The following is a 72,089-nucleotide window of genomic DNA, read 5'->3' as shown; positions in this document are numbered from 1 at the left end:
ACTCTGTACAGACTTTTAGGACATCCCAAAGTACTTTACCAAAGCATTTACAGCCAATGAAGTATTTCTGAAGTGTTGTAACGTAGCAGAGAATCAATTAGCACCACAAGCGACAGTGTGAGAATGACCAGATAACCTGTATTGAGTGATGTTGGTTGAGGGATAAACAATTGCCAGGCAACTGGGGAAGAACTCTCCTGCTATTCCACAGAATAGTGAAATAATGACCGTGGCATTTTTTACACCCATCTGAGAGGGCAGATGGTTTATGGTGTCACCTGAAAGATGGCGCCTCCTGACAATGCAGTGCTCCCTCAGCCCTGTACTGCAAGGGAATTGGAGTACAAGAATCAAGAAGTCTTGCTACAGTTGTACAGAGATTTTGTAAGATCAGATCTGGATTACTGGGTGCGGTTTTGGTCACCACGTTTAAGATAAGATATATTTGCATTCAAGGTAGTATAGCAAAGCTTCACTAGATTAGTCCCTGGGGTGAGGGTGTTGTCCTTTGATGAAAGGCTAAGTAAATTGGGCTTGTATTCTCTGGAGTTTAGAAGAATGAGAGGCGATCTCATTGAAACCTACAAAATTCTGAGAAGGTTTGATAAGGTAGAAGCTGGGAGATTGTTTCCACCAGCTGGGGAGTCTAAAACACAGGGGCGCAGTCTCAGGATAAGGGCCCAATCATTTAGGACTGAGATGAGGAGAAATTCCTTCACTCAAAGGTTTGTGAACCTTTGGAATTCTCTATCCCAGAGACTTGTGGATGTTCCATCGTCGAATACATTTAAAGCTGGAATGGACTGATTGTTGGTCTCACAGGGAACTAAGGGATATGGGAAGTGAGCGGGAAATGAAGTTGAAGCCCAAGTTTAGCCATGATTGTACTGAATGGCGGAGCGGGCATGACAGGTCATTAAATGGTCTACTCCTGCAGCTACTTCTTGTGTCCTTGCGTCAGAGTTGGAGATTCATTCATAGGGATTGAAAGATTGATTGACTAGTCAACAGCTTTGTTATTGTTGTATCAAGTGACTACCAGGGTAGTAGAAGGTAACAAGAAGAATTTTGGGCCTTTTGGAATCTTGCAATTCCTATTCAACAACAGACCTCGAGTACAAGAGGTTGAACAAAGTTCATGAGATCGGGGAGGGAAGGATGACAAAATTGTTCACCGTGTGGCTCATCTCAACTGCTTGTTTCTCCTGCAGGGTTTGACTCTTTCCGTGCCCCTCGGAAAGGAAACACCATCTATGTGCATGGCCTGGGGATGACGGAGGAGATGCTGAGGACCTCTTTCTCTCATTTCGGGACTATTGTCAACCTGACCATGGACAACCCCAGGAAGTGAGTGATGCGCTCAGGTGGCTCCACGCCTGACAAACTCTCTACCCAGCGCTAGGATTGGCGTCCCAGGGCCACCGTCTCTCCAGTTACCAAGCTGGATTACTCCATGGCCATGGCCAAGGGGAAGCTGATTTCTCCCTCATGGGAAATGGGCAACAGCAGCCCGTTTCCCTTCATGGCCTCACCCCTCCAAATCTCTGCAACCTCCTCCAGCCCTACAACACTCTGAGAACTTTGCACTCTGCCATTTCTGGCTTTTGCACCTCCCCCGATTATAATCACTGCACCATTGGTGGCTGCGCCTTTAGCTGCTGAGGCCCTAGGCTCTTGAATTTCCTCCCTAAACCTGTTTCCCCCTTGTTTTAAGATAATCCTTCAAACCTACCTTCTGCCCAAGATTTCCTTGGTTACCTGTCCTTATAACCCTTATGCAGTTCGGTGTTAATTATTCCTGATAATATTCCTGTGAAGCACCTTGGGATGTTTTAAAATGTTCATGGTGCCATATAAACACAGGTTGTTATTATTAATTCAACAAGAGCCAACGTGACAGATGAGAGAGGCTGGAATTGTTCTACTTACAGCAGAGAAGGTAAAGGAGTGACATGGTAGAGGTGTGACAAAAGCAGAAAGAGTTTTGTAGAGGAATTCAGGGGAAAAGAGCAACTGTTTGTAGCAACAGAGGAGCCAGAGGAAGCAGAATGATGGTAGCTGGCAAAAGAACCAGAGGGGAAGATAAGGATAACTTTTTTTTTAACACTATAAGTTCTGACATTTAGGAGTCCACTGCCTGAAGGGATGAAGGATCCAATATGGGGGCATTGGCTAAATATTTGGAGAGTTGAAATTCAGAGGGCTATGGAGAAAGAGCAGGAGGTAAGCGGGACAAATGAGTTCACTCTTTCAAAGAGCCGGCAGAGATATGATAGGCCAAATAGCCTCTTTCTGCGCTGTAAGATTCTTTGGTAGCAATTAGCAATTTTAATGATCAACCACAATTGTTCCACATGCTGACAAGTAGGTAAAGTCAACTGATGGACGGTAGCCCAATCATATAGCAAGCAGGTGACCATGTGTTCAGGCTGCTTGCACCTTGCTTTTGATCCGTCTCTACTTTTAATTATTTAATTATTTAAATACCCCAGCTCCATGTGAACATGGCATAATGTGCCCTGCGTCAGTCAGTGGCACAGGAACCAATTTTACCCATATGTAGATCCGTATTCATTTTATTTCCCTTCAATTCTTCCAGTAGTTTCAGGCATTATGGTGCTTCACACAATTCAACCAAGCAATTTAGAAATGGCTAAAGTCAGGAGGCATTGGGATGATTCTACCTCAGCAATCCTGACTCATTTTGGGAACTTGTATCAAGCGGTTTTCCAATCATTGATTTCAATGGTCAGCGATTTTTGGGACTGGGGTTGTGGAATTTACTGAAGCACACAATCCCTTCTCTATCAATCGAATGTGACATAAGATTGCAGAGCTCTGGGGAAAAAGAGCAGGGAAGAGTGGGACTAACTCCTTTGTTCTCGAAAAGAGTTGGCTCAGACTTGATGAGCCAAATGGCCTCGTTCTCATAGGAGCAGCACTGGGCCTTTCGGCCTTTTGAGCCTGCTCCGTCAGTTAGAGAGATCCTGGCTGATCAGATGTGGCCTTGTCTCCACTTTCCTGTCCCTAACCCTTGACTTAAGGCAATTAAAAATCTATCTAGTTCAGCCTTGAATATTTTCCATTGCTCTCTGTGAAAGACAAATCCAAACACTAAGTACCATCTGAGAGAAGATATTCCTCATCTCCGCCTTAAATGAGTGACCTCTTATTTTGAAACTGTGTACCCAAGTTTTAGATTCCTGAGGAGTGGAAACATCCTCTCAGCATTTACCTTGTCAAGCCCCCTCAGAATCTTGTATGTTTCAATAAGATTACCCCTCATTCTTCCAAATTCCAGTGAGCATAACCTGCTCCAACCTGCTCAGCCTCTCTTCATAAGAGAAGCCCCTCATCCTAGGAATCAGCCTACTGACCCTTCTATAAACTGTAAGTACGTCCCTCTTTTAGTAAGGGGACCACAACTGTACTCGGTTCTTCAGGTATGGTCTCACTAATGCCCTGTACAGTTGTAGGAAGACTTCCTTACTTTTATCCTCCATCCTCTTGGCAATAAAGGCTCTACTATCCTTGGATACTGTGATAAGGAAAATGTGGTTAATTTGCTCCCTCCTCAAAGGTGAGCCTTCAGCAGTGCACTATTTTTCAATACTATGTGACTATCGAGCACCAGTCTCCCTCCCAACACAGGCTGGCATCCATAAAGGGAGAAGGATGAGTGTGGAGGCACCATCACTAATAGTGTGAGCTGAGAAGCATAACCAGCACAGCAGCTCACCATAACAGTTTAACCCGGAATGTGGAGATGGGCCTCAGATCCATAACCTGATCTCAGCTGGTGTCCTGAAGCCGCCCTTTATTCAGCCAGGCTGTAAGCTGGCCTTGCTCAACAGTGACCTGTCTGACTGGAAGTTTCGCCATTTGGAATCCCAGTCCTGTCTTCCCTATTCCTCCCCATTCCCTGCCTCCGAAGCTGACTTCTCACTGTTCCACAATGCTACCTGTATTCCAGCAAAGTTCGTGATACCACAGACATTGATGTGTTCCAGCTGTGCTGTACTGATCTGTATCTATCTGTTTATTACAACTGTGCGTTTGTCACCTTCGAGACAATGGAGTCCTCAGATCAGGCAATTGCAGAGGTATGGAACAGAACACACCTGCTGCAAGGCCCATGTTTTACTTTGATTCCGTGTGTGTGTGTGTGTGTGTGTGTGTGTGCCTGCCCGTGTGTGTGTGTCTGTCTGTGCGTGTGTGTTTTTCTTTCTCTGGTATTTCACTCTGATTTCTGGTACTGTGTATCTGTCTGATGTTTCACAGATTCCTGTTACTAAGAAATAGTGTGAGTGTGTGTTTGTTTTTCACCGTATTTCACGGTGATTCCTGGTATTGTGTGAACCTGTTCCATGTTTTGAGGTTTGTTTTCTCTCTCTCAACAGTTAAATGGCAGCATGGTTGGTAATGTTTACTTGAAGGTGATGATTGCTCTTAAACAGCTCATGCTGGAAATTGCCACAGGGAAGTCAGCGTGGGGAAGCCTAGGTTGGAGAAATCCGCAAATTCACATTCCAGTCGGAGTCTGTGTTTGGTACTGATGGTATTATAGTTCATGGTCTCATTAACAGGCTGCCCTAGGCAGAACTATGAGAGCATGTTTGGGTCGAAAGCTGTCTGCAATTAATGCCCTATTGAATGTCATCCCTCCCCTTAATAATGCTCTTGCTCTGTTTAAGAAGGTTCAAAGTTGATAACCAAATATGTCCTGTATCTTGATCCTTTTATTGCCTATTTCAGAGAAATAAACATTATTACCCCATTTCCCCTGGAGGGAGAGATATAACCTTAGTGGATCACTGGACCAAGGGGAGGCCATTTAGCCCCTTGAGCCTGTTCTGCTTTTCAATGAGATCATGGCTGAACTGTGACCTAACTCTATATTCCTGCCTTTACCCCATATCCCTCAATGCCTGCAGTTAACAAAAATCCATCTCAGATTTAAAATTAACTATCAACCTAGCATCTATTATTATTTGTGAAAGAGTTTCAAATTTCTCCTACCCTCAACAAGGGTAATGCTGTTGATATGGTGTACTTGGACTTTAAAAAGGCATTTGATACAATGCTATACAATAGACTTGTGAGAAAAGTTATTGCTCATGGATTAAAAGGGACAGTAGTAACATGGATACAAAATTGGCTGAAACATAGGAAACAGAGAGTAATGGTCAATGGGTATTTTTTGGGCTGAAGGAAGGTTTGTAGTGGAGTTCCCCAGGGATCGTTATTGGGACCCTTGCTTTTCCAGATATATATTAATGATCTAGATCTTGGTGTGCAGATGACAATTTCAAAGTTTGCGGATAATACGAAGCTTGGGAGTGTTGTAAACTGTGAGGAGGATGGTTTGGAACTTCAAGAGGACATTGAAGAGTTGGTGGAGTATGCAGAGAGGTGGCAGATGAAGTTCAATGCGGAGAAGTGTGGGCTGATGCATTTTGGTAGGAAGAACATGGACATACAATGCAAAATAAGGGGTGAAATTTTAAAGGGTTTGCAGAAGCAGAAAGACCTGGATGCACATGTGCACAGATAATTGAAAGAGCCAGGACAGTTGGAGAGAGTAGTTAATAAAGCATATAGTATCCTGGGCTTTATTAATAGGGACATAGAGTACAAGAGCAAGGAGTTTATGCTGAATTTATTTAAGACATTCGTTAGACCTCAGCTGGAGTATTGTGTACAGTTCTGGGCGCCACATTATAGGAAGGATGTGGACACATTGGAGAGAGTGCAGAAGAGGTTTACAAGATGGTTCCAGAGATGAGAAACACCAGTTGTGAGGATAGATTGGAGAGGTTGGGACTGTTCTCCTTGGAGAGAAGAAGGCTAAGAGGATATTTGATAGAGATGTTCAAAATCATGAGGGGGTTGGACAGAGTAGATAGGGAGAAGCTGTTTCCACTCATAAAAGAGTCAAGAATGAGAGGGCACAGATTTAAAGTGATTTGCAAAAGAAGCAAATGTGATGTGAGAAAAAACTTTTTCACACATTGAGTGGTTCAGGTCAGGAATGCACTGCCTGAAAGTATGGTGGAGGCAGGTTCAACTGAGGCATTCAAGAGGGCATTAGATGATTATTTGAATAGAAACAATGTGCAGGGGTATAGGGAAAAGGTAGGGTAATGGCACTAGATCATAACGCTCATTTGGAGAGCTAGTGCAGACACGATGGGCCAAATGGCCTCCTTCTGTGCATTAAAATTCTGTGATTCCTTTGCCTGTTTCCTAATTTCACTCCTGAAAGCCTGGCTCTGATTTTTAGACTGTTCTCCCAAGTCCTAAACTCCCCAATCAGCAGAAATAGTATCTCTCTATCTACCCTATCTGTTCCCCTTATCATCTTCATATTCCCCTTTATATCAGGTGGTGATGCTGGCATGGTGGTAATGTCACTGGACTAGTAATCCTGAGGCCCAAGCTAATGCTCTGGGGACAAGGGTTCAAATTCCACCACGGCAGCTGGTGGAATTTAAATTCAATGGACAAATCTGGAGTTGAACTCTAGTCTCAGTAATTGTGACCTGTCATTGATTGTTGTAAAAACCCAACTGCTTCACTAATACCCTTGGGAGATGGAAATCTGCCATCCTTAGCTGGACTGGCCTACATGTGACTTTAGACCCACAACATTGTGCTTAACTCTTAACTGCCTTCAGTTCAAGGCCAATTGGGGATTGGCAACAAATACCAGCCTTGCCAGTGATGCCCAGTGACACCCACATCCATGAAAGAATAAAAAAATCTTTGATCAAATCACTCCCTAAATTCCAAGGAATAGAACCACAGTTTGTGTAACTTCTTCCCATCATTTGACCTTACAGTCCTGATTCTACCAGTTGTGAAACTTAGGATCTTTATTGGCCTTTAGTCATGTACACACTCCTAGATGATCCATTATGTCCTGATAAGAGTTTATTGTGAACAAGTCCCTACCACCAGCACCCCCAGAAGCGAGGGAGTTCCTGCAAAGCATCAGGCGCCAACTTGTAACAACTCATTCTGACTCGATTGTCCTACTTCCTATCTTGGATCCATTGCATTGGCAGCAAGAGGTCAACAAGTATTAACCTCACACACAGATTTTAGATTGACAAGGGAGTCAAGGGTTATGGGAGCAAGCAGGGCAGTGGAGTTAAGGCTGCATCAGATCAGCCAAGATCTTATTGAATGGTGAAGAAGGTTTGAGGGGCTGAATAGCCTAGTTCCTCCTATTTTTTATGTGCTTATTGTGGTGGTGGTTGAGGGATGAACGTTGTCCTCCTAACAGGACACCTTGGGAGACCTCTCCCCTCCTCCCTTCACTCCTTCTCCCAACCCCTCCACCCCATCTGCTTTGGGGAAGAACGTGCTGCTAGGTCGGTTACATCCACCTGAGCAGGTAGACAGGACCTCTCAGTTTAACATCCTGGCCAAAGCAAATCTAATCCTGTATATTAGCCACTCACCAGATGAGGCTGCTGGGGTCTCCAGATGTGACTAATTGAATTTCAGTTTCAGGCAATAAAAAGATGAATATTAGACACCATCATTAGGCGCATGGTCTCAAACTTCATATGAGAATGTGAATATGCATGTGAACTTTAATCTGATGGTGTTTCTTGATATATACTAAGATGATAAGCAGGGAGTGTGAGTATTTAATCATTGATATGGCTATTTTATTCCTTAATCATTGAATGATAGTGGGCTGTTGTTCAGAAGATATACACACCTGTGTAGTGTTTTTACCTGTATTGTGCAAGTGTGTGTAAAATTAGCATGTGGTAAAGTTGGTGTTGGGTTGGTGTGTCATTTCTATTGGATGACAGAGATCTAAAGTAGTAGAACGCCTGACAATGCAGCATTGCATCTGAGCTGTACTGGAAATATCCATCTGGGTTCTGCGCTCAAGTCCTGGAGTGGCAATTGAATGCACTCTACACCCTTCTGCCTCAAAAGTGAGAGTGCTGGACTAAACTAATATTCGGGAGAGTAGAGATCTTCAGGAAAGACAGGAAGTTGATTTTTTTTTGGGAGGGTTGGTGGTGGTTGGTTGGAGGGGTGTGATGAGGAACTGACTGCCCTTGCTCTAACAGTTTCTCTTGCCATCCTCTCCAGAACAGTGCCAAGGGGTCACATCATGACAAACGTAGCCAGGTGGTGTACAATGAAGATTTCCTGGAATTATCTGGGAGACCGAGCCTGAGGGAAGAAACAAAGAAGAGCAAATGACTCCAAAGAATGCAAAGCCGTCCACCTTGGGAGGAGGTGGCTCACGTTTGTCTCCTGTTTTTTTTTTGTACGTGCCCCAACCCCCCATCACGCCCCCACTCCCACTCTTTAGCCTCACTGTAAAAGAAATTTTAAGAGAGTAGCATTTGCTTAGAGTCGACTTTTCCAAGTCCAATTGCCACATTTCCTTCATGTTCTGGAAGCTCCTAACCTCAATCTTGACCAGTGAGACCTGGAGGGAGGTTCCTGTGTTTTAAATACCTGACCACCTCTGCTCTGCCCAACCAGTGGCTCCAATATCACCCGATACACTCCAGCCACAACAAGAATAAGAATTGTACAAGCACCAACGTCCTCTGTGCTTGCTCAGGTCTCTCCCTGTTCTTCCACCTTGGCCATTGAAGCTGTGGGCCCCAGTATGTGGGAAGAAGCTCTCCCTGCCATCACCCTGAATAGCCTGGATCTAATTTTAAGATTCTTTCCCCCTTATTTGGTCTCCCTCTGCCAGAGGAAATAGTTTCTCTCTATCCACCCAAATCAAATCTTTTAGTTATCTGAAGCACCTCAATTAGATAACCTCTTTACAGAAAGGTATACAGCTCAGAAACAGGCCATTTGACCCATTTGTGCTCCTTGTCCCAGCCCTCTTCATCTCAACCCATCAGCATATCCTTCTACTCTTTTCTCCCTCATGTGATTATCCAGCTTCCCAAAACCCATATGTATCATACAGCTCAACCACTCCCTGTGGGAGTGAGTTCCACATTCTCACTGCTCTTTGGGTAAAGAAGTTTCTCCTGAATTCCCTATTGCATTTATTAGTGTCGGTATTTGCTTTGTACTTCTGGCCTCCCCACAAATGGAATCATCTTTCCTACATCTACCCTATTTAAATCCTTTTGTGATCTTAAAGACCTTTATAAATTCACCCATCAGTCTCTCTCTTTCTTTTCCAGAGGAAAGACCCCCCAGGCTGTTTAGCCTTTCCTGTGGGTATAACTTCTCAGCCCTGGTGTCATCCTTGTGAATTGTTTAATGCCTCCCTATCCTTTAAGCCTAAGTCTTATGAAGTTGTCCTCATAAATTAACCTTTTTAGGGTCCAGTTATCATTCTGGGGGAGGGGCGGGGGGTGTGCCTGTGCTCCATACCCTCCAAGACCAGTATGTCCCTCCTGTGAATGTTCCAGCATTGGCATGACCTGTGCAGGAACATGGGGAGCTGGCAGCATTATTGTTCTTGAGTCCCTCAAAATGTAACTGCCCAATAAATGCAGCAACGCCCTTACCAAAGACGGGAGATAAGGGTAAATGTAGATTCTATAGGATCCTTTGCATCATTGGACCAATATCCAATTGTCACTACAAAAACGCACATGCAGGGCTTTTAAAGCTCGATTCCACACTCCTATGGCTTGCCATTGTTTCAAGAGCTCTTGCAGCTTTGTGTACGGAACCTATTTCATCACTGCATTGGCCAGATTGAGAGGGTTTTTAAAGAGTGCTTTCTTAGTGACGAGAGGGGGACAGGAGATAGAGAGACTACTCCAGGGTGCCCAGCTATCAAACCAATATCCTACCCTCAGCACGCATGAGCCCTGCCCTGCCCTTGTCACTTCCGCTATTTCACTGCAATGTTGTCTGGGATGAGAGGGGGGATTTTATCTCTCGAAGAGTGGGATGGGCAGATGGAACTCTGAGGGGTGTCCAGACTGAATCTTTGAGTTTCACCTCTCCATTCCCTTTAACATTTTCTCCCCCTACCACAAAACAAAGAAGGCAGGTGCTACATCAGGTGCCCACTGATGCTGCAATCTCAAGAAATATGGAAGAAGTAATGGGAGCTATTCAAGTGTCACAAAACAAAGTAACCATGTGCAAATCCAACCCTGCTTGGGATGCTTTCCCCCCAGAGTGTCTTACTGTAAATAATGCATTATTTGTTTTTATTAACCATTAAACTGTTCTACTCTGTTTGGTTTGCTGTGTAAGTGGGTACTCTGTAGGTAAATGTGATAATTGCACATTCATCCTCAGTACTGGCAATGTAAATGCTGTAGAACTCAACACTGGGAGCTGGCACTATGCTTGGAACAGAACTCGGAACTGGCATTGTGATTGCTTACCTGGATGAGTGCAATTCCAACAACACTCAAGAAATTCAATACCATCCAGGGCAAAGCAGCTTGCTTGATTGCCACACCAACCCTCACCTCCCACATTCACTCCCTCCGCCACCAATGCACAGTGGCAGCAGTGCGTACCATCTAGAAAATGCACTGCTGCAATTCACCAAGGTTCCTTCGACAGCACCTTCCAAACCTGAGATATCTACCACCTAGATGGACAAAGGACAGCAGACGCATGGGAACACCACCACCTGCAAGTTCCCCTCCAAGCCACACACCATTCTGCCTTGGGTATACCACCGTTCCTTCACTGTCACTGGGTCAAAATCTGGGACCTCCCTCCCTAACAGCACTGTGGGTGTACCAACACCAGATAGACTGCTGGGCTTCGAGGCAATGGCTTACCACCACTGTCTCGACAGCAGCTAAGGAAGGGCAATAAATGCTGGCCTTGCCAGCAACGCTCACATCCCATAAATGAATTTTTAAAAGCTTAACACTTGGAGCTGGCAGTGTGAATGATTTAGAACTCACCTGAGAACTGGTACTAGTACAAATGTTTAACGTTTAAAATGATAAAAGGAGATGGTAGGGTCAATAAAAAGTAACAATTTGCCCTGGCATGGGAATTCCAGAACTTCAGGGCCTATCCAGCTGAAGGTACGGCCCACAGTTACCAATGGTGAAGAGATGGAAATTAGGGACATGAAAGAGGCCAGAATTGGAGGAGTGCAGAGATCTCAGATAATCAGGTAGGGCTGGAGGAGGTTACGGAGAATGGATAGAGCGAGGCTATGGAGGAATGTGAAAAAGAGGTTAAAATGCAGTGTCCTCTAGGTGTGGATCCACAGCAAAAAATACTGATGCTGAGAATGAGTTGGTGCATCAGTGACAGTACAGATGGAGGGGCATGTGATGGCAACTTGTTTCAAAATCAGTAGAACCAGAGCCTGTCCTAGGGTTTTGAGAGATTCTGACAAGTGATTCAGCAGAGTATTGAAAAGTAGAATGTCAACAATATCACCAGTTGGGAAAGGGCAACACCAAAATTCCATAGCACTGAATTTCCTCTCAGGGTGGGGGGCATGGAGCTGCTTGCCTCCATCTGTAACCGCAACTGTTCATGTTGTTTCCCTAATAGCTTCTGTTGTGGCTTGACAGGGTGGTCACTGAGAGGTTGTTTTCGCTGGCTGGGAATCTAGAACAGACAGGCAAAATCTCAGGATAAAGAGGCGACTATTTAAGACTGAGACGAGGAGAAACTTCTTCACTCAGAGCATTGCAAATCTTGGATCTCTAAATCTGGGGGATTTCCTGTATCTTCCTCAGTGAAAACAAACGCAATGTAATAATTTAGCTTCTCTGTTATTTCTCTATTCCCAATTATGAATTCTCCTGATTCTGCCTGTAATGGACCTACATTTGTCTTAGCCAAACACTTCCTTTTTACATACCTACAGAAGCTTTTAGAGTCCAATTAATGTTTTTGCTAAATTGCATTCATATTCTATTCTCCCTTTCTTTACCAGTTTCTTGGCCTTCCCAATCCTCAGGTTTACTACTATTTCTGGCAATTTTATGAGCTTTTTCTTTTAATCTTATATAATCCTTAACTTCCTTTGTCAGTCACTGTTGATTGACTTTTTTGGGGATTTAGCACCTTGAAGGAATGTATAGCTGCTGTAAGCTATGTAATAGTTCTTTGCCTATGTCAATTGCCTATGTACAGTCATATCTTTTAATGCATTTTTCAAATCCACCTCAGCCAATTTGTCCCTCATGCCTTCACAATTTTCTTTATTCAACTTTAACCTTGCTTCAGAGTGAACTACCTCACTTTCAAACAAGAAGTAAAATTCTATCATATTGTGGTCACTCATCCCTAAAGGTTCTTTTACAACAAGGTTATTATTTAGTCCTTTTTCATTACATAATACTGGATCTAAAATAGCCTGTCCTCTAGTTGGCTCCTCAACATACTGCCCTAAAAAACCATCCTTAACACTCTCCAGAAACTTGTCTTCCACAGCATTACTGCTCAATTGGTTTACCCAGTCTATATGCAGATTGAAATCACCCTTGATTACTATATTGCCCAAGCTACATGCTTCTCTCATCTCCTGATTAATACCATGTCCCACATTACCATTACTATTTGGTGGCCTATAAACACCTCCAACCAATGTCTGCTGCCCTTTGTTGTTTCTTAGCTCCACCCAAACAGATTCCACACATTGTTCTTCCGATCTGAGATCCTCCTTTACTAATGCACTGATCCCATCTCTTATTATCAGCGCAACTCCACCTCCTTTCCCTACTTGTCTGTCCTTCCTAAACGTTGAATATCCTTGAATATTCAATTCCCAGTATGGTTCACCATGTAGCCATGTTTCCGTAATGGCAATTATATCATACCCATTTACCCCTGTTTGTGCCTTTAGATCACCTGCTTATTGTGAATGTTGCGCACATTCAGGTAGAGTGCCTTTAACTTTGTCTTTTTGATATCATTCTGCATTCAAAGCATGCTCAATGCTCCGCTTTGTTTCTCCTGCCTTCTAGTCTCCCTATTACTTTCTGTTACCACTTTACTTCCTTCCAATTTGGGCTACCCCTCAGGCTCCCATTCCACTGACAAGCTAATTTAAATCCACTCCAACAGCACTAGCAAATCCCCCTGAGAGTATATCAGCCCCAGTCCTGTTAAGATGTAATTCGTCCAGCTTGCATAGGTCCCACCTGCCCCAGAACTGGTCGCAAAGCCTGAAAAATCTGATGCCCTTTCTCCTGCACCAGTTCTCCAGCCACATATTTAATTGATCAATCCTCCTATTCCTATGCTCACTAGCACGTGGCACTGGGAGTTATCCTGAGATGCTGCTTTTTAATTTCATTCCTAACTCCTAAAATCTGCTCTCAGGACCTCATCCCTCTTCCCACCTATGTCGTTGGTACCAATGTGGACCATTACTTCTGGCTGATCCCCCTCCCCCTGAAGGATGTCCTGCAGCTTTTCCATGACATTCTTGACCCTGGCGACAGGGAGGCAACACACCATCCTGGATCATAATCATTGGTGTTCTGAATAATTATGATGCATACTTTATCCATTGCCTGTTTTCAGCCTTCTGCCTTGTATTTATTGAAACCAGGGACTCTCCTTGCTCTGATACAATAACCTCTGTCTGTCAATTTATTCTTTTGAGCTTCTTTTAATAGCTTGCACATTGATTCATCAGGTTCCCCACATTAGAGGCATACGACACAGAAGGCTATTCAGCTCATTGCACCTGTGCTTCTGAGTCTATTTAATACAGTTGTAACCCCAGCTGCCCCTAGTCCATTCTCCCCATTTCCTTGTGACTCTTGAACTTTCAACTTTATCCTAATTTGGCTTTGAAGGAGTGGTGGGGGGAGGGTTGGGGGTTGCAATGCTCTCTACCCAAAATGTGCATGGTATAATTGTGCACCTATTCTCTTAGCACCACATGATGTAAAAAAAGTACCTATATACAGTTATAGAAATCAGAAGGTAAAGATACGGAAGGAAAGTTAACAGAGTTGAACTAACCAAAGCTTCATGTGTCAGCATCACTACAAGTCCCTTTATAGTTTCTTTCTTGACCCTTACTTCTTTCTGTCCATTTCTCATTGTTCACAGTTTAATGTGACTTAACCTCCACCTGCAATTAATGTCCACAGGCTCTGCTAGTAAATGAATTGCTGCTGTTTATCACCTATGGCATACCCGACCTCAAGCCCACTGGCAAGTACACTCGCCCTTGTTAAAGCACTGCAGTGACCAGTAGGAATGACTTCAACCCCTGTGCTGTCTGAGGCAACTTGGCTTCGTCATCAATTTGCAAACATCCTCAAAGTCCCTTCGGAGAGGTTGCCAGCACAACTTGCTTCATTCAGAAGGGAGGATCGTAAATGGACATAGGTAGGGTTGCCAACTGTAATTAAATGTATTCCAGGAGGTTTCATCACATGACTTGCCCCTCCATTCCAGCCATGGGCCAGCCAGCGCATCCATCTTTGTGATGCACTGCCTTTCTACACTAACTGGAAAGCAAAAAGACTCATTACCCAATTGGATGATGCTTGACTGTCAGACAAACAGCCTTTCTTTTTCCTATTTTCAATATTTTTTTTATACCTGGTTAAAAAAAAAGAAACGTTCAAATAAAATGACAAAAAGAACATTTGTTTAATGTCCCCATGATGTTTTCTCCAGGGTTGCACACGGCTGTGTCCTAGAGATTGATCTTCAATTCCTGGAGACTCCAGGCCAGTCCTGAAGGGTTGGCATCCCTAGGCACAGGGAGAGACCATTATCAATGTGGGTCCTTGGCAAGGTCTTTCTACTGTGGCCACTAGTATTGGCACAAATCCAAAAACTATGACTGTTTGTAATTTGAAAAAAAAAATCCCAGAGAATCCATTGTGGCTCTTCTGAAGAGCCCAGGAATAGGTTCATTGCACAGTATGTATCTGTCAGTTATAATTCCTTTCTGTCTCCATGGGGGGAGTGTGGTTGGTAAAATTATCCACTAAAATTATGTTTTGACCCCAAAAGAAAACAAAACCTTAATTCAGCACTTCTTCACATTCGGCATTGCAATTTCGCAAATAGGAAGGGTATGATTATTAATGGGCTTTGGAAAAACCTAGGTGGGCGGAGTCTACTACCATGACAACAGTTTCCAATTTCCAAAAGCTACAATGAAAAAAATCTCAGCAATGTAGAAAAGTTCATCCTGATTCAAAACAAAACATGATTAAAGCCAACACTTTTCAGCACAGATCAAGTCTAATTAGATCATTCTGCTCATTCCCCAGAGCCGTTAATAATCACTTTTCAGCCACCAACCGGTTAACTTTTTAAGCAAGTTATAGATTATCCTTCAAGGATAGTTTATGAAAGAGGGTCTTCATTCTAATTATCCTCCCAGTAAAGAACTTTTAATTCATTTTCTCATATCCTAATTGTGTGCCTGCATTTAACTACCTCTTCAGAATCCATCTTGACCATTTTCTTTTGGTAACTGTCAGGATTTTGGGGTAGGTGGTGGGGAGGGGACTGTTTTTGAACACCGACTGGGTCGAGGTGGGTGGTGAGGTGGACAATGGCACCATTTTGCCGAGGCACAGGCTGGGCACAATATTGGAGTAGCTGAGTGACTGAGCTGTATCAGAGCAGAACTCCTTCAGTCCAAGGAATGGTGTCACTTCCACCCACCACGTCCCTGAATAGAATAAATGGCCCCCAGTCAGTTACCCCTTCCCCTGTTATCAGCATTAAAGGCTGCTAATTCATTGTGCAGAATTGCAAAGATTTGAAAGAACATTATTGTTTGACTTTGGTGGTTAATAAGAGATAGTCCCAGCGTAACGATGAAAATCCAGCAATATGAAAGGTTCAGGAGATTCGTCCCTCGTCCAGTTCTCACGTAATTTCTTATATTCCTTGGGCATCCATTTCAGTCTGACATATCGGATATGCTTGGCCGGTTTTAGGTCCCAGCAATACTCGGGAGATAAGAGCTTGGCGGGTTTGTGATCCAGAAAGTAACGATTCAAATGACTCTCATCATGCCAGACTGCCTCGATCTTTTTACTTTTGTTTCTGATGATCCCCTCCAGGCAGGTCCTAGTCAGGTTCAAAACCAGATCTGGTCTCCCTCCGAAAACAGCTGCGTGGTAATAGAAATCTCCCTTGTTTTCGCAGACACTTCCTCCTACCTCTCCCTGGACCATGACCCCACCACTGAACATCAAGCCATTGTCTCCAGGACTGTCACTGACCTCATCTCCTCTGTGGATCTTCCTCCCACAGCTTCCAACCTGATAGTCACCCAACATCGGACGGCCCGCTTCTATCTCCTACCCAAAATCCACAAACAGAACTGCCCCGGTAGACCGATCAACTCAGCTTGCTCCTGCCCCACAGAACTCATTTCTCGTTATCTTGACTCCCTTCTCTCTCCCATTGTCCAGTCCCTTCCCACCTACATCCGTGATTCCTCTGACACCTTACGTCACATCAACAATTTCCAGTTCCCTGGCCCCAACCGCTTTCTCTTCACCATGGACGTCCAATCCCTCTACACCTCCATCCCCCACCAGGATGGTCTGAGGGCCCTTAGCTTCTTCCTCAAAAGAGGCCCAAACAATCCCCATCCACCACTACTCTCCTCCGTCTGGCTGAACTTGTTCGCACACTGAACAATTTCTCCTTCAACTCCTCTCACTTCCTCCAAATAAAAGGTGTGGCTATGGGTACCCGCATGGGCCCCAGCTATGCCTGTCTCTTTATGGGGTATGTGGAACATTCCTTGTTCCAGTCCTACTCCGGCCCCCTTCCACAACTCTTTCTCTGGTACATCGATGATTACTTCGGTGCTGCTTCATGCTCTCGTCGGGACTTGGAAAAATTTATTAATTTTGCTTCCAAACTCCACCCCTCCATCATTTTCACATGGTCCATCTCTGACCCTTTGCTTCCCTTCCTTGACCTCTTTGTCTCAATCTCTGGTGATAGCCTGTCCACCAATATCCATTACAAACCCACCGACTCCCACAGCTACCTCGACTACAGCTCCTCACACCCCGCTTCCTGTAAGGACTCCATCCCATTCTCTCAGTTCCTTCGCCTCCGTCGCATCTGTTCCAATGATGCCACCTTCAAAAACAGTTCCTCTGACATGTCCTCCTTCTTCCTTAACCGAGTTTTTCCACCCACGGTCGTTGACAGGGCCCTCAACCATGTCCGGCCCATCTCCCGTGCATCCGCCCTCACGCCTTCTCCTCCCTCCCAGAAACATGATAGGGTCCCCCTTGTCCTCACTTATCACCCCACCAGCCTCCGCATTCAAAGGATCATCCTCTGCCATTTCCACCAACTCCAGCATGATGCCACCACCAAACACATCTTCCCTTCACCACCCCCCCTATCGGCATTCCGTAGGGATCACTCCCTCCCTGGTCCACTCCTCCATCATCCCCTACTCCTCAACCCCCTCCTATGGCACCACCCCATGCCCACGCAAAAGATGCAACACTTGCCCCTTCACTTCCTCTCTCCTCACCGTCCAAGGGCCCAAACACTCCTTCCAAATGAAGCAGCATTTTACTTGCATTTCCCACAACTTAGTCTACTGCATTCGTTGCTCTCAATGTCGTCTCCTCTACATTGGAGAGACCAAACGTAAACTGGGCGACCGCTTTGCAGAACACCTGCGGTCTGTCCACAAGAATGACCCAAACCTCCCTGTCGCTTGCCATTTTAACACTCCACCCTGCTCTCTTGCCCACATGTCTGTCCTTGGCTTGCTGCATTGTTCCAGTGAAGCCCAACGCAAACTGGAGGAACAACACCTCATCTTCTGACTAGGCACTTTACAGCCTTCCGGACTGAATATTGAATTCAACAACTTTAGGTCGTGAGCTCCCTCCCCCATCCCCACCCCCTTTCTGTTTCCCCCTTCCTTTTTTTCCCAATAAATTTTATTGATTTTTCTTTTCCCTCCTATTTCCATTATTTTTAAATATCTTAAAATCTTTTATGCTCTCCCCACCCCCACTAGAGCTATACCTTGAGTGCCCTACCATCTATTCTTAATTAGCACATTCGTTTAGATAATATCACCAACTTTAACACCTATGTGTTCTTTTGTTCTATTGTTGTTGACATCTTTTGATGATCTGCTTCTATCACTGCTTGTTTGTCCCTACAACCACACCCCCCCTCCACTTCTCTCTCTCTCTCTCTCTCTCTCTCTCTCTCTCTCCCCCCCACCCCCCCAACCCCCACACACACCTTAAACCAGCTTATATTTCAACTCTTTCTTGGACTCAAACTCAAGTTCTGTCGAAGGGTCATGAGGACTCGAAACGTCAACTCTTTTCTTCTCTGCCGATGCTGCCAGACCTGCTGAGTTTTTCCAGGTAATTCTGTTTTTGTTTTGGATTTCCAGCATCCGCAGTTTTTATGTTTTTATATTTTTAAGAATCTGAATGACTGAGTCTGCCAAAGCCTCCACCCCGAAGCGCACCACAAACACCTGGTCGACATCGAAGCAGAAGAGGTGCGTGACCTGGAACTGTACCCGATCCTGGATGAAGTCGTTGATTTGGTACATCCGCATCATGCTGATGTCTTGCCAGCGGGATTGCTTGGGAACCTGGATCACGATCATGGTCCATTCAGAAGGCATCTTCAGGGCAGGGACCTTGCTGGCAACGTCCACCATCACGTAGTAGATCACCCGATGTCCTTTCATGAAGTGCTGCTCTGCCGACTCCAGGAAGTCCTTCAGATACCTGTCAAGGTACCTGATGAAAAGGACAATGAATGTCAGAATATTTAAAATCCTAAAGCCACTCAAACACAGACGACAATTCATTTTTTTTATCCTGCTTGAGATGTCATTAACGAGAGGTCATCAATTTCAAATTCTCACAAGGGAGTGAGGTCAGGTGAAATTTGAGGGTTTTGGCAGCATGACGTGTTTTGCCACAGGAAGCAGTCATTGCACCTACTAAAGAAAAGCTGGATAAATATTTGCAGGACAGGAGAGAGGGGCACCGGAATTAGTATAGGATTCATACAGGAATGTGGACTAGATATGAATCAGGAGAGGGCATAACACTGGAATTAGTTTGGAATTGATACAGGGCTATGGTGAGAGAAAAGGATACTGGGATTATTTTTGGATTATTACATGGGGCCATGGGGAGAGTGTGGGGCAGTGGGATTATAATGGATTTATACAGGACTATGATGAGAGAGTGGGCACTGGAATTAGTTTGGGATTGATAGAGTGCTATGGGCAGAGAGTGGGGCAGTGGGATTAGTTTGGTATTGATACAGGGCTATGGGGAGAGTGTGGGGCAGTGGAATTAGTTTGGGATTGATACAGGGCTATGGGGAGTATGAGCACAGTGGAATTTGTTTGAGATTGATTCGGGGCTAAGTGGAGAGAGTGAGGCACTGGAATTAGTTTGGGATTGATACAAGGCTATGGGGAGAGTGCGGAGCAGTGGCATTAGTGTGGCAATTGTGCAATGTGATGGGGGGTATAAGGGCAGTGTGATTAGTTTGGGATTGATACAGTGCTATGGGGAGATTGTGGGGCAGTGGGATTAGTGTGGCAATGATGTAGGGCTATGGGGAGTATGAGGGCAGTGGGATTAGTTTGGGGTTGATACAGGGCTATGTGGAGAGAATGGGGCACTGGTGTTAGTATAAGATTCATACAGGAATGTGGACTAGATATAAACCCATACAGTGAGCCTTCACATTGAACCACTATTATATTAATTAGAGGATTAATTAGATAAATTAGAGGATGTTGGAAATGCAAATCTGACAGCAAATCTCTTTCGATCTTACCGTCCAATTGCAAAAACTGTCAGGCCAATCACTGCCTTCCTTTTAAAGTAGAATTCATCGCGTTCCACCGGGTCAAACGTCCCCTCCCACATAATAGGGGCACTCCAGGAGGTAATTGTCTGCACTTCAGTGACGGCACTTCATACAGAACAAAGATATTAGCAGCTGCCCACTAGGGAAGGGCCCTCACCAAGCAATGCTTTCTCTCAATGCTGTCCAATGGCTTAAACCCAGATTCCTACTTATTCTAAAGAATGACAACTCAGACCCAGTGAAAGGGTCTGAGTTGTGTTGAATTTCCTCAAAGTAGGCGTGTCAGCATGAGCACATATTTCAATATCAGTCAAAGGAAATTGTAAAGGATCATGGTCAACAAGGTGTTAGGTTTTAATTTTTGTTATTTTCTGTGAAGATCGTCAAAAATAGTGAAATAAGGCTACTGACAAAAACAGAAATGCTTGGGTGCGGAAATGGTAGTAATCTAGTAATCTAGAAGCTTGGATGAATGCTCCAATGACATGGGGTCAAATCCCACCACATCAACTGGGGAAATTTAAATTCAGTAAATAAACCTGCAATTCAAAAGCTACTCTTAGTAATGATGATCATGAAACAGTATCTGGTTCACTAACATCTTCGGGGAAGGAAGCCGTAGTCAGTCTGGCCTCCAGACCTACAGGGAAGTTGCTGACTTTTAACTGCCCTCTGAAGTGGCCGAGCAAGCCACTCAGCTGCATCAAACAGCTGTAGAACAGTAACAACAACAACAACAAAAATACCTGGAAAAACTCAGCAGGTCTGGCAGCATCTGCAGAGAGGAACAGCACCGTGGGTGCACCAACACCATGCGGACTGCAATGGTTCTAGCAAAGCAGCTCACTACTGAGAAAGAAAATATTACACGATAGGAAATAGAGAGGTAAGAGGAAGTAAGCTAAGAAAATAGCCAGTTGTCCCATAGCCTACCGAGACCCACCACGCACAAGAAGGAGAAAGACATGAAATGTTAACAATCCTGACTATGTTTAACTTGTACCTTATGTGCATGCAGATAAATGTTAAAATGAAATTTTAAGCTTTTTGTGAAAACCAGGAAAGTATTCTTGGAGCATAGCCAGAATAAAATGAACTTTGTGCACGATTAATTACAGAAGTATGGTGGCCAGCTTGTTTCTTTTTAACTTCCCTGTTCTTTGTATTTTATTACTCATAGGTTGTTGATTGTATTCTAATTTGATGCAACATGTCTTGTAAACTAAAACAGAATTACCTGGAAAAACTCAGCAGGTCTGGCAGCATCGGCGGAGAAGAAAAGGGTTGACGTTTCGAGTCCTCATGACCAGTTCTGTTGAAGGTTCATGAGGATTCGAAACGTCAACTCTTTTCTTCTCCGCCGATGCTGCCAGACCTGCTGAGTTTTTCCAGGTAATTGTGTTCTTGTTTTGGATTTCTATCATCCGCAGTTTTTTTGTTTTTATCTCGGATGACGTTGCCCCTCCTCCGGGAGTTCCCTTCAAGGCTTTCAGCTGTGGCAGTCTCCTTTTGACACCTCGCCTTCGAACTGGTTTCCCTTCAGAGTGGCGTAGTCATCCAAGTCACGGCACCAAGTTTACTGTCAAAGAATAAAGACAGCAAATGCAGGTTACTTCAGGAAAGAGTACAATTTATTAAGCGCTGAACCGCACAATGGCCATTGGGAGCAGATCACAACGGATCTGCTCGAAGTTACGGTGTTCAACAAACAGTATTTATACAGTGGCTCCAGCATATTCACACAGTGACCTTATTAACTTGAGTGATCTTATTAACTTGCCCTTCTTTATTCTCTTACAATTATATCTATGTTAGCTAATTGATTTTGCTTACCCATACAGTTTCTTGATTGTCCCTTATCTCTTCTAAAAATGTACCATTCATTCCATGAGACAACATCTGATGCTTTTTATCTGAGTTATAATCATGTAACAATCAGGTAGTTATACATCAACCATTATCGGTGCATGCAGTTATACCTCACAATAGGTCAGGTAATCGGTAAGTTAACTGAATAATTACATCAGTTGCAAGACAGACAGTTTTACAAAGACAGAGTTTAAAACACATAAAAATATAAAAACAAAAAACTGCGGATGCTGGAAATCCAAAACAAAAACAGAATTACCTGGAAAAACTCAGCAGGTCTGGCAGCATCGGCAGAGTAGAAAAGAATTGACGTTTCGAGTCCTCATGACCCTTCAACAGAACTGAGTGAATATTAGGAGAGGGGTGAATTATAAGCTGGTTTAAGGTGGGGGGGGAGGGGTTGTGGTGGGGTGGGGGGAGAGAAGTGCAGGTGGTGGTGTGGTTGTAGGGACAAGCAAGCAGTGATAGGAGCAGATAATCAAAATATGTCACAGACAAAAGAACAAAAGAACACAGAGGTGTTGAAGGTGGTGATATTATCTAAATGAATGTGCTAATTAAGAATGGATGGTAGGGCACTCAAGGTACAGCTCTAGTGGGGGTGGGGTGGAAAGCCTAGCAGGGCATAAAAAATTTAAAAATAATGGAAATAGGTGGGAAAAGAAAAATCTATATAAATTATTGGAAAAAACAAAAGGAAGGGGGAAGAAACAGAAAAGGGGTGGGGATGGAGGAGCGAGTTCAAGATCTAAAATTGTTGAATTCAATATTCAGTCCGGAAGGTTGTAAAGTGCCTAGTCGGAAGATGAAATGCTGTTGCTCCAGTTTGCGTTGGGCTTCACTGGAACAATGCAGCAAGCCAAGGACAGACATGTGAGCAAGAGAGCAGAGTGGAGTGTTAAAACTAGAGATGATCCCAAGAAGCAATTCCCAATGGAAGGTACTTGGGATATGGATAAATTAGTACCTTTAAGAAAAGCGCTGGAGGGTGGAGGTGGTAAATTTAAACAAGACCAGTGGGACGCGTATTATGATTGGTACCAAGAAGCCAGTAAAAAACAGGCAGGCTCCAGAGTTAGAGGACTCCAAAACTCACATAATAAGCGCCTGAGAGAAGTAAAAACTCTAAAGAAAGTTAACAAGACTATTAGTGCCAGAGTGCCAACAGCACCCTTGTATCCTCTACTCCCATCAGGAACAACTGAGGAAGATAGTTCCTCTAATAAGTCAGATCTGATAGATTGATTGTCCTCAATTAAGAGGGCCCTACCAAACAAAAGCCTAAAGACATATTTGAAAACTCCTCACCTGGGCGATGAAACTTTTTCCCAGTAAAAACTAGAGGGCAATGAGCAAAGGCAGAACCAGTAATGCACATGCAAGCTCCTCTTAGAGAGCTGCCTGGTGCAAATGGGAAACTGGTAACGGTCCATGCCCCATGGATCCCAGGGGATTTGAGAAATTTAGCTAAGGATTTTCCCCCAATTAGAGAATAGCTCGAGAAATTTACTAAAGAACTTCTAACAGTAATGCAGTGTTATAATCCCAATTGGTCAGATATGCTGCAATTGTTGAGAGTGATAGTACCCAGCGAGGTACAGAAAAGGCTGCTCATGCAGTCCAATGGCCCGAAGATCATCCAGGTCGCACTGAAGCCCTGGATGACTTTAAGGGTTGACTGATTGATGCAGTACATGTAGTATGCCCCAAAAGGGCTGATTGGTCCAAAATCCAAAACTGTAAGCAGGAAAAGAATGAATCTCATGCAGAATTTTTAAAACGAAAGATTAGAATCTTTGATCTCATTAGAATCTCACTCTGGGATCACCAAGACCAGAGATATGGCCCCAAAGGTGGTTGCAGCCGCCTTTGTGGGAGGGCTTTTGCCCAAAATCCAAAATCAGCTCACAAGCATCTGCATAGGGTGGCAAACCAAACCCCTCACAGAGCTGGTAGCTGTTGCCTCACACTGCCAAAGCTGCCTAGTATATAGAAAAGAACAATTGGAGGGAAGACTGATTGCTCTGCAACTTGGCTAATTGCAGGGAAACAATTTTGGGGAAAGAGGAAGGGGCAGAGGCAGAGGGAAAGGATGGGTGGGGGGGTGGGGTGTGGGGATGCAGGCAACCCCAGGAAGAGGTGCCTGCTTTAACTGTGGAGAAACAGGACATTGGAAAAACGAATGTCCACACGTGGGACAGAGTGCCCCTTTGAGCACAGAAAAAGCTCAATGCTGGGAGAACCCGGGAAGTGAAGCAGCACTTAAATGCGTTTGCGTACCCCTATTTGACATGGTAAGCTAGTACAAGACTTACTATCCACTATCCAACTTCCTTCCAAGGTTGCAGTTATTAAATGTCAGGCCCATACAGGAAACAAAGACAAAATCTCCAAGGGTATTGAGTGCGCTGACCTAGCCGCTAAAATGCTGTTGCTGTCCCATTTCCCGAGGCATTGTGTCTCCCAAACAGGCCATAAAACAAACTCCCTAGTTTACTATCAGAACTTGTGACCCTACAAGAATCTGTCCCTTACAAAGAACGTAAGTCATGGATCCTTAAGGGATGTCACAAAGATTCGGATGGTCTTTGGCGATCCACAGATGGCAGAATTGTGGCCCCCCCAGACAAAAGTTACCTTATTTAGCAAAAATCGCACATGGTGTGACACACGCAAGCAAAGGGGGGATGATTGAGACCATCCGAAACACACGGTACACCCCTGGTTTTGTGCAAATGTCAGCTAACCTCTGCCAAAGGTGTGCCATTTGCCAAAAACACAACGCCGGCAGGAGCGAACCTACTCGGTCTACTGTTAAAATAGGTCCCTGTGGACCTTCTGTAAATATACAAATTGATTTTTTACAGTTACCTATGGCATTAGGATATGAACATGTGCTAGTTATAATAGATACCTTCTCTAAATGGATTGAAGCTTCCCCTGCACGTAAAGCGGGCGCTATGACGGTAGTGAAAATACTACCTAAGGAAATAATCTGCAGATTTGGCCTTCCAGAAAGTATAGATAGTGACAGAGGAACACACTTTACAGGAAAAGATGCAAGAGATATGTAAGGCTTTGGGTATTAAACAAAAACTTGCATTGCCCCCACCACCCACGAGCATCTGGAACAGTGGAAAGAAATGATAGCACACTAAAGAATAAATTGACCAAACTTTGTGAGGAAACTTGCTTAAAATGGCCAGAAGTTTTGCCCATAGCTCTAATGAGTATACGTTCTATACCACACTCAGAGGTGAAATTGATCCCACATGAAATAATAATGGGCAGCCCTATGAGGGTAGGATTTAACCCCACCTGGCTAACCAAACCCTTTGATCTGTATGAGGCAGATGATAAATGGACACGGTATTGTCAAGCATTAACCAAACAATTGAGATCTATTCATGCACAGGTAAAAGAATCACAAAAGAAACCAGGAGATTTCCAGTGCCAAATGCTAGAACCATAAGAGTGGGTCCTTGTGAAAGTACACAAAAGGAAAGATTCCCTTAAACCCAGATGGGAAGGACCCTATCAAGTGCTACTGACAACCAGAACAGTGGTAAAGTGTGAAGGAAAAGCTACCTGGACACATGCCTCTCACTACAAGTGAGTACCAGCTCCAGAGGAAAGCTGATTGAGTTTGAACACCGTTAAGTAAATCATAAGAAACTGAAAGTAATCGTGCTACTCTTGTGTCTGTTTGTGGTGGGGCTAGTAAAGAATGGGCAGGGACAAGGGGTCAACCTAGTCGAACAATGTGGGGGTGATAAAAACGAGTGTACATGTAAGAATCAACAGTGTGGGTACTCCACTCTTTTTGGCAATTTTACATGTACTAGCAACCACAATGGTAGTTGTTGGAATTGCACTCTCCAACCTGCAGTAGGGGGAAAGACTGATCTAACAAAGATTGAGTGCTGCCCAGATGGTAATATCAAAATAATCAATGGAGAAAGTTGCCCTGACCCACCCTATATGCCCCAGTCAACAAATTTGGCCCCAACTGCATCTTTAACTACTTCACCTACCCCAAAAGAAACAACTACTATGGCACCCCCAGAATGCCTCAAGAATGGGTCAGAAGTAATACCACTAAACACAGGGCTAGTAATAATCCCAGAAAAGGAAGGAATGATTGTTGTGCCAGGATACACCCATGTGAAAGTAACAGTAAATCTGACGAGACTAAGTATGCCAGAATGCTGCCCTAATGAGCTGAGAAACCTGCATACCAAACTGTTAAGAGAGGAAGTTAGCCAAACAGGGTTGAAACTAGAAGTTGAAAAGGAGCAATTGGTGAGCACTGCCACTGTAAACCCTACTCAGAAACAGCGCAAAAGGAGGATACGGGAAAAAAGGACAAGAAAGGAGAGGAATCTTGGAAGTTGCAGGAATAGGTTATGCGGAAGGAACTGCCACAATAAATAACTTAGTTATAGGAACTCTACAAACAGAAATTGACAAACTAAAGGCCCACATGAAGCAGATAGCCCAGGAAAGGTATAATGATCAGGAAGACACAGCCCAGACTAGTGAACAGCTGACTGTCCTTATCCAGGAAGGTTTGAAATGCCAGAAATCAGTAACAAACATGATAAATGCCTTGATTGACAGAGAAGAGGGTGAAGAAAAGAATGAAACAAGGGATGATGTACACAGGTCTTGGGTTCTGGCCCAAGTAGATAAAAACTTGTTGCAGCTTAAAAATCACCAGGTGCCAGATTGGATAGGGGAAGAGATATTACGAAAACGGGTGCTAGGATCATCCCTAGCAAATGCTGATGTCCAAGACGTCTCTCTAGCCACCCGCATCCCACACCTTAAGAGCAGCAACAAAAAAAGAGGAAACAATAATCCTGGGTATGGTTCTACACATACCTAAAACCAAAGATGATACGTTGAGATACCAACTATATCAGGTTGAAAACGTGGGCTGGGAAAAGGAAAGGGTATGGTTGACAGTCCCAGAAGCCCCAAAGTGGGCAGTGATAATGAATAACTTAATGAAAGGATTGCAATGGGAACAATGTCATCAGGCAGACAATATCTGGTTATGTCCAGACTACGCCACCATAAATGAAGGGGCATGCGGTTTAAACCATTGGAACAATTGTTTGATATATGTCAACCGGACTGAACATAATGGCTCATATTTCGGAAAAACACACAAAACAACCCACTATTATGTTGTAACCACTAACCTAACTTACATTATACAGGACAAGGTCTGCACCTTGCCAGACTATAATGTAATAATTAAAAACCCTAAAGAACAAGTAGTCTTCGGAACTGACACCCTGGAACCTATACCAAAGGACACTAATCTACAAGTTGGTGCAACAATACAGCGCACAGACATTGATGCCATAATACGTGAGTTTGCACCTCCAGTTTTGCCTACACTCCCTCCGATTGGAGCAGATTGGGAGCAACTGATAAAAGAAACACGCAACATAATTCACAAATGGAAAGCCATCGAACAGAAGATTCAGACTGATCAAGACATAGCTAATGAACTATTAAAGGAGAACTCTGTTGTGTCACAAATTTGGAACTGGGGTATGAATATAAACGTACATCCATGGCTGCAAGTTCTCTCCCATGCTCTGGTTATTCAGGCCTTGATAATTGTAATCCTGATTATTTTAGCCTACCAGCTTAGAAGGAGGATCAACAATTGGGAAAAGGACAAGTATAGAAGGGAAATGGCACTACTGGGAAGGGACTAAGGGGATTGTGCTACAAAGCACAAAAGGGGGGAATGAGAAGATAAATATTACAGGATAGGAAGTAGAGAGGTAAGAGGAAGTAAGCTAAGAAAATAGCTAGTTGTCCTGTATCGACCACCGAAAGCCACCACACACAAGAAGGAGGAAGACATGAAATGTTAACAATCCTGACTATGCTTAACTTGTACCTTATGTCCGTTGTGATCTGCTCCCAATGGCCATTGTATGGTTCAGCGCTTAATAAATTGTACTCTTTCCTGAAGTAACCTACATTTGCTGTATTTATTTTTTGACACTACCACCTTCTCAAGGGCAATCAGGAATGGGCAATAAACATTCCCACACCCCAGTGTTTGCGTTTTTGTCGGTAATCTTATTTTGCCGATATTCACAGAAAGCAACAAAAATTAAGACACAAAATCTTGTTGAGCCTTTACAATTTCCTTTGACAGATATTTAAATATGTGCTTATCAGAGGGTCCCTCAAAGGTTGGCACATTTCAGCACAGATGTGGACTGGTTTGCTGACAGTTGATTAATTGATTTAACAATTTTAATCATTGAGAATGAATTGGCAAGAAGCATTAATTTTGATGATATTAATTAAATTGCTGTCATGTAAGCCAGAAAAGGCATTTTCCTTCAGATACAATTGATTCCCTTTTATTTCAATGCTTATTTTTTTTCCCGGTGTCACTCCTTTCTTCTCAAATTTTGAAAGCTAAATTTTGTTTCAAATATAATTTCCTGATTTCAGTTTGTCTCTTCATATTCTGTTAATTTTGAGTCCAATTGGTATCTTAGATACACTCTTTAAAAAAAAGACTCTTATGACACATTCATTTCTTGTGGTAAAAACTGAGCTACACTCGCATGACAGTCAGTAATGGATGAATAAAAATTGCAAACATTTGAAACATGGAGGCTATGATTTAAGCTCATCATGCTCAATGAAAGAAAATTGATTGTTGAATTTTGAGAGGGAGAAAAAAAATAACATACATGATTGAGGGGAAGGGTTGAAGTGGGTGGTCCGGGGGAATAAGGAGCCCAGGAACAAGAGAAGCACAAGTCTTGCCCATGATTTTTGTTGTTGGCCCTGCAAAAGAGCTGAACTCAAGAGGTGAGGTGAGGTGAGGTGAGGTGAGAGTGACTGCCCCTGACATCAAGCAAGTATTTGACCCATTGTGGCATTAAGGAACCCAAGCAAAACAGAAGTCAATGACTCTGCTGATTGGAGTCAAACCGAGCACAAAGGAAGACAGTTGTGGTTTTTGGAGGTCAATCATCTCATTTCCAGGACATCACTGCAGGAGTTCCTCAGGGTAGTGTCCTAGGCCCAACTATTCAGCTGCTTCATCAATGACCTTCCTTCCATCATAAAATCAGAAGTGGGGTGTTTAGCACCATTCATGACTCCTCAGATACTGAAGCGGTATATAGCAAGACCTGGACAACATTCCAGCTTGGACTGGTAAGTGGCAAGGAACATTCGCACCACACAAGTGCCAGGCAACGAGCATCTCCAACAAGAGAGAATCTAACAATCTTCCCTTGACATTCAATGGCATTACCATTGCTGAATCCCTCATTATATGCATCCTGACCAGAAACTGAATTGGCCAGTCATATAAATAATGCAGCTATAAGAGCAGGTCAGAGGCTAGGAATCCTGCGGTGTTTAATTTACCTCCTGACTCCCCAAAGCCTTGTCCACCATTTACAAGGCACAAGTCAGGAGTATCATGAAATACTCTCCACTTGCCTGGAAGAGTGCAGCTCCACCAACACTCAAGAAGCCCAACACCATCCAGGACAAAACAGCCCATTTGACGGACACCCCATCCACCACCTTCAACATTTACTCTCTCCACCACCGACACACAGTCGGTGTACTGGTGTACAGCAATGTGTACCAACCACAAGATGCAAAGCAGCACCTTACCAAGGCTCCTTGAACAGCATCACCCAAACCCACAACCTCTACTGCCTAGAAGGACAAGGACATGTGAACACCACCGCTTGCAAGTTCCCTGTCAGCCATACACCCTCTTGACTTGGAACTATATTTTCGTTCATTCACTGTTGCTGGGTCAAAATCCTGGAGCTCCCTTCCTAACAGCACTGTGGCTGTACCTACATCACATGGACTGCAGTGGTTTAAGAAAGCAGCTCACCACCACCTTCTCAAGGGCAATTTTGGGATGGACAATAAATGCTGACCTGTCTAGCGATGCCCAGGTCCCATGAATGGATCAATTTTTAAAAATGGGGTAAGTGAATTAAAATAAAAAGAGGGTGTATTGAATTAACTAAACAAACTCAAGGAGGATAAAACCCCTGGTCCAGATGGACCGTATCCACAAATTTTAAAAGAATTTAGGGAAGAGATAGCAGAGACATTATTGCTCATATTTAATAATTCTTTAGAAAATGTGTAGTGCCAAAGGACTGGCAGATTGCTAATGTAATTCTGAAAAACAATGTAATCGTAATCCTTAAAAAAGGAAAGAAATGAGAAATGTAATAGTGAATTGCCAGCATGAATTTCAAAAGAGAAAAGCTCACTTGACCAATCTTGTTGATTTTTTTTTTGAGGAGGTAACAGAGAAAGTAGACAATTATGCAGTAGCTGTAATGATATAATAATAGAGGAAGGTGGTGGCAGAGTACAAATGTTACCAGACGAGTAATCCACAGGCCCAGGCTAATGCTCTGGAGACTTGGGTTCGAATCCCGGCACAGCAGCTGGTGGAATTTAAATTCAGTTAATAAATCTAGAGTTAAAAAACTACTCTCAGTTCCATTGTCAATTGTTGTAAAAACCCATCAGGTTCACTAATATCCATTAGGGATGGAAATCTGCTATTTTTCTAACCTTTTTTTTCTGCCATCACTGCCCCCTCCCCCTGCCCCATGGCATCATTTGACCAAGTACAGCATCAAGGAGCCCTAGCAAAACTTTAAAGCTCTCCACTGGTTGGAGCCAGACCGAGCACAAAGGAAGATGGTTGTGGTTGTTGGGCATCAGTCATTGCAACCTCATGACATCACTGCAGGAGTTCCTCAGGGTAGCATCCTAATCTCAACCATCTTTGGCTGCTTCATCAATAAGCTTCTCTCCATCATAATGTCTGAAATGGGGATGTTCGATGATGTTTGCACAAGGTTCAGCACCAGTCATGGTTCCTCAGATACTGAAGCAGTCCATGTCCAAATGCAGCAAGACCTGGACAATATCCAGGCTTGAGCTGACAAGTGGCAAGTAACACTTATGCCACACAAGTGTCAGGCACTGACTATCTCCAACAAGAGAGAATCTAACCATCTTCTTGACATTCAATGGCATTACCATCCCTGGATCCCTCACTATCAACATCCTGGGGGTTATCATTGACCAGAAGTTGAACTGAACTAGCCATATAAATACGATTATTTACAAGAGCAGGTCAGAGGCTGCAAATTCTGCAGAGAGTAACTCAGCTCCTGACTCCCCAAAGCCTGTCCACCATCTACAAAGGCACAAGTCAGGAGTATAATGGAATACTCTCTGCTTGCCTGGATGAGTGCAGCTCCCACAACACTCAAGAAGCTTGACAGCATTCAGGACAAAGCAGCCCGCTTGAATGGCACCCTATCCACCACCTTCAACACCCAATCCCACCGTCAACATCGCACAGTGGCAGTATTGTGTACTATTAGAAGGTGCATTGCAGGAACTCATCAAGGCTACTTCAAAACATGTGACATCTATCACCTAGAAAGACAAGGGTGGTAGATCCATGGGAACACCATCATCTACAAGTTCCTCTCTAAACCACACATTGTCCTAACTCTGAAGTATATCACTGTTCCTTGACTGTCACTGGGTCAAAATCCTGGAACTGCCTCTCTAACCACAGTGTGGATGTACCTACACCACATGGACTGTAACGGTTCAAGGAGACAACTCCACCATCTACAGGGGAATTAGGGATGGGCAATAAAAATGCTGGCTGAGCCACCAATGCCCACATCCCATGAAAGAATTAAAACATAATTTATCTTGGTTTTCAAGAGTCCTTAGATAAGGTACCCCATAATAGATTAATGGATAACATCAGAGAATGTGGAGTAAGGGGACAAGCGGCAGAATGTGGATTGTTAGCTGGCTTCAACACAGAAAGCAGAGATTGGGAGTAAAAGGTAGTTAATCAGAGCGGCAGAAGGTGGGAAGTGATGTTCCACGAGGATCAATGCTGGGACCACTGCTGTTCGCAATTTATATAACGATTTGGACTTTAGAATCCAAAACAGAATTTGTAAATTTGTAGATGACACAATTGGGCAGAGATAGTTAATAATGAGGAGGTCTGCAACAAAATACAGGAGGACATTAATAAACTTGCAGAATGGGAAAATAATTGACAAATGAAGTTCAACACAGTTAAATGTGAGGTAGTACCTTTTGGTAAGAAAAATATTTCTCAGGAGGTGCAAGTCTAGGTGGTGTAGAGGAACAAAGCATACAAACACACCAATAATTAAAACTTGCACATAGCTGAGCAAAGCCATAACAGAAGCAAAACAGGTTTTACTTCTAGAGGATAGAATTGAAAAGTTGGGAAATTGCACTAAACCTGTATCAAATCTTGGTTAGGCCACATTTAGACTTCTGTATGCTGTTCTGGCCTCATATTGTAGGGAGAGAGAAGCACTAGAGAGGATGCAGAGATTTGCAAGGATGATATCATAAATACCTGGGAATACATATTGGGAAAGGAAGGATGCTTGAGTGGAACATAAACACTAGCATGGACTGGTTGGTCTGAATGACATGCTTCTGGAATGCATATCTTTTTTTACTCATTCATGGGATGTGGGTGTCACTGGCTAGGCCAGCATTTATTGTTCATCCCTAATACCCTTGTTCAGGGTCAACCACATTGCTGTGGATCTGGGGTCACATGTAGGCCAGACCAAGTATGGATGGCAGATTTCCTAGTGAGCCAAATGGGTTTTTATGACAATTAGCAATGGCTTTGTGGTCATCATTTGAATTTCAATTCTAGATTTTTATTGGATTCAAATTTCGCCATCTGGTAGGGTGGGAATTGAACCCAGAACTTTAGAGGCAAGTGTGCTACCCACTGACCCACGGCTTTCACGCATACAAGCTAGTCACTATTAAATCCAATAGGGAGTTCAGGAGAGACTTTTTTTTACCCAGAGAGTAGTAGAAATGTGGAACCACCGCCCCCCCGCCCCCCCCCAACCCCCACCGCCACCGGCCCACCCCACCACCACCACCACCACCACAGGGAGTGGATGAGGCAAATAGCATAGATGCATTTAAGAGAAAGGTAGATAAACACATGATGGAGAAAAGAATAGAAGCATATGTTGATGGGTGTACGTTGAGGAAGGGTGGGAGGAGACTCATGTGCATCATTATGGCTGAATGGCCAGTTTCTGTATTGTAAATTCTATGTTGCGCGAAATAATCTTAGCTCAAAGGTGAGGGAAGGCTTCGGGAGTTACCGAGTGCAGCAATGTGAACATACCTGACCGGATTCGGGCAGGCTATCGGGATGTTAACATTTACCTGACAGGATTCAGGCAGGCTATCAGGATGTGAATATTTACCTGACAGGTTTCAGGAAGGCTATCGGGATATTAACATTTACCTGACGAGATTTGGGTAGGCTTTCAGGATAACATTTACCTGACGATATTCAGGTAGGCTATCGGGATGTGATGGGATTCAGACTGGCTATTGGGATGTGAACATTTTATCTGATTGGATTCGGGAAGGCCATCAGGATGTGAACAATTTACCTGATGGCATTTGGGCAGGCTATTGGGATTTGAACAGTTTACCTGATGGGATTCAGCAGGCTATCGGGGCATTAACAGTTTACCTGATGGGATTCGGGCAGGCTATTGAGATTTGAACAGCTTACCTGATGGGATTTGGGCAGGCTACGGGGATGTGAACATTTACCTGACGGGATTCAGGTCAGCTATCGGGGTGTGAACAATTTACCTGATGGGATTCGAACAGGCTATTGGGATTTGAACAGTTTACCTGATGGGATTCAAGCATGTTATCTGGATGTGAGCAGTTTTCCTGATGGGATTCGGGCAGGCTATTGGGATGTGAACAGTTTACCTGAGGGGATTCGGGCAGGCTATTGGGATGTGAACAGTTTACCTGAGGGGATTCGGGCAGGCTATTGGAATATGAACAGTTTACCTGATGGGATTCAGCAGGCTATCAGGGCGTTAGCAGGTTTCCTGATGGGATTCGGGCAGGCTATTGGGACGTGACTATTTACCTGTTGGGACTCGGGCAGGCTATCAGAATGTGAACTTTTACCTGTTGGGATTCGGGCAGGCTATTGGGATGTGAACAGTTCATCCGATGGGATTCGGGCAGGCTACCGGGATGTGAACGTTTACCTGATGGGATTCGGGCAGGTTATCAGCATGCTACAATTGCCCAATAATTGCCTCTTGGGCCAGGAAAAAGCAAAATTTGAAAAAAAGTCAGTCAGCAGTGTAGCAGAGTTTCCCCCAGGGTCTTAGCCAATATTTATCTCTCAATCTACATCACTGAAAATGAATTATGTGCAATATATCAAATGGCTGCTTGCGAGATCTTGTTGTGCAGAATTTGGCTGCTGGGCTTCCTACACTACAACAGTAACTACAGTTCAGAGGTATTCTATTGGCTGTGAAGTGCTTTGGGACCTCTTAAGTTCATGAAAGATAAATAAATGTAAATCTTTCTATCCCCTGATCTCTAAGCAGTGACCAAAGGGTGCACTTGCTGAGATCTTGACTTATGAGTTAGAACGTGGAAGCACATGGCTATGCGACTGAGAAAGGTGCCATTTCTGTAAGTTAGACTTTATCGATAGCTTATTGAAGTCTGAGGAAAATAGTCAGAGTGTTACAGAGACATGATGACCCATTCGGCCCATCAAGTCCTTTCTGGCTCTCCATGAGGCAATCCTGTCAGTCACATCCCCTCGCTCTATCCCATAGCTCTGCAAGTCTATTTTCCTTAAATGTCCATCCAATTTCCATTTGAAATCAATCATCATTGTTGTCACCAATTTCCAGGGCTTTACCTCTCGCTATGTAAAAAAAATTCTTCCTCACATCACCCACTGCAACTTTTTCCCAAAACTTTACATCTTGTCCTTACATCAGCTAATGGGAACAGCCTTTTTTTGTCTGCCTTATCTAAACCTGTCATATTCTTGTACACATTGTTCAAATCTCCCCTCAATTTCCTTTGCTCCAAGGAGAACAACCCTAGCTTCTCCAACCTAACCTTGCAAACAAAAGCCCCCATCCCTCGAACCATTCGGGTAAATCGCCTCTGCACCCTCTCAAGGATCCTCACATTCTTTCTAAATTGTGGTGACCAGAACTGGGTGCAATATTCTAGTCCTGGCCTGACTAGAGTTTTAAAAAGCTTCATCAAAACTTCCCCTTTTTTCAATACTTCTACTTTCAAAGCCCAAATGCTGTATGCTTTACTAACTACTCTGCTGCCTTCAAGGATCTGTATACATGGACCTCCAGGTCTCCAACTCCCCGCACACTCTTTGGAACTGTGCCATTAAGTCTATACTGCCTTTCCCTACCCTCCTGCCAAAATGCATCACCTCTCATTTCTCTATATTAAATTCCATCTGCCACTTGCCTGTCCATTCTGCTAGCCTATCTATGTCCTGCTGCAGTCAATTTGCATCATCCTCATTGTTTGTCACACCTCCAAATTTTATATTTTTTAATTTATTCTTTCACAGGATATGGGTGTCACTGGCTAGCCCTGCATTTGTTGCCCATCTCTAATTGCCCTTGAGAAGTGGTGGTGATCCACTTTCTTGAATCGCTAAAGTCCATGTAGTGTTGGTGCACCAACAGTGCTGTTAAGAAGACAGTTCCAGGCTTTTGACCCAGTGACAGTGAAGTTAGGATGGTGAGTGGCTTGGAGGGGAACTTTCAAGTGGTTGTGTTCCTGTGCATCTCCTGCCCTTGTCTTTCTGGGTAGTAGAGGTCACAGGTTTGGAAAGTACTGTCTAAGGCTTGATGAGTTGTTGCAGTACATCTTGTAGCTGGTACACACTGCTGCCACTGTGCTTTAGTGGTGGAGGGAGTAATTGTTTAAGTTGGTGGATTGGGTGCCAATCAAGTGGATTGCTTTGTCCTAGATGATTTTGAGCTTCTTGAGTGTTGTTGGAGCTGCACTTTTCCAGGCAATTGGAGAGAATTCCATCGCACTCCTGACTTGTGCCTTGTCTCATTGGCAAGTTTTGAAATGTTGCTCCATATTCCAAAATCCAAGTCATTTATATATACTTTGATATGTATCAAAAAAGCAGTGTTCCCAGCAATGACCCTTGGGGAACACAACTGTCTCCCACCCTCCAGTCTGAAAAATAACCAATCACCACAACTCGTTTTCTATCTTTAAACCCATTTGTTATACAAGTTGTCACTGACCCTTCTATTCTATGAGCCTCAACTTTGTTAACCAGGATTCCTTCCCTAATGGAGTTCATATATTTTGCATAAAGATTTCTAATAAATAGACGTCACACTCAGGTCACTTAGAGTGGATTTTGAATTTGCCATCCCTGCATAAAGTTAGTGCTGCTAACAGTTATAGAAAGATCTAATCTTCATTACCACTGAAACTAATGGAACTTAAGCATGGATTTCAATGCAAGTGAGGGGATAGAAAGATTTACATTTATTTATCTTTCATGAACTTAATAGGTCCCAAAGCACTTCACAGCCAATGGAATACCTCTGAACTGTAGTTACTGTTGTAGTGTAGGAAGCCCAGCAGCTAAATTCTGCACAACAAGATCTCGCAAGCAGCCATTTGATATATTGCACATAATTCATTTTCAGTGATGTAGATTGAGAGATAAATATTGGCTAAGACCCTGGGGGAAACTCTGCTACACTGCTAATAAATGCCATGGGGTCTTTTACATCTACCTGAGAGAGCAGCTGGAGGACCAGTTTAAAATTTCATCCAAAGATAGCACCTCCAACAGTGCAGCACTCCCTCAGTACTGCACTGGGAGTGTTAGCCTGGATTCTGTCCTAAGTCCTGGGCTGGGACTTGAACCGAGGACCTGCTGACACAGAGGTGAAAGATGGCATTAATATTGAGTGATCTCTACAATGGGCAGCTGATTAACACAGACAGTTTTATGTTTGTGCAACAAGTTTGGAATCTACCATATCCTTCCAATTGAGGGGTGAATGGATGATGTCCTTCAGTCTCAGGCTTCAACAAGTTGGAAGTCCCTGGATCTGTTTGGAACTTCTTTGATACCCCCCTCCTTTCCTAAATCATTCATATCACTTCCCTTCACTTGCTTAATATTTAAGAAACACAGAATCACTGAATTATTATGGTGCAGAAGGAGGCCATTCAGCCTGTCATGTCTGCGCTGGCTTTCCCAATGAGTAATTTACCTGGCCTAATTCCCACTCCTTCTCCCCATAACCCTGTAATTTTTCTTTTTCAGGTAACAGTCTAATTCCCTTTTGAATGCCTCAATTGGGCCTGCCACCACCACACTCTCAGGCAGCGCATTCCAGACCCTAACCACTTATTGCCTGAAATTGCTTTCTCTCATGTCACTTTTGCTACTATTACCACTTATTTCAACCCTGTGCCCTCTGGTTCTTAATCGTTTCACAAGGGAAACAGTCTTTTCCCATCTACTCTGTCCAGACCTCCCATGGTTTTGAATACCTCCATCAAATCTCTTCTCAACCTTTACTTCTCTGAGTTAAACCCCCCGAGATTCTCCAATCTAACTTCACAGCTGAAGTTCCTCACCCCGGAACCATTCTCTTGAAAATTTCCTGCACTCTCTCTAGTGCCTTCATAACTTTCCTAAAGTGCTGTGCCCAGAATGGGATGCAATATTAAAGTTGAGGCGGAACTAGTGTCTTATACAATTTCAACATAGCCCCCTTGCTCTTGTACTCTATGCCCCTATTAATAAAGCCTAGGATACTGTATGCGTTATTAACTACTCTCTCAACCTGTGCTGCTACCTTCAGTAACTTAGGTACATATACGTCCAGGTTCCTCTGCTTCTGCAGCCCCCTTACAATCACATCCTTTATTTTGTATTGTCTCTCCATGCTCTTCCTGCCAAAATGGGTCACTTCATAGTTTTCCAGATTGAACTTCATCTGTCACTTGTCAGCCCATTCCAACTTGTCTATGTCCTTTTGAAGTTCAATACTATCCTCCCCACAGTTCACAATGCTTCCAAGTTCTGTATCATCCACAAAATTTGACATTGTGCCTTGTACACCAAGGTCCAGGTCCTTAATATATATTAGGAAGAGAAAGAGACCCAACACTGACTCCTGGGGAACACAACATGTGTTTGTCCAGATTTGTTCATGACAGAGACTTGCCATGTTGTGCATTATTCTATAGTGGGCAGTAGATTAGGAATACAATCCATGACATACCTGGAATTGAACCAGGATAGAAGCTCTGAGTGGACATTATGTTTCCTCCATCTAAACTTTAATTCCTCCTTGGCAACCTGTCCTAAGGGTTGTGAAGAGAGAAAAGGAGATAAGATGAAGAACAGGTGGCCTTGAAGGAACATGCTGTAATCTTATTAATACTATTGGGGCATGAAGTTAAGACAAGCACTTGACAGCTCTGGATGAGTTGGCTGGGTGGATATGAGAACGGAACAGTTGGGAATAGACTGAGGCTGATCGGAGAATTTATACCCGTGACTTGTTCCCAAGACACGCAAGGGTCTGGATCTCATTTACACTGGGAATAACAAAGGTGAGAAAAGACAAACCGATGTCAAACATCAGAGAATCTGAGGCATTGCCTGACACAATCTCACAGTGGACTGAGGTGAGCTTTATCTATCCCATTCTCACCATGGACTGATGTGAGTGTTATCTGTCCTGGGCTCATTGTAGATTGAGGTGAATGTTACCTGTCCCAGTTTCACTGTGGACTGAGGTGGGCATTACCTGTCCCAATCTCACTTTGGACTGACGTGAGTGTTACCTGTCCTAGTCTCACTGTGGACAGAGGTGAGTGTTACTAGTCCCGGTCTCACTGTAGATGGAGGTGAGTGTTACCTGTCCCAGTCTCAATATGGACTGAGGTGAGTGTTACCTGTCCCAATCTCACTGTGGACTGAGGTGAGTGTTACCTGTCCCTATATCACTGTAGACTGAGGGGAGTGTTGCCTGTCTATTCTCACTTTGGACTGAGGTGAGTGTTACCTGTCCCGGTGTCACTGTGGACTGAGGTGAATGTTACCTGTCCTGGTCTCACTGTGGACTGGGGTGGGTGTTACATGTCTGATCTCACTGTGGACTGAGGTGCATGTCACCTTTCCCAGCCTCACTGTGGACTGAGGTGAGTGTTACCTCTTCTGGTCTCACTGTGGACTGAGGTGAATGTTATCTGTCCTTGTCTCACTGTGGACTGAGGTGAGTGTTACCTGTTGATCTCACTGTGGACTGAGGTAAGTGTTACCTGTCCAAGTCTCACTTTTGAATGAGGTGAGTGTTACCTGCCCCAGTCTCACTGTGGACTGAGGTGAGTGTTATCTGTCCTGGACTCACTGTGGACCGATGTGTGTGTACCTGTCCCGGACTAACTGTGGACTGAGTTGAGTGTACCTGTCCTGGTCTCACACTGGTCTGAGTTGAGTGTTACCTGTCCCAGTTTCACTGTGGACTGAGGTGATTATTACCTCTTCTGGTCTCACTGTAGTCTGAGGTGAATGTTATCTGTCTGACTCACTGTGGACTGAGGTAAGTGTACCTGTTCTAGTCCCACACTGTGCTGAGTTGAGTGTTACCTGTCACAGTTCATTCTGGACTGATGTGAGTGTTGGTCCACAGACTTCTTTGCCCAGTAACAGTTCTCAACCGATTCCTCTGCATGGTCTGTACTGAAGTTCCCTTTGCAAGCTTACATTCTGCAGAGACCATGAGCTGAGGGTCTGGCTCCTGTGTGTCTTTAGAGCTGTTCACTAAATGTACAAATGTTTTGAACCTGGAGAACTGTTCAATGTCAAGTTTCAACAAACAAGGAATAAAGGGAAAGAAATTCTGTTTAAAATGCTACTTACATGAATCTATGAGAATGATAGGAAATGTACACCACTGACAGAACTACCATACACAACAACACAACAAAGACCATTTGTTTGTCGATATCCAACCTGACCTGGAAGTAAGAATATTTTTAGTTTAACTACAGTTCGTACTTGAGGTGGATTGACCAATAATAAACTGACATCAGTCTTCTTATAGCAGTGCCTTTACCTGGGATGGAGAGAGATTTTTGTTCATCATCCCCCTTAATAAAATTCAGGGTTAAAAGGTTTGTGATAGCAGTGTCTCAGTTTAAAATCATATCCAAAGGACAGTGCCTCCGACAGTGCTGCACACTCTCATTATGGTTCTGGAATTGTCAGCCTGGATCATTGGTTCAAATCTCTGGAAAGGGATTTGAACCCACAATCTGCTGGCTCAGAGATGCGAATGTCACTCACCAAGCACAGGCTGAGGATGAACTATCATGAACTGAGATGAGAATGTACAGTAAAATATCAAGGCTAGAATGCGCCCATTCCAGAGACTTGAGCACATGACTTAGGTGAACACATTCATTCTGAACCAGTTCTTGTAATAGAACAATACATGTGGAGTATGAGGGGTACTTGAAATAGTTTATAATAAATAAAAACCTGAGTTTTTCCAGCATTTTCTGTTTTATTTCAGATTTCCAGCATCCGCAGTGTTTTCTTTTTAAGTCAAAAATGGTTGCTTGAAATAAAGAAAGATTTACTTTTATACATTGCAGCTTTCATGACCTCAAGCAGTCCCAAATCACTATACAGACAAAGAAGTACTGTGGAAATGTCATCACCGATCCAATGTATGAAATGCTGCATCCTATTTAAACCCCGCGAGTTCCTTCAAACAGCAACGTGGTAATGACTAGATAATCCAAGTTTTCTTAGTGACATTGGTTAAGAGACCAATATCGGCCAATACACAATGTTGTCTGTTCACACGCACAAATGCTAGAGTTCTGCCTTCTAATTTCCAACAACCTGCCTTCAGATGTCCTCTCTCATGAATGAAATAACATGTTGGTCCCCTTGAATCATATTTATCCTCCATACTGCCTTTTTTTAAACAACTCTGAGGAATATGTGTCTTTTCATTTTTACTATCTTCCTCTCTGTAACCAGTGTTCTGTTTATTATCATAAAATTGCAGAATGGTTACAGCATACACCATTTGGCCCATCATGTCTGTGCTAGCCCTCTGAAGGAACAATTCACCCAGTGCTATTCCTCTGCCTTTTCCCTGTGGCTGTGCAAGTTTTTGTTTTTGAGATAATGATCCAATTCCCTTTTGAAAGCCTACATTGACCCTGCTCCCACCACACTCTCAGGCAGTGTAATCCGGATCCTAACCACTTGCTGTGTGAAAATGTTTTTCCTCATGTCAACATTGCTTCTTTTACCAATTACCTTAAATCTGTGCCCTCTGGTTCTTGATCCTGCCACCAATGGGAACATTTTCTCCCTATCTGCTCTGTCCAGACTCCTCATGATCTTGAATATCTCTATCAAATCTCCTCTCAACTTTCTTTTCTCTGAAGAAAAGAGCCCCGACTTCTCCAGTCTTTTTACATAACTGAAGTTCCTCATCCCTGGACCCATTCCTGTGAATCTCTTCTGCAACCTCTCTAATGTTTTCAGACCTCTCCTAAAGTGCAGTGCCCAGAACTGGATGTAATACTCCAGCTGGGGCTGATCCAGTGCTTCAGTACTTTGTATAGGTTTAGCATAACCTCCTTGCTTTTGTACTCCATGCCCCATTTGATAAAACCCAGAATGCTGCTTGCTCTCACTTCTCTCTCAATCTTCCTGCAACCTTCAATGATTTATATACCTATACACACAGGTCCCTCTTTAGAATTGTACCATTTAATTTACGTTGTCTCTTTGCAATTCCCCAATCCTCTAGCAGCACCTCTGAGTCTAAGGAAGACTAGAAAATTATGGCTAGTGCCTCCACAATTTCCATTCTCACGTCCTTCAGTATCGTTGGATGTGTCCCATCTGGTCCTGGTGCTTTATTAAACTTTAAGTATAGGCAGATTATCCAAAACCTCCTCCTGATCAATTTTAAACCCTTCAAGTAGCCGAACTATCTCTTCATTGCCATGCAGCATCTTCTTCATCTTCATCCTTGGTAAATACAGATGCAAAGTATTCATTTAATTAATATCTCAGCTGTACCCCTGCCTCTGTGTGTAAATGCCCTTTTTGGTCCCTAATTGGCCCCAGTCCTCCTCAAGGGCAGTCACTTCACCTCACCTCTGGAGTTCAGCTCTTTTGTCCATGCTTGCACCAAGGCTGTAATGAGGTCTGGAGCTGAGTGCTTGACCCATCCTCTGTCTCCAGCACTGCAATATTCTCCTTAATCATTACTGCCAGCCCTTCTCCTTTCCTTCCTTTCCTATTTTTCTTGAACACCTTGTATCCAAGAATACTTAATACCAAGTTTTGCCCTTCTTTGAGCCAGGTCTCTGGTATTGCTACAACATCATATTTCCATGTGTATCTGCATCTGCAACTCACTGATCTTATTTACCACACTTTGCACTGTAACCCTAATTTAGACTTAATTTCATTCCCTCTTGCATTCCTACTCTAGTACTATCTGTCTCTCTCAATATTCTTTGCGCTTGGTATCCATCTCTAGAATTACCTCCGGGTTCCCACACCCCTACCAAGTTAATTTAAGCCCTCCCCAATAGCATCAGCAAATCACCCTGCAAGGAAATTGGTCATAGCTCTGTTTAGGTTTTACCTGTCCAGACTTTACAGGTCCCATCTCCCCAGAACTGATCCCAATGTCCCAAGAGTCTAAAACCCTCCATCCTGCACTATCTGTCCAGCCACTTATTCATCTGTCCTATTCTTCTACTTCCATGCTCCCTTGCCTGTGGTATGGGGACACCAAGGGGAACATTCTGCTCTTCTTCAAAGAAGTAGCCATCCACCTGAGGGTGATTTCCAGGTCTTTACCACTTGTTGCATAAAATATTTCTTCCGCGTATGTCTTGTCCAAAACCTTAAATCTATATCCCCTGGTTATGTGTCAGGTAATGTCACAAAGAACAATTCAGGTGATAGAGACCATTCTGCACCTTACCCTTCCCAATGTAACATGTGTGACAGTATGACAGCTTACATGTACCATCTGACGAATTCCATAAGGCTGATTTTTTTTTAACTCTTTCATGACATGTGGGCACTCTGTAGAGGGAGATTTACTCTGTATCTAACCCCGTGCTGTACCTGTCCTGGGAGTGTTTGATGGGGACAGTGTCGATGGAGCTTTGATGTGGGCATCACTGGCAAAGCCAGCATTTGTTGTCCATGAGGCAGTGGTAACAAGCCATCTTGTTGAACCACTGCAATCCATGCTGTAGCAGCTTTCTGAGCTATTTCAGAAGGCACTTGAGAGTTAACAACATTGCTGAGGGTCTCAAGTCACATTTTAGCTGTACCAGCAAAGGACTGCAGATCTCCTTCTCTTAAGGGTATTAGTGAACCAGATGGGTTTTTACCACAATCGACCATACTTTTTTGATCACCTTTACTGAGACTAGCTTTCAGTTCTAGCTTTTTAATCAATTAGATTTGTATTTCACTTGTACAGGTGGGATTTGAATGCACCCGCTTTGGCCTCTGGATTACAAATTCTGGGTCACCGCCACTACAGCACCGTCTCCCCCAAACTCCTTGCGGTTATTCCCAGGTTCAATCTTTTACACGTAGAATTCCTCAATTAGATTCCAGTCTACAACTCACTGCCTGAAACCCAGTAAACCATCGAAAAACTTCAACCAAATCCCATCCTGTAATTTGTTTGAGTGTCCGTTAATCTGCATATAAATTCGTCTGATCTTCTTGCTCAGATTGTGGCTTGTAACTCACTCCCAGGTTTGCATTGTCCTGCGCATACTTGCCAGTATACCCCCAACCCCCCATCACCACCTTCCCCCACCACCCCCACCCCCACCCCCGACCCCCTGCCACTCTCCCCTCGAGTATATATTTCATAACTCACTTCCTGGTAAGCCATTGTGCAATGTTTTAAAGCACCTGGGCCCCTCACTTACATTGGCAGCACTCACTGCCAGTTATCCAGTTCTCTAAGAAGCAACAATCTCCTGATTGCAGGTTTGCTGTTTGTACTCGGTGTAAAACTCAACGAGCGGCTTGCTCAAGTTACGGTTTCGCAATTACTTCTTGATAGCAATCTTCGCAAACCTCAAAGAAGAAAGAGAACCCAGGCGAAGTCAGCCAACTCCCCCGATCTGCCGTTACATCTCACAAGGAAACATAAAAAAAATACATGAACCTGACTGCATTTGCCTCTCCTAAGGGTGAATCTGGAGAAATGGCATTTGGTGGAGTTTGTGATCCCAACCTAGTTTACGACACAGGATTCGGACGTGCAACAAATGTATGCTCGGCCAAAGCTTTCAACAGATAAATCTTTAACTAGGAAACATCATTTTTCAGTACAAAATATAGGGAAATATATTATAGCCCATGACAAGGTGGTTACCTGCATGTTCGGTGTTACGAGCGACTTGTTCCCGGAAAATCTCAAACTATTTTTCGTTTTCACATTTACTGTGTCGATTTCTGGATCTTGCCGGAGACAAATACAAAGGAGATTGATAACTCTTTAGTTAACGTTCTTGACATAGAATGACAGGTAAACAGACGTTGCGTGTGTGATCAAGTAGCGGTTTAAAACTCACCTTCAGCACGCAGGGTAGTGAAGGGGCCGATTTCAGCATCTCTCGGTATGAACAGTCATTTTTGTCGCACAGCAAGTACTTCAAGAGACCTTTTTTTTGTTTCGAATGTCGGAAGAGATGACTTTCAGGGAGAGAGGCGTTTGATTTCTGGGGAGACTGGGTACCAGTTTCACTGCAGCTTCTGACCCATCGCCTGAAACGGCAAAATTAATGCCCAACTACTGATACCGCTGACAATTCCTCTGCCGTATCACCGCTCAAGGTAATTTTGCGAGTCTAAAGCGCCGTTCGCACAGAGCAACCCTTTCCTCCATGACTAGGTAATACAGTTAGTAAGAGGGAACGGAGCTGCCTTTCCCCAATTGTCGTTCGGACAACCTCTACTTCTCTTTCATAGTGAATCACTGGAGTAGTCGGGTCCTGAATGAAGTCCAGCCCCCACCCCACCCCACCCCCCCATCCACCGACCTCCTTCTTATACCAGTGGGTCTAAGGTAATTTTAACCGACTTTCTCCCTTCCCTCCGTCTGGGGTGGAATTTGTGACTTGCCTTGCCATAGTGAGTCTCAGCTGCACCGTTGGTGGTGAGTTGGTTAATGAGCCACTGGGGAGATTCTGAGTGAGGTTTCCTTTAATTGCTGACGCCGAACCTGTGAATGAGAATATTGGATGCGTTGGTTGTCATCTTCCAAATTCTATAGTTTCTAAAAGAGTCCCAGCATATTGGAGGGTGGCAAATATAACCCCAGTATTTAAAAAGGGGGGAGGGAGAAAACAGGGAATTACAGACCGGTTAGCCTAACCTCAGTAGCAGGGAAAATTCTAGAGTCTATTATAAAGGATGTGATAACAGGACACTTGGAAAATATCAACGGGATCAAAGTCTACATGGATTTATGAAAGGAAAATCATGTTTGACAAAGCTACTGGAGTTTTTTGAGGACGTAACTAGCAGAATAGATAAGGGAGAACCAGTATTTGGATTTTCAGAAAGCTTTTAATAAAGTCCCACATCAGAGGTTAGTGCACAAAATTAAAGCATGTGGGATTGGGGTAATATATTGGCATGGATTGAGAATTAATTAGCAGACAGGAAACAGAGAGTGGAAATATGTGGGTTCTGTCAGTGTGGCAAGCGGTGACTAGTGGGGTACCACAGGGATCAGTGCTTAGACCCCAGCTATTCACAATATATATCAATGATTTGGATGAGGGAACCAAATGTAATATTTCTAAGTTTGCCAAAGACACAAAGCTATGTGGGAATGTGTGGTGAGGAGGATGTGAAGAGGCTTCAAGACGATTTAGACAAGTTGAGGGAGTGGACAAATACATGGTAGATGCAGTATAACATGTATAAGTGTGAAGCTATCCACTTCAGTAGGGAAAACAGAATGGCAGAGTATTATTTAAATGGTGTTAGATTGGCAAATGTTGATGTACAAAGGGACCTGGGTGTCCTTGTACACCAGTCACTGAAAGCAAGCATACAGGTGCAGCAGGCAGTTAAGGAGGCAAATGGTATGTTGGCCTTCATTGTGAGAGGGCCTGAGTACAGGAGCAGGGATGTCTTACTGCAACTGTTCAGGGCCTTGGTGAGACCACACCTGGCATATTGTGAACAGTTTTGGTCTCCTTACCTAAGAAAGGATATGCTTACCATAGAGGGAGTGCAGTGAAGGTTCACCAGACTGATTCCTGGGATGGTAGGATTGGCATATAAGGAGACATTGGGTCAACTAGGCATGTATTCACTGGAGTTTAAAAGAACAAGAGAGGATCTCATTGAAATGTATAAAATTCTGACAGGGCTGGACAGACTGGATGCAGAAATGATGTTTCCTCTGGCTGGGGGAGGGCCTAGAACAAGGGGTCACAGTCTCAGGATATGTGGTAAAAATGAGAGGAAACCTCTTCACTCAGAAGGTGATGAACCTGTGGAATTCTCTACCAAAGAAGGCTGTGGAAGCCAAGTCACTGAATATAGTTAAGAAGAAAATAGATAAATTTCTAGACTCTAATGGTGTCAAGGGATATGGGGAGAGAGCGGGAGTATTGCATTGAGATAAAGGATCAACCATGATCATATTGAATGGTGGAGCAGACTCAAAGGGCCAAATGGCCTACTCCTGTTTCTATTTTCTATGTATCACAATATCACAGTGCCTTTACAGTGCAGAAGAAGGCCATTCAGCCCATCGAGTCCACACTGGCTCGCTGAAAGAATATTCCACCGAGTCCCACTACCCTGGCTCACCTCCATAACCTTGCACATTTGTTCTTTTCAGATATCAATCCAATTCTCTTTTGGATACTTGGTCAAACCTGCCTCCACTATCCTTTCAAAAAGTTTGTTCTAGACTTCAGCAACCCTCTGGGTGCAAATGTTTTTCCCCACATCACATTTACTCCTTTTGCCAATTATTTTGAATCTGTGTCCTCTGGTTCTTGATGTTCTCTTGAGTTGGAACAGTTTCTCACCATTTACCCTGCCCTACCCCTTGGGATCTTGAATACCTCGATCACGTCTCCTCTCAGACTTCTTTTCTCCAAAGAAAAGAGTCCCAACCTCTCCAATCTATCCTCATAGCTACAGTTGTTTATTCCTGGAATCATTCTTATGAATCTCCTCTGTACTCGTTCCAATGTATTCACATCCTTCCTCAAGTATGGCACCCAGAACTGGATGCAGTACACCACATGAGGCCTAACTAGTGTCTTATACAAATTTAACATGACCTTCTTACACTTTTACATAATGCCCCTATTAATAAAGCCTAAGCTACTATGTGCTTTATGAACTGCTCTCTCAACATGCCCTGCCATCTTCAATGACCTATGTTCATATACACTGAATACTCTCTGTTTCTGCACCTCCTTTAGAGACTCTCCCTTTATTTTGCACAGTCTTACCATATTTTTCCTGCCAAAATGAATCACCTCACACTTCTCTGCATTGAACTTCATCTGCTACTTGTCTGCCCAATCCACCAACATGTCTATGGTCTTTGAAGTTCAAGACTATCCCCATCACAGTTGACGACATTTCCAATCTTTGTATCATCTGAAAATTTTGAAATCATACCCTGCACACCACAGTCTAGGTCATTAATATATATCAGGAAGAGCAAGAGTCCCAACATTGACTCCTGGGGAACTCCACCACAGACATTCCTCCAATCTAAAAAACAACCATTTATCACTGCTCTCTGTTTCCTGTCACTCAGATGATTTCATATCCAAGTGGCTACTCTCTCTTTTATTCTATGACCTAGAGTTTTGCTCAAAAGTCTGTTGCATGTTTCTATGTTTCTAATCCCTTCCCCACAGTCAACTGTGACTCACTCTGGTTGCTCTCCTCTCTCTTAATCTGAAGGTCTAGCCCAACTTCAGCGACTTGAGCAGAAGACAACACTGAGGGAGAGCTGCACAGCTGGAGGTTCCGTCTTCCAGATAAACTTTTAAATCAAGGGCTCACCTGCCCTCGATTTTCAAGAAGAACCAGTGGTTCTCCCTTGTGTCCACGCTAACATTTATCCCTCAACAAGTACCATGAAATAAATATCATATTTTCATTTTTAACTTTGCTATTTGTGGGGCCTTGCTATGTTCAAATTAGCTGCTGCAATTCCTACATCACAACAGTGACTATCCTTCAGAAAGAAGACAAAATAGAACTGTATACTCCATCTGTATGTTGCAGTTTGGAATATAAATGGATCTTTACAGCTATCTCTCACCCTTATATATAATAGCATTCATGATAGATATATATAAACCTTTAATATTCTCTCACCCCCTGTATATTATGGGGCTCAGTTTCATATTTGCATATAAATGAAAGGGAGAGTTGCATTCCTATTGCGCTGTTCACAATCACTGCACATCTTCAATCATTTTATAGCCAGTGAAGCACGTGTTGAAGTGTAGTCACTCTTGTAATATAGAAAATGTGACAGCTAATATATGCTCAGCAAACTCCCATAAACAGTGATGTGACCATGACCAGGTCATCTGTTATCAGCTCTGAAGAGTTATACGGACTGAAAACGTTAACTGTTGTTTTTTTTTTCTCTCCACAGATGATGTTAGACCTGCTGAGTTTTTCCAGCATTTTCTGCTTTTGAATCTGTTATTTGTGATGTTTATTGCGGGATTAAATAATGGCCAGGACACCAGGGGTAACTTCACTGCTTTTATTCTAAATCGCGCCATGGGACCATTTGCAACCATCCAAGCAGGCAGATGGGGGCTTGGTTTAACACATTATCCTAAAGATGGCATCTCCAATAGCACAATGATTCCTCAGTGCTGCACTGGAGTGTCAGCTTTGATTTTTGTGCTCAGGCCCTGGAAGGGGATTTGAACCCAGAACCTTGCAATGGGGAGGTGAGTGTGCTACCAGCTGAACCATGGCTGACAAAGTGAGCTGCAAAACTTTCTCACCCTCTGAATGGTACAGGACTCAAATACTCTCCACCATCCCTTGTACAGTGCCTAGTTCAGCCTGGAATATAAGGAGATCTTTAACAGAGACCAATAAATGCTCTCTCTTGCCCTTGCATTGTACAGGGCTCAGTACAGGATTTCAATAGGACTGTAATACTCTCTCTGTGTTCCCCATACAATGCATGGCTCAGTGTATAAGTGCAGACTCTGCCAGTTCCAGTATCAGTATCCTCTAACTCTCTATGCTGCTGTGGAGTCTCTCAATTCTGTCACTGTCTGCCTGCAGCCACAGGACATAAAAGGGAAATGGAATATTTAGATGAAAAGTCAGTTTGTTCATTATCGCTGTACTCACAGAATATGCAGGACTAATTCAATTTAATATTTGACTTTAATTCTCAGTACAGTTTGGCTTTCCCATCCTCATGTTTGTACCTGCTACCTTTTGGGAAGTCTGTGTTCAGGGTAGGTCTGTGCGTGAGGGTGCAGTGTGACTGTGGGCTCCAGTCAGAGACAAGCCCACTTTTCCTCTAAGTATTTCATTTCCATTTTACTGTGGGTAAAACGGTGAGATCTTCCATTCTTTCTGTGGTAGGTTAGTTAACTGGGAAATACCAGTGCTTGCTCTGAGGGTGGAAAAGAGGCAAGAGGCCAGACTTGAGACGAGGAGTGAAGAGTCAGGCCTCAGGCTTGGGACAGACTCAGGGCTGGCAAATATCCAGCACTAAGAGCCGGTAGCACCAGGGCTGTACAGCATGATTCAGAGCACAGAGCTTTCAATTCAACAGGGAATTCATGAGAAATCATTTCATCCAGAGAGTGCTGAGAATAGGGAGCTCACTACCACAGGGAGTGGTTGAGTTGAATCGTGTGAAAGCATTCATGGAGCTGGATGATAAGGGGGTGTGAGGAGGTTTTTTGGAGCATAAACAGCACTATGGAGCAGTGTTTTTTTTTAAATATTCTTTCACGGGATGTGGGCATCACTGGCAAGGCCAGCATTTGTTGCCAATCCCTAATTTCCCTTGAGCTGAGTGGCTTGCTAGGTCAGTTAAGAGTCAGTCACATTGCTATGGATCTGGAACCACATGTAGGCCAGGCCAGGATGAGGGCAGCAGATTTCCCCTCTGCAAGGGGCATTTTACAATCATCAATAATGGTTATCATGGTCACCATTACTGAGACTAGCCCCAAGCTTCATATTGCAGATTGATTAATTGAAATTAAATTCCATTAGCCACCGTGGTGGGATTTGAACCCAGACCCCCCAAAGCATAGGCCTGGGCCTCTGGATTACTTGTCCAGTGACATTACCACTATGTCACATATAAAGCTGTCACCTTAGCTGCTCTCTGTTCTTTATCTAGCAGCATTTTATCTTTCACTCAAATCTTTCTTCCCTACTCGAACTTTCTTTTGCTCCTCATTCATTACCTCTTTTTCTCCCTCTCTCATTTATCTTATTTACAGTCTTTTCCTCTCTCTCTTTGAAAGCTATTTTATTCGCCACCCAACTGCACCCCCAGACCTGCCCTGCCTTAGCCCATTATTCCTGTCCTCCTCGCCTCTTGGTTGTGCTGGCTTCTTCTACTGTAATGACAACAGCGCCCATTTATTTGGGTCTTTGACACATGAAGGAATTCCAAAGAAATGTTAATAAAAGGTCAGGTTGACAGAAGTAACTAATTTCAGGAGGGGAAACCGGGAGCTTGGTTAAAGAGTGGGCTTCAAGGAGGTGTTTAAAGAAGTAAAGGAGAAGGAGAGGCTAAAGGATTCAGGGCGGCAATTTTGAGAGAGTGGGATAGGATGATGGACAGACCGGACACCAGTAGTAGCACAAATGGAGTGGGAGGTGGACATCTTTTTTGGTTTCTGCCCCTTCCAGTAAGTGCTGAATGCCCTCTGCACACACCATGTTCCCCACAATCCTCACAGTCAATACTTTCTTTAGCTCATTTTCAAAGTCCTGAGGCAAAGGCATAGTACTAATGTCGCTGGACTAGTGCTCCAGAGACCCAGGGAAATGCTCTGGGGACGTGGGTTGGAATCCCACTATGGCAGATGGTGGAATTTGAACCCAGTAAAAATCTGGAACTAAAAGCCCAATGATGACCATGGAACCATTGTCGATTGTTGTAAAAACACATCTGGTTATCTGATGTCCTTTAGGGAAGGAAATCTGTCTCCCTTACCTGGTCTGGCCTACATGTGACTCCAGACCCGCAGCAAAGTGGTTGACTCTGAATGCCCCCCGAAATGGCCTAGCAGGCCTCTCAGTTATATCAAACTGCTACAAAGTCATAAAAAAGGAATGAAATCGAATGGATCCCTGGGCATCAACATAAGCACTGGAAACGACAAAGGCAAACTCAGCCCTGTCAACCCTGCAAAGTCCGCTTTACTAACATCTGGGGACTAGTGCCAAAATTGGGAGAGCTGTCTCACAACCTAGTCAAGCAACTACCTGACATAGTCATCCACACAAAACCATAACTTAATGAAGCAGACACCACTATCACCATCCCTGGCTATGGCCTGATCCATCAGCAGGGCAGGTCCAGAAGAGGTGGTGGCACAGTGGTACACAGTCAGGACAGAGTTGCCCCGGGAGTCCTCAACATCAACTCTGGACCCCATGAACTCTCATGGCATCAGGTCAAACATGGGCAAAGAAACTGCCTGCTGATTATCGCGTACTACCCTCCCTCAGCTGAAGAATCAGTACTCTTTGAAGTTGAACACCACTTGGAGGAAGCACTGAGGGTGGCAAGGGCATAAAATGTACTCTGGGTGGGAGACTTCAATGTCCATCACCAGGGTGGCTCGGAATCACCACTACTGACCTAGTTGTCCAAGCCCTAACTGCTAGACTAGGTCTATGGCAGGTGGTGAGCGAAAAGCATACTTGACCTCATCCTCAGCAACCTGCCTGTCCACAACAGTATTAGCAGGAGTGACCACCTCATGGTTCTTGTGGAGACGAAGTCCCAAATACACATTGAAGATACCCTCCATCGTGTTGTGTGGCACCACCACCGTGCTAAATGGGATAGATTTTGAACAGATCTATCAACTCAAAGCTGGGCATCCATGAGGCGCTGTGGGTCCATCAGCACTGCAGAATTGTACTCAAACACAATCTGTTACCTCATGGCCCAGCATATCCCCCACTCTACCATTACCATCAAGCCAGAGAATCAACCCTGGTTCAATGAAGAGTGCAGGAGTGCATGACAGGCACTGCATCAGGCATACCTAAAAATAAGATGTCAACCTGGTGAAGTTATAACACAGGACTACTTGTGGGCCAAACAGCATAAGCAATACGTGATAGGCAGAGCTAAATGATCCCACAACTAATGAATCAGGCCTAAGCTCTGCAGTCCTGCCACATCCAGTCATGAATGGTGGTGAACAATTAAACAACTCACTGGAGGAGGAGACGCCACAAATATCCCCACCCTCAATGATGGGGGTGCCCAGCATATCAGTGCAAATGATAAGGCTAAAGCATTTGATACATTCTCCAGCCAGGAATGCCAAGTGATTCATCTCGGCCTCCTCTGGAGGTCTCCAGCATCACACTGATAATATTCCGGCAATAGCACTTAAGGCTTGTGCTCCAGAACCTGCCATACACCAAGCCAAGCTGTTCCAGTACAGCTACAACAGTGGCATCTACCCAGCTATATGGAAAGTTGACCAGGTATGTCCTGTACACAAAAAGCAGAACAAATCCAACCAGGCCAATTACCACCCCATCAGTCTACTCTCCATCATCAGTAGAGTAATGGAAGGGGTCATCAACAGTGCTATCAAGTGGGACTTGCTTAGCAATAACCTGCTCACTGATGCCCAGTTTGGGTTCCACCAGGGCCACTCAGCTTCTGACCTCATTACAGCCTTGGTTCAAACATGGACAAAAGAATTGAACTCCTGAAGTGAGGTGAGAGTGATGTCAAGGCAGCATTTGACCGAATGTGGCAGCAAGGAACCCAAGCAAAACTGGAGTCAATGGGAGTCAGGGGGAAAACTCTCCACTGGTTGGGGTCATTCCTAGCACAAAGGAAGATGGTTGTGGTTGTTGGAGGTCAGTCATCTCAGCTCCAGGACATCACTGCAGGAGTACATCAGGGTCGTGTCCTAAGCCCAACCATCTTCAGCTGCTTCATCAATGACCTTCCTTCCATCATAAGATCAGAATTGGGGATATTCGCTGATGATTGCAGAATGTTCAGCACCATTCGCGACTCCTCAGATACTGAAGCAGTCCATGTCCAAATGCAGCAAGACCTGGACAATATCTGGTTTTGGGATGACAAGTAGCAAGTAACATTCACGCCACACAAGTGCCAGGCAATGACCATCTCCAACAAGAGAGCATCTAATGATCTCCCTTTGATGTTCAATGGCATTACCATCACTGAATCCTACACTGTCAACACCCAAGGGGTTACCATTGATCAGAAACTGAACTGGAGTAGCCATATAAATACTGTTGCTGCAAGACCAGGTCAGAGGAATCCTCCATCATCAAACATCCTGCAGACCCTCCACGTCTGTGTTCACACATGGAGACTGGTTATTTAGGAGGGCTAATAGGAGGTCTCCAATACTGGAGACATGGGTTTTATGCATTCACTATAAATCAGGAAATGTAAGTAGCATGCAGCAGGGTAGATATCTTGCAGGATCTTCAAGAGCTAGGAATCCTCCGGTGAGTAACTCACCTCTTGACTCCCTAAAGCTCGTCCACCATCTGTAAGGCACAAGTCAGGTGTGTGATGGAATACTCCCCACTTGCCTATTTGAATGCAGCTCCCACAATACTCAAGAAGCTTGACACCATCCAGGACAAAGCAACCTACTTGATTGGCACTCCATCCACAAACATTCACTCCCTCCACCACCAATGCACAATAGCAGCAGTGTGTACCATCTACAAGATGCACTGCAGGAATTCACCAAGGCTCCTTAGACAGCACCTTCCAAACCCATGACCACTACCATCTAGAAGGACAAGGGCAGCAGATAGATGGGGACACCACCACCTGGAAGTTCCCCTCCAAGTCATTCAGCATCCTGACTTAGAAATATATCACCGTTCCTTCACTGTCAATGGTTCAAACTCCTGGAACTCCCTTCCTAACAGCACTGTGGGTGTATCTACATCATAGGGACTGCAATGGTTCAAGGAGGCAGCTCACCACCACCTTCTCAAGGGCAACTAGGGATGGGCAATAAATGCTGGCCCAGCCAGCGACATCCACATCATGTAAATTAATGTTTAAAAAAACTTTCAATGTGGCAATGAAAAGACTCTTTGCTCTTGTGGGGAATTCAAACAAAATGTATGTTATTCATCAAAATCTTCCTGATTAGATTTCCAGAACAAAAACTATCCTGGTCACTTTTTTTTTTAGGTTTGATGTAGTAGAGGATATGTGACTTAATTTACTGAGCAAAATAAGAATAAGGGGAGGAAGTGAGTAAAAACACTCCCCATCCTGCACACCTTATCCCAAACAAACATTCACAGATTGCTAAAGAATGGTCCATTATACTATGGCAGCTGATGTGACTTCAACCTTCAATGCTATTAACAACCAATAAAACTAAGGGCTTCAACTCACTTAGACTGCAAGTGTTCTTCCTCAAGTGCTCTCCCCGTATCTATCCTCAGCACATTTAGAGAAACTGTACCACCATTTATTAATAGTCACTGGGCACTCCACCCAAGAACCCATTCTTACCGCGGGAGACCATTCCAGCTATTCAACCATAGCACGTGTCGAGTTCCAATGACTGTCAAGAGGCAAAACATCATCCAGGGCAAAGCAACCCATTTGATCAGCACACCATCCACCACTTTAAACATCCACTCCTTCCATCATTGACACAGCGTAGCAGCAGAATACACCTTCCAGAAAAGACGTTGCACCAACTCACTAAGGCTCCTGTGACAGCACCTCTCAAACCAGCAGCCTCCTCTTCCTAGAAGGACAGGGGCAGTTTGTGCATAGAAACGCCACCACCTCCAGCTTACCCTCCAAGCCAAACAAAGCTCGAACTTGGTCAGGTAATCGTGGTCCCTTCCTCATCTCTGGGTCAAGATTCTGGAACTGCCGAGCTGATGTCACTGCGGTAGCACCTTCAGTATGTGGACTGCAGCAGCTCCAGAGGCAGGCCTTTTCGAAGGCAACTAGGCACGGGCAATCAATACCAGCCTTGGCAGTGATGCCTATGTGCCAAGAATGAACACTAAGAAAAAAGAGGGTGTGGCAGCCCAGTCCTATCTACCCTTATCTAATGTCTGCACATGTACACAAACCTACCCACTAACTTCACCACACACTGTTAAAACCCCAACTGAGTACATAGCCACCACCTCCCCCCCCCCCCCCCCCCCCCCCCACCCAAACCAGGTCCCTAATGTGAACAATTCCCCCTGTGACCCCTCTCTTAATAGGAATTCCCCCCTGTGCATGTCTACCTGTGTTTGTCTGCAGCTGTGTGTGTGTGTGTGTGTGTGTGTGTGTGTGTCTGTGCGTGCTTTCTGTGTGTGTTTGTGTCTATCTGAAAGTCTGTGTCTGTGTGTGTATGTATTTGCCCGTATTCGTGTGTGAATTTTTGTCTATATGTGTGTATGTATTTGCCTGCGGGTGCATGTGATTGCCTATATGTCTCCATCTATCTGTGTGTATGTTTTTGCCTGTGTGCTGCCTATATGCTTGTGTGTGCGCATTTGTCTCTGTGTGTGTTTGTCTTTGTGTGTGTGTTTCTCTATGTGTCTCTGTCTATCTGTTTGTGTGTGTATTTGCCTGTGTCTGCATGTGTATTTGGCTGTCTCTATCTATCTGTATGTCTGTCTGTGTATTTGTCTATACCTCTGTATATCTGTGTGTGTACTTGTCTGCCTCTGTCTATCTGTGTGCCTGTGTGTGTGTATTTGTCTGTCCCTGTCTATCTGTATGTCTGTGTGTATTTGTCTGTCTCTGTCTATCTGTATGTCTGTGTGTATTTGTCTGTCTCTGTCCATCTGTATGTCTATGTGTGTATTAGTCTGTCTCTGTCAGTCTGTGTACCTGTGTGTGTGTATTTGTCGGTCCTTCCCACCTTGAGAACTTGACAGAAACAGCAGGAGAATTCCCAGCTAGTGCATCATCCCTCGCGTCAAAAGCTTCCAGCAGCTCGGAAAGACTCATGCAGCGAAGCAAAACAAATGAAATAAACAAAATTCCAGCAAAGAAATCCGAACGGAACTCCAAGAATTTCCAGGATTGATGTCCCTGGCTACAGAGCGGCTGGATTAGATGTTTCTCTTGTATCGCCCCAGGCTCGCCCTTGGGCACCGTGCGTCTGAGAGCGAATGTGAGCCACAGGCTGAAGCCTGCAGTTTAAAGGAAGCGATCCCAGAACTGTTATTGGGAATCTGCCAAACACAGCCGAACGCTGGAGTGAGTATTTGTGAGCAGCCTAGATTAGAGAGGAGGAAACTCGGCCGACTTCTGTGTGCCTCCATATCAGACACACACTTGCAGTTACCGAAGCCAGGGCGGAATGTGAGAGGCAGTGGATGCCTGGACTCGTGTGAGGGGCCAGCTCTCCCTGACCTCATCCTCCAGGTGCGGTGCTGAGACAGCGCTGCAGTCATCCCCAGGTATCCTCCTGGTGCCTTGGCCAGTATTCCAAAGTCAAACAGCACGACTAAAAAGAAAATAAACAATTAACCCATGAGTTCTATTTGTGCCACCTGACGGCATGCTAATTGACCAGCGTTTGTTTGCCCTGAATAATAATGACTGCTCTTCAAACGCACTTTGTCTGTAATAAAAACAAAAAACTGCGGATGCTGGAAATCCAAAACAAAAACAGAATTACCTGGAAAAACTCAGCTGGTCTGGCAGCATCGGCGGAGAAGAAAAGAGTTCACGTTTCGAGTCCTCATGACCCTTCGACCGAACTAGGTGAATCCCAGGAAGGGTTGAAATATAAAAACAAAAAAACTGCGGGTGGTGGAAATCCAAAACAAAAACAAAAACAGAATTACCTGGAAAAACTCAGCAGGTCTGGCAGCATCGGCGGAGAAGAAAAGAGTTGACGTTTCGAGTCCTCATGACCCTTCGACAGAGTTCTGAAATATAAGCTGGCTTAAGGTGGTGGGGGGGGGTGGGGGGGGGGGAGAGGGAGAGAACTGGAGGGGGGGTGGTGTGGTTGTAGGCAAAAGCAGTGATAGAAGCAGATCATCAAAAGATGTCACAGACGGCAGAACAAAAGAACACATAGGTGCCGAAGTTGGTGATATTATCTAAACAAATGTGCTAATTATGAATGGATGGTAGGGCACTCAAGGTATAGCTCTAGTGGGGGTGGGGGGAGCATGAAAGATTTAAAAATATTTAAAAATAATTGAAATAGGAGGGAAAAAGAAAAATCTATATAATTTATTGCAAAAAAAAAGGAAGTGGGAACAAACAGAAGGAGGGTGGGGATGGAGGAGGGAGGTCAAGACCTAAAGTTGTTGAATTCAATATTCAGTCTGGAAGGCTGTAAAGTGCCTAGGCGGAAGATGAGGTGTTGTTCCTCCAGTATGCGTTGGGCTTCACTGGAACAATGCAGCAAGCCAAGGACAGACATGTGGACAAGAGAGCAGGGTGGAGTGTTGAAATGGCAAGCAACAGGAAGGTTTGGGTCATTCTTGCGGACAGACCGCAGGTGTTCTGCAAAGTGGTCACCCAGTTTACATTTGGTCTCTCCAATGTAGAGGAGACCGCATTGGGAGCAATGAATGCAGTAGACTAAGTTGGGGGAAATGCAAGTGAAATGTTGCTTCACTTGAAAGGCGTGTTTCGGCTCTTGGACTGTGAGGAGAGAGGAAGTGAAGGGGCAGGTGTTACATCTTTTGCGTGTGCATGGGGTGGTGCCATTGGTGGGGGTTGGGGAGTAGGGGCTGATGGAGGAGTGGACCAGGGTGTCCCAGAGGGAACGATCCCTACGGAATGCCGACAGTGGGGATGAAGGGAAGATGTGTTTGGTAGTGGCATCATGCTGGAGTTGGCGGAAATGGCGGAGGATGATCCTTTGAATGCGGAGGCTGGTGGGGTGATAAGTGAGGACAAGGGGGACCCTATCATGTTTCTGGGAGGGAGGAGAAGGCGTGAGGGCGGATGCGCGGGAGATGGGCCAGACACGGTTGAAGGCCCTGTCAACGACCGTGGGTGGAAAACCTCGGTTAAGGAAGAAGGAGGACATGTCAGAGGAACTGTTTTTGAAGGTAGCATCATCCGAACAGATGCGATGGAGGCGAAGGAACTGAGAGAATGGGATGGAGTCCTTACAGGAAGCGGGGTGTGAGGAGCTGTAGTCGAGGTAGCTGTGGGAGTCGGTAGGCTTGTAATGGATATTGGTGGACAGTCTATCACCAGAGATTGAGACAAAGAGGTCAAGGAAGGGAAGGAAAGGGTCAGAGATGGACCATGTGAAAATGATGGAGGGGTGGAGATTGGAAGCAAAATTAATAAATTTTTCCAAGTCCCGACGAGAGCATGAAGCAGCACCAAAGTAATCATCGATGTGCCGGAGAAAGAGTTGTGGAAGGGGGCCGGAGTAGGACTGGAACAAGGAATGTTCCACATACCCCATAAAGAGACAGGCATAGCTGGGGCGCATGCGGGTACCCATGGGCACACCTTTTATTTGGAGGAAGTGAGAGGAGTTGAAGGAGAAATTGTTCAGTGTGAGAACAAGTTCAGCCAGATGGAGGAGCGTATTGGTGGATGGGGATTGTTCGGGCCTCTGTTCGAGGTAGAAGCTAAGGGCCCTCAGACCATCCTGATGGGGGATGGAGGTGTAGAGGGATTGGACGTCCATGGTGAAGAGGAAGCGGTTGGGGCCAGGGAACTGGAATTTGTTGATGTGACGTAAGGTGTCAGAGGAATCACGGATGTAGGTGGGAAGGGACTGGACAAGGGGAGAGAGAAGGGAGTCAAGATAACGAGAAATGAGTTCTGTGGGGCAGGAGCAAGCTGACACGATCGGTCTAACAGGACAGTTCTGTTTGTGGATTTTGGGTAGGAGGTAGAAGCGGGCCATCCGAGGTTGGGCGACTATCAGGTTGGAAGCTGCGGGAGGAAGATCTCCAGAGGAGATGAGGTCAGTGTCAGTCCTGGGAACAATGGCTTGATGTTCAGTGGTGGGGTCATGGTCCCTCAACCGTGTCCGGCCCATCTCCCGCACATCTCCGCCCTCACACCTTCTCCACCCTCCCAGAAACATGATAGGGTCCCCCTTGTCCTCACTTATCACCCCACCAGCCTCTGCATTCAAAGGATCATCCTCCGCCATTTCCGCCAACTCCAGCATGATGCCACTACCAAACACATCTTCCCTTCATCCCCACTGTCGGCATTCCGTAGGGATCGTTCCCTCCGGGACACCCTGGTCCACTCCTCCATCAGCCCCTACTCCCCAACCCCCACCAATGGCACCACCCCATGCACACGCAAAAGATGTAACACCTGCCCCTTCACTTCCTCTCTCCTCACAGTCCAAGAGCCGAAACACGCCTTTCAAGTGAAGCAACATTTCACTTGCATTTCCCCCAACTTAGTCTACTGCATTCATTGCTCCCAATGCGGTCTCCTCTACATTGGAGAGACCAAACGTAAACTGGGCGACCACTTTGCAGAACACCTGCGGTCTGTCCGCAAGAATGACCCAAACCTCCCTGTCGCTTGCCATTTCAACACTCCACCCTGCTCTCTTGCCCACATGTCTGTCCTTGGCTTGCTGCATTGTTCCAGTGAAGCCCAACGCAAACTGGAGGAACAACACCTCATCTTCCGCCTAGGCACTTTACAGCCTTCCGGACTGAATATTGAATTCAACAACTTTAGGTCTTGACCTCCCTCCTCCAACCCCACCCTCCTTCTGTTTCTTTCCCCTTCCTTTTGTTTTTTTCCAATGAATTATATAGATTTTTCTTTTTCCCTCCTATTTCCATTATTTTTAAATATTTTTAAATCTTTTATGCTCCCCCCACCCCCACTAGAGCTATACCTTGAGTGCCCTACCATCCATTCTTAATTAGCACATTCGTTTAGATAATATCACCAACTTCGACACCTATGTGTTCTTTTGTTCTGCCGTCTGTGACATCTTTTGATGATCTGCTTCTATCACTGCTTTTGCCTACAACCACACCACCCCCTCCACTTCTCTCCCACTCCCACCCCCCCCCCACCACCTTAAACCAGCTTATATTTCAACCCTCCCTAGGATTCACCTAGTTCTGTCGAAGGGTCATGAAGTTTCGAAACGTCAACTCTTTTCTTCTCCGCCGATGCTGCCAAACCTGCTGAGTTTTTCCAGGTAATTCTGTTTTTGCACTTTGTCTGTACTTTGTCGTGTCCTGCAAGTGTGAAAAATCTCTATATAAATGTAAGTTCTTTATTTGGTGGTGTAAAGTGCAGTGGACAGGCCACGGGCTAAGTATTGCCAATTATATGGACTAAGTGCTGTATACTGTACAGCCCAAGTGTTATATGAAGTCTAGGCTAAGTATGTGTGGTTATAGTATAGAATCACAGAATCACAGAACAGTATGGACCAAGTGAAAAAAAACAAAACCGGTTTACAGTCTAGTCTGATTTGCATAACAATTTGCAAATACTGCATATGAAGTCAGTGTTGGAGGGTTGGAAGGGGTCATTGGCTTTGTGCAAATGCTCGCTTGTCCAGATGGCACTCGACTGTTCTCCTCAAATGTCAAATTGACAGCCTGATGACTGAGGATTCTCCATTTGGGTCAGTCCATGGTTGTTTTCTCCCTCCCTCCCATGTGTTAGGATCCAGCTTGCAAGCTCAGAGGTTGGGTCTCTATCGTCTCTCTGTCTAAAATTGGGATGTCCTGTGGTGCTGGTTGGTGTGCGGGAACCCTTCATGCGAAACACATGACTGGTCCGGTGAAATTGAGCTCTGATGAGCATGCTTTCCATGCAAGGTACGCAACGCTTTGCAAGAACCTCAGTGTTGGGGTTTGTACCCTGCCCAGTGGTGCTGCAAGTATATCTCAGACAACAAAAGATGGAATGCTTCTCATTGTTTTATGTGATGTCGGTAGATTGTCTAACTCACGCACCCATGTAGGAGTGATATAAGAACGACTGCCTGGTAGACTTTGATCTTTGCTCTGAGACAAACTCTTTCCAAAGATTTTGGGCTTTGTCTCCAAACTGTATTTAAGCAATGTTCTAAGCACAGTAAGTAGGCTGTGGGCTAAGATTTGTAGATAGGGTTATTTCTTTATTTATTCGTTCATAGAATGTGGGTGTCGCTGGCTAGGCCAGCATTTATTGCCCATCCCTAATTACCCTCGAGAAGCTGTAGTGAGCTGCCTTCTTGAACCGCTGCAGTCCCTATGGTGGAGATACATCCACAGCACTGTTAGGGAAGGAGTTCCAGGATTTTGACCCAGGAACAGTGGAGGGACAACAGTATATTTCCAGGTCAGGATGGTATGTGACTTGGAGGGGAACTTGCAGGTCATGGTGTTCCCATATGCCTGCTGCCCTTGTCCTTCTAGATGGTGGAGGTTGCAGATTTGGAAGGTGCTATTGAAGGGGTCTTGGTGAGTTGCTTCAGTGCATTCTGTAGATGGGATTCTGCAGTGAGGAGGCAGTGGTATAGCAGTATTGTCACTGGGCCAATGTTCCAGAAACCCTGGGTAATGCTCTGTGGACCCAGGTTTGAATCCCACCATGGCAGATGGTGAAATTTGAATTCAATAAGAATCTGGATTTGAAAGTCTAATGATGACTATGAAACCATTGTCAATTGTCATAGAAAGCCCATCTCTTTCACTAATGCCCTTTAGGGAAGGAAATATTCTGCCTTTACTTGGCCTGGCCTACATGTGACTCCAGACCCACAGCAATTTGGTTGACTTGAAAATTCCCTACCAGTGATGCCCACATCTCATGAATGAATTAAAAGAAAGATGCTCTGGGACTGAGATGATTGGCCTCCAACAATAACTACTATCTTCCTTTGTACTAGATATGATCCCAACCAGTGGACAGTTTTCCCAAACTCTCATTGACATCAATTTTGCCCGGGCTCCTCGGTGCCACACTTGGTCAAATGCTGCTTTGATGTCAAGGGCAGTCACTCTCACCTCACCTCTGGAGTTCAGCTTTTACCCATATATGGACTAAGGCTGTAATAAGGTCAGGAGCTGAGTGGCCCTGGCGGAACCCAAACAACACCTTCCATCACTTTATGATGGTCAAGAGTAGACTGATGGGGTGGTAACTTGCTGAGTTGGATTTGTCCTGCTTCCTGTGGAGACGACAGAGCTGGCCAACTTTCCACATTGTTGGTTAGATGCATTGTCGTAGCTGTACTGGAACAGCTGGGTTAGTTGTGTGGAAAGTTCTGGAGCATGCTGCCAGAATGTTGTCAGGCCCATAGCCATTGCTGTGCCCAGCACTTTCATCTGTTTCTTCACTTCACGTGCAGTGAATTGGATTGGATGTAATCTGGCATTTATGAGGCTGAGATGGATCATCCACTTGGCACTTCTGGCTGAAGTACCATCTACAAGATGCACTGCAGCAACTCAATAAGGTTCATCAACAGCAACTTCCAAACCCATGACCTCTACCACCTAGAGAGACAAGGGCAGCAGAGGCATGAGAGCACCACCACCTGCAAGTTCCTCACCAAGTCACTCACCATCCTGACGTGGAACGATATCACCATTCCTTCACTGTCACTGGGTCAAAATCCTGGAACTCCCATCCATATAGCACAGCGGGTGTGCCTGCAGCAGATGGACTGCAGTGGTTCATGAAGGCAGCTTATCTCCACCTTTCCCATGGGAATTAGGGATGGGTAATAAATGCTGGCTGAGCCAGCGACAGTCACATCCCAAGAAAGAATAAAACATATTTTAAGGAATGTGGTTGCAAATGCTATTGAGTTGCTTCAATGAAGCATTGGGTTCCCCCATTATTCAGGATGGGGATATTTGTGGAACCAAGTCCTCCTGTTAGTTATTTAATTGTCCATCACCATTCAGAACTGGGCATGGCAGAACAGCAAAGCTTTTATCTGATCCATTGGTTAAGGGATTGCTTGGCTTTGTCTATCACATGCTGCTTCCACTTTTTAGCATGTAGTAGCCCTGTGATGTAGCTCCACCAGGTTGGCATCTCATTTTTATGTATGCTTACTATTACTTCTGGCCTGCCTGCCTATACTCTTCATTAATACAGGGTCGATCACCTGGTTCAATGGCCATGGTAACATGAGAGATTTGCTCAGCCATGATGTTACAGATTGTGATTGAGTACATTTGTGCTGCTACTGGTGGCCCACAATACCCAATGAAGGCCCAGTTTTGGTCTGCTGGATCTGTTTGGAATCTATCTTATTTAGCACAGTGATAGTGCCACACAACACAATGGGCAATATCCTCAGTATCAATTCAGGACTTTGCCCACAAGGACTGTGCATTAGTTGCTCCTACCAATACTGCCATGGTGAGGATGAAGTCAGGTATATTTCACTTTTCTTGGTTCACTCCCTACTTGTCAGTTGCCCAATCTGAAAGATATGTCCTTCAGGACTCGGCCAGCTCAGTCAGTAGTGGTGCTACTGATGCTTTTTTCACTGTTTCATGGGATGTGGGCATTGCTGGCAAGACGAGCATTTGTAACCCATCCCCAATTGCCCTTGAGAGAATGCATAAATGGATCTTTTTCAGATTGGCTGGATTCGACGAGTGGAGTCTCACGGGGGCCTGTGCTGGGGTCTCAACTTTTTACCATTTACATCAATGACTTAGATGAGGGGAGTGAAGCCATGGTAGCTAAATTTGCAGATGACACAAAGATAGGTAGGAAGGTATGTTGTGAAGAGGACATGAAGAGGTTGCAGATGGATATATGTAGATTGAGTGAGTGGGCAAAGATCTGGCAAATGGAGTTTAATATAGGAAAATGTGAAGTTGTTCACTTTGGCAGAAAGAACAAAAAAGCAGAGTATTACTTAAATAGAGAACAGCTGAATAATTCTGAGGTGCAGAGGGATTGAGGTGTTGTAGCACATGAGTCACAAAAAGTTAGTATGCAGGTACAGCAAGTAATTAAGAAGGCTAACAGGATGCTATCCTTTATTACGAGAGGGACTGAACATAAAAGTCAGGACGTTATGCCTCAATTATACAGGGCGTTGGTGAGACCATATCTCGAATACTGTGATCAGTTTTGGTCTCTTTATTTAAGGAAGGATGTAAATGCGTTGGAGGTGGTTCAGAGGAGGTTTACTAGATTGATACCTGGAATGAGCTGATTGTCTTATGAGGTAAGGTTGGACAGACTGAGCTTGTTTCCACTGGAGTTGAAAAGAGTGAGGGGTGATTTGATTGAAGTATATAAGATCCTGAATAGCCTTAACAAGGAGGGCGTCGAAAGGATGTTTCCTCTTGTGGGTGAGTCCGGAACTAGGGGGCACTGTTTTAAAATTCAGGGTCACCCTTTTAGGACAGAGATGACGAGAATTTTTTTCTCTCAGAGGGTTGTGTGACACTGGAACACTCTGTCTCAGAAAGCGGTGGGGGCGGGGTCATTGAATATTTTTAAGGCAGAGGTAGATAGACTTTTGCTCGGCAAGGCAATCAAAGGTTATCGGGGTAGATGGCAATGCGTAAATCGAAACGTAAGAAGATCAGCCATGATCTTACTAAATGGTGGAGCAGGCTCGAGGGGCCGAATGTCTACTCCTCTTCCTATTTCTTATGAACTGAGTGGCTTGCTCAGCCCCTTCAGAGGGCAACTAAGAGTCAACCACATTGTTGTGGGTCTGCAGTCACATGAGGACAGCAGATTTCCTCTCCTAAAATGCATCAGTGAACCAAATGGGTTTTTATGACAGTCAATGATAGTGTCATGGTCACCATTATTGATAACTAGCTTTCAATTCCTGGTGCATTAATTGAATTTAAATTCCACGAGCAGCCACGGTGGGATTTGAACCCATGTCCCCAGAGCATTAACCTGGGCCTGAGGATTACCAGTCCAGTGACATTACTACTGCACTCACCATCTCTCCGAAGTCTCCCCCCTCCACCCCCGCAGTATTGAAGTCGCCCACCCAGAGTACATTCTGCACCCTTTCTATCCTCAGTGCTTCTCTGAAGTGGTGTTCAACAGCTGAGAGAGGGCGGTAGATGGTAATCAGCAGAAGGTTTCCTAAGCTATAACTGGTGAAGTAGCTGGAGCATAAGGACTCTATCCTTAAAATGGTAACATCCGATATGCCTTTAAGAACGGGTGCGTTGGGTACTAATTAATATCCTGTGCTTTTATTTAATATGCGTGACTGGGTGTGTTATCTGCAGAAGGAAGCCACGTGATTCCCATCTGGAACAAAGTTAAAGGTGGGGCAGTTAAACCCACGGCACAGTGCAGTCACTTCATAATGCTTTGGCAAAAAAAGTAATCTCACAAACTTTTATGTCCAGTAAATGTTTCTCTGTCGCCAAGGCAAAACTAAATATATATTTTTAAGTTTTACTTGGAAAAGGGTTTTGAAATTCATTATCCTTCCTTTCTTTACAATTATTTGGACACAGAGATAAAAAGATCTGTATTTATGCAACCGGAGAATAAATATTTGTCCCTTTTTAATGATACATCAGGATAATTCTGCATGTGTTCAGCCTGTATCATCCTCAGAACTGTGAGCACAGATGGAGTTGGTGTTCTTGGGATGTGAGCATCTCTGGTAAAGCCAACTTTTATTGCTCATCATTAATTGCCTTTGAGAAGCTGGTGGTGAGCTGCTTGTACTCGGTGTGCTGTAGGTGCACCCACCATGCTGTTAGGGTGGATTTTTATCCAGTGACAGTGAAGAAACGGTGATATCTTTCCAAATCAGGATGGTGTGCGACTTTGAGGGGAACTTGCACGTGGTTCCCATTCACCTGCTGCCCTTGTCCTTTGAGGTGGTAGAGGTCACGGCTTCAGAAGTTGCTGTCTAAGGAGACTAGGTGAGTTCCTGCAGTTGCACCTTGTAGATGGTACATGCTGCTGCCGCTGTGCGTCGGTGGTGGAGGGAGTGAATGTGTATGGGTGGTGGATGAGGTGCCGATTGAGCAGGCTGCTTTTTTCTGGATGGAGCCAAGCTTCTTGAATGTTGTGGGAGTAGCATTCATCCAGGCCAGTGGGGAGTATTCCATCACACTCCTGACTTGTGCCTTGTAGATGGTGGACAGGATTTGGGGAGTGAGGAAGTGAGTTACTAGCCGCAGGATTCCTAGCCTCTGGCCTGCTCTTGTAACCATAGTACTTATATAGCTGGTCTCTCTACTTGACAGTGTGGTGACTCTGAAGAAAAATATTGTGTCCTAGCTAGGCTTTTAAGAGAGACTGATATCTCCAGGTAAAACTTGAATCAGCTGTGGCTCAGTGGTCGTGAGTTCAAATCCCTCTCTCGAGATTTGATCTAGCCCAGTGCCAAGCGGAGGGAGGTGCATGAGATGTTTAACTGAGGCCCCATCTGCTCTCTCAGGTGGGCACAAAAGATCCCATAGCATTGTTCGAAAAAGAGCAGGGAGTTCTGTCTTCTCTTCTGGCCAATATTTATCCCTCAGCCAACATCACTGAAATACGTGATCTTGTCATTTATTTCATTAGTGTATGTGGGAGCATGCTGTGCGCATGTTGGTTGCAAATGTTCTGACATCACAACAGTGAGCGCACATCAAAAGCAGAGTGCTCTGGGATGTCACACGGTTGTGAAAGGTGCAACATCAATGCAAGTTAAACCAAGACACAAAAGACAGCTTCATGGGTATGTTTAACCATATTTCTAGGAGATTTTTAAAAAATATTTTTGTCATGTTGGAAAGCTGAGGTAAGGAATCCAAAGGGAGGTTTAATTAGGAGACTGGATGTGCATACAGACTGTTCCTGCCCAAACTCTTCTTACGATATGTTACTATGTAACCTGTGGCAGGATAAAGGAAGTAAGTATCTGTACCTTAGTTATTTATCTTAGTTTAGTGAAAGTTTATGTGGAAAGAGAGATCCTGCATTTCATCTACCAAATTTTCTTCAAGTTACCTGGAGAAACAAATAAATAAATCCTGTTACAGTCTGAGGAGAAACATCCATGGAATGTGTGTGCTGCTAATTCAACGCTGTTCTGCATTGGCATGAATTTGGAAAGAACAATTAACAGTGGAAGGGAGAGAGTCCTACAGTCACTGTGACTCCAAAGTCGATAAGACAATTTTAACGCGCCAGTTTATGTGTGAATCTTGTGCATTTGCAACTTGGCATGTCACCCTAGCATCTTCCAGGATGCGAATCAAGGGTTTGTATCAATCCCATCAAACACTCCCAGGGCAGATAATGTGCGGGTTAGATACAGAGTAAAGCTCCCTCTGCACTGTCCCATCAAACACTCCCAGGGCAGGTACAGCACAAGTTAGATACAGTGTAAAGCACCCTCTACACTGCCACATCAAACACTGCAGGGCAGGTACTGTACGGATTAGATACAGAGTAAAGCGTCCTCTACACTGTCCCATCAAACACTCCCAGGGCAAATACAGTGCGGGTTAGATACAGCGTAAAGCTCGCTCTGCACTGTCCCATCAAACACTCCCAGGGCAGGTACAGCACAAGTTAGATACAGTGTAAAGCACCCTCTACACTGCCACATCAAACACTGCAGGGCAGGTACTGTACGGATTAGATACAGAGTAAAGCATCCTCTACACTGTCCCATCAAACACTCCCAGGGCAGGTACAGCACGAGTTAGATACAGTGTATAGCTCCCTCTACACTATCCCCATCAAACACTCCCAGGGCAGGTACAGCATAGGGTTAGATACAGATTAAAGCTGCCTCTATACTGTCCCGTCAAACACTCCCAGGGCAGGTACAGCACGGTGTTAGATACAGATTAAAGCTGCCTCTACACTGTCCCGTCAAACACTCCCAGGGCAGGTGCTGCACGGCATAAAGTGTAAAACTGATGGACATTCACAGCTCAAGTGTTCTTGTCAACCTTGCAATGTTCCACAGATCAGTTACTTTGCTTCAAACCAGAGTGAAAACTATTTTAGAAGAAAGCCCTCACTGATGTAACAGGCCCTTTTAAAGGCAAAGGGGTGGATTTTAATCTGGTCCAGCTGGACGTGAAGCTTCAGTTAGGGAGACACAGCAAGGAAAACCTGCTGAGGGGCTACAGCTTGTCTCTTACAGAACCCACAGGATTTTCTTCCCATTAATTCCCATTGCTGGCAAGTAAATCTCCTTCTTTCTCTGTCCTTTCTGCTCAGTCTATGCTTAAAGATCAAGTGGTAGGGTTATGCTAATAAGCGGCAAGTAAATTTTGCACCATACTAAGTGCTAGGCAATGACTATCTCCAACAAGAGAGAATCTAACCATCTCCTCTTGATATACAATGACATTACCATCGTTGAATCCACAACTATCAACATCCTGGGGGTTACCATTGAACAGGAACTGAACTGGACAACCACATAAATACTGTGGCCACAAGAGCAGGCCAGAGGCTGGGAATTCTGCGGTGAGTAACTCACCTCCTAACTCTGTGTCCACAAGGCACAAGTCAGGAGTGTGATGGAATACTGTCCCCTTGCCTGGATGAGCGTAGCTCCAACAACACTCGAGAAGCTCGACATCATCCAGGACAAAGTAGCTCCCTTGTTGACATCCCACCCACTAATTTAAACATTCAATCCCAGCACCATTGATGCACAGTTGCAGCAGTACATACCATCAGCAAATGCACTGCAGCAATTCGCCAAGGCTCCTTCAACAGCACTTTCGAAGCTCGTGACCTCTACCATCTAGAAGGACAAGGACAGTAGACACATGGGAAAACTATCACCTGCAAGTTCCCCTCCAAGTCACACACCATCCTGACTTGGAAATATATTGCCGTTCCTTCACTGTCGCAGGACTATGCAGCCAATGCATTACATTTTTTTTAAAGTGCAGTCACTGTTGTAATGTTGGAAACAGGACAGGCAATTTGTGTACAGCAGGATCCCACAAACAGCAATGAGATAATGGTCAGATAATCCGTTATAATGATGTTGATTGAGGGATAAATATCGGGCAGGATACGGGGCTGAGAAGGAGGTTATGCGGGGGGTGGGGTGGGGCGGAATATTCCCCTGCTCTTCTTCGAAGCCTGGGAACATTCTTGCCCACCCAAGAATGAAGTCGGTGCCCGGTTTAGTGCCTCACCTGAAAGAATCTGTGTAATTCACTGAGACCAATGTTCAAGGAAGACATGGTTTCATCCTTTTAAAACAAAGTTCACCCCAGGTGTTAAACATCTGGTGATCTAGCAAGTCCATAATGAGATTTGCCATAGTGTGCTGTGCCAGGCTTCGTGAAGCAGCATCACCAGCGCCACATTGATGCCAATGTTACAGCAGCTGTAAAAGAGGCAAAGGCAGTTGGAGGTGGGTGGTGAAATTCAACTGGGATGGCGACGCAGTTTGAGTAACATCGCATCAGCTATCAGTTATGCCCCGTATTCAGCTCATCGATGACAACATCAAGGGCAGGGCTCAGAACAGCTGTCACGTGTGATGGCACCAGAGTCAAATTTCTCCACTCCTCCCAGCCACTCAGGACGGAGCCTAGGTCTCACATTCCCCTGGAAACTTGAATGAAAGGGTTAATTTCCTTTCCTTGTTGTCCAATTGTAAGGAAAATGAAAGGGTTAATTTCCTCTGCGTGCTGTCCAATTATAAGGAAAATGAAAGGGTTAATTTCCTCTGCTTGTTGTCCAATTATAAGGAAATTGAAAGGGTTAATTCTCCGTGGTGGGATTTCCAGTGTCCCGGGTTTAATTCCTCCTTCCTGATGGCACCAGTCCCACTGTCTGAAGGAAAGCACTGAAGGTGAATGGAGCAGAGGAGGATCCTTGTAACAAGTCACTTTTCTCTGGGCCGACACTGAGCAAGGACCTAGTAAACACAAAGCATCTCAGCTGTAATTTCTCACTCTATTCTTTCTTGTCACAGTTCCCGGATACACATGTTGTTGTGAGGATGGGGGTGCTGCTGAAAACCTTTCATGCTGGGTTCCCCTGGATTAAAAAATACATTTCTACCAACTTCCCCCCCGACCCGCCCAGGGAACAGCCTGTATAAATAGGTCAGGCTGTGCTGCTGCTGCTGCCTGCACAGAGCTTCAATGCCTGGGCACTTAATGCTGAACTTCTACAACTTAAGGCCACAGTTTTCCGCTTCAACGCTCTAGAGGGCACACAGCAGGGAAATGCTGCTCCATCGGGAACTGATCCTCCAACCAGCAAAACAAAGAACGGAATCTTACAGCTACGCAGAGGCGGCTTTGACAGGGAGAGGGTGGAGAATTTCTGGAAGTTGCACACCAGGTTGTCTACCTCATCTTGTCGGAGGCAGGGTCAGACTGGCAATGTATGCCCACCTGACAGCAGTGGGTAGATCATTAGAATCAGGGAAGTACCTACTGAGGAGGTCTTGTGGTGCAGTGGATAGTCTCCCTGTCTCTGAGCCAGAAGCTCTGGGTTTGCACCCCACTCCAGGCCTCGATGGCCAAGTGTGTTTTTAATGTGACGAAACAGGTTGATTATTAACCTACAAATCCATCCCAGGAGGGAAAAAAAAAGTTCAAAATTGTCAAATCCCAGTAAAAATCAGTCATATTGGAGTTCTGTTTTAAGGTATAAAAAACCAGTTTTTAAAAATTCATTTTTACAGGATGTGGGCTTCGTTGGCTGGGCAGCATTTTTGTTACCCATCCCTAGTTGCCCATGAGAAGGTGATGGTGAGCTGCAGTCCATGTGGTGTAGTTACATCCGCAGTGCTGTTAGGAAGGGAGTTCCAGGGAATTTGACCCAGCGACTGTGAAGGAACGGCGATATATTTCCATTTCAGGATGGTGAGTGGCTTGGAGAGGAATTTCCAGGTGGTGGTGTTCCCATCTATCTGCTGCCCCTGTCCTTCCCAGTAGTAGTGGTCTTGGGTTTGGAAGGTCCTGTCTGAGGAGCCTTGGCGAGTTTCTGCAGTGCATCTTGTAGATAGGACACACTGCTGCTACTGTGCATTGGTGTAGAGGGAGTGAATGTTTGTGGATGTCGTGCAAATCAAGCGGGCTGCTTTTTCCTGGATGGTGTCAAACTTCTTGCGTGTTGTTGGAGCTGCACTCATCCAGGCAAGTGGAGAGTATTCCATCGCAATCCTGACTTGTTCCTTGTAGATAGTGGACAGGCTTTGGGGAGTCAGGAGGTGGGTTACACATCATAGGATTCCTAGCCTCTGACCTTGTAGTCACAGTATTTATGTGGCTAGTCTAGTTCATTTTCTGGTCAATGGTAAACCCCAGAATGTTTATAGTGGAGGATACAGTGATGTTAATGCCACTGAACATCAAGGAGTTCTGTTGAAGGGTCATGAGGACTCGAAACTTCAACTCTTTTCTTCTCCGCTGATGCTGCCAGACCTGCTGCGTTTTTCCAGGTACTTCTGTTTTTGTTTTGGACTTCCAGCATCCGCAGTTTTTTTGTTTTTATTAAGGAGCAATGGTTGGATTCTCTCTTGTTGGAGATGTTCACTGCCTGACTTCTTAGACAGCATCTTCCAAATACATGATCACTACCATCTAGAAGGACAAAGGCAGCATGTAGATGGGAATGCCACCACCTAGGAGATCCCCTCCAAGTCACTCACCATCCTGACATGGAAATATATCGTCGTTCCTTCACTGTCGCTAGGTCAAAAACCTGGAACTCCCTTCCTAACAGCACTGTGGGTGTACCTACACCACATGGACTGCAGCAGTTCAAGAAGGCAGCTTACCACCACCTTTTCAAGGGCAACTAGGGATGAATAATAAATGCTGGCCCATCCAGCGAAGCCCACAGCCTGTGAATGAATGAAAAAAGCTGGTGTGGTGAGAATGTTACTTGCCACTTGTCAGCCCAAGTCTGAATATTGTCCAGGTCTTGCTGCATTTGGACATAGACCACTTCAGTATCTGAGGAGTTGTGAATGGTGCTGAACATTATGCAATCATCAGCGAACATCCCCACTTCTGACCATATGATGGGTCACTCACAAAGCAGCTGAAAAAGGACCCTGCCCTGAGGAACTCCTGCAGCGATGTCTTGGAGCAATGATTCCCCATTAAAATTTTTATCCCTATGTTTGAAATTACAGTTAATTAATTTCCTATTAAAACTCCAATCCCGATCCATAGGACTGGCTGCATGATTTCCCATTAAAATTCCGATCCCTTTGTACAGAACTAGCTGCAAGTA

General features: G+C 44.6%; 1 protein-coding gene across 1 annotated transcript; it reads right to left on the bottom strand.

The window, feature by feature from the left end:
- Positions 1–14,549: 14,549 nt before the first annotated feature.
- LOC121291285 (N-acetyllactosaminide alpha-1,3-galactosyltransferase-like) lies at positions 14,550–44,653 on the bottom strand. The gene is made up of 6 exons (XM_041212355.1): positions 44,281–44,653; positions 44,082–44,167; positions 37,902–39,448; positions 19,756–19,893; positions 18,353–18,695; positions 14,550–16,202 (listed from the first exon to the last, which is right to left on the bottom strand). Exons 3-6 carry the CDS (start codon positions 38,042–38,044, stop codon positions 15,729–15,731), a joined length of 1,098 nt encoding a protein of 365 aa, XP_041068289.1. The 5' UTR covers positions 38,045–39,448; positions 44,082–44,167; positions 44,281–44,653; the 3' UTR covers positions 14,550–15,728.
- Positions 44,654–72,089: the final 27,436 nt, after the last annotated feature.

Source organism: Carcharodon carcharias, chromosome 19, assembly GCF_017639515.1.
Source record: "Carcharodon carcharias isolate sCarCar2 chromosome 19, sCarCar2.pri, whole genome shotgun sequence".
In the NCBI taxonomy this organism is placed as follows: Eukaryota; Metazoa; Chordata; class Chondrichthyes; order Lamniformes; family Lamnidae; genus Carcharodon; species Carcharodon carcharias.
This window is presented reverse-complemented; position numbering and strand designations above follow the sequence as displayed.

Coding starts and splice junctions, on each gene's coding strand:
- LOC121291285 (XM_041212355.1), bottom strand. CDS start 38,044: ATGTTCCTTCAAGGCCACCTGTTCTTCATCTTATCTCCTTTTCTCTCT. Junction 19,894..37,901: donor CTATCCTGGTTCAATTCCAG/GTATGTCATGGA, acceptor TTCTGTATGAAG/TGCCGTCACTGAAGTGCAGA. Junction 16,203..18,352: donor TTCTTAAAAATATAAAAACA/TAAAAACTGCGG, acceptor GACTATCAGGTT/GGAAGCTGTGGGAGGAAGAT.